Here is a 72,089-nt window from a genome sequence, read left to right on the forward strand (position 1 = left end):
GAAACCTCACTTTGAATTTTATGGTTTAACTTCTGGATTCGAGTCATTTGCAACAAACACCACCGCTATCAACTTCAAATTATGCCGCTACGAATAAAATCGAAGCTAAATCCGAAGTCATGCCTTAAGAGCAATCAAGCGACCGTATTGCTTGACTTTCAGAACAACTAAATGGAACGACTTGTGCTGCAGGATTACAGTTTTATAAAAAGCCACCAAAAAAACCAAACTGAACAAACTTAAATAAATTCTTCTGATCATGGTCACGATATGCCTTAGGCTAATTGCCATTGGTTAAGTTTGACCTAAAGGCGCTTATGTAGGTGAAGCATGAAACGAGAAAACACGATTCACGGCCGAATTGGAGTTTCTTGCTAAACCACGTAGCGCACAAAATCTCCCACAAGAGAGCGGTTATATATATACAAAATACAACCATGCAGGTTAGTGAAAAACTGTGATTTTACATTAAGAATACTTACCTGCAGTCATTAGTCGCTATCAATTCATTCCCTTAAAAACATATATTGCTAACTACCTGATTCTACAGTGTGAACAACACTGTTCAAAAATAGATATGGTTTCCTCATAAGGCGTAAACATATGCGACTGCAATGCACGAAATTGACATTGCCATTTACATGCTACAACACTGATGAAGGAGCAATTAAGCTTCCGCCTGAGGCAATCAAACAATCTTTGATGTTGCCTTATATTCCTTTAAATTGTATGTTATCGTAGATAAAGCTGACTTTGAATGCATGTAAACATCTGGCAATAAATAAACCAATTTCTCGGCTTTGAGTTAGGTGCTGTGCAATCAAGCGTTACGCCTCTGTGCGCAGAGTGGTGCCAAAAAAATAGACAGGTTTTCTCCAGCTAGAAAATCGTCCTTTTTCACATTGATTCAACGTTGATGGAAAGACTTGCTGGTGGGATATTGTCAAGTGTTTACCGCATTTTCAAAGCAAAACATGGATACATTTTCAGCAAATGACTCAAAAACCTGTTCAAAATGTATGCCATTTACATAGAAAAAATGGATTTTAGTGAAGATCTCACATACACGTAGAAAAGTTAATGAGCTTTGAAAGAAAACCAGGTTAACAAAACCTCAAAATGTGTATGCAGAGCAGAAAATAGTCATGCGAAAACTTATTGATCAAACTCAAGCCAAAAAAGCGAGGTGGAAAATTATATGCAAATGAGCAAGCAGCACACTGGCAATGTAAAATAGAATATATACGTCCAGAAAGTTAAAGGTTAGATGCGTTGAGCAACGGTAGTATAAATATCATTGGTTGCTGATGCAAAAGGCATAATGGGGTGTTTCTAAAAGGCGAATAACACAAAAATCCTCTTTCAACAAAAAAGCAATTTCGAAATATCAGCCAGAAATTAGTTATGTTTATCGTTATTACGCACGCGTTATTGAAAATTAATATAAATTACAGACTTAGAAATTAAGTGTGTCCGAAACATAGTATTTTCTTTTGGGCGAAACGAAATTTTATTCTATGAAAGGCGATTTTAATATAATGAAGTACTTCACTGGGAAACATAATTTGACAGAAAACAAAAGCAAGAAAATTCGAAACAAAATGGGAGGGGCTTCAAATATTTCTGCGTTAAAACGCTCAAGCCCAGATATGATCTCACCAAAAACAACGTGCTTTCAACGTACCGATACTCTTATGCGCTTCATTTTAAGCTTGTAGTGAAATTAAATTGTTTTTACTTTAAAAGAAAAAGAAAACAAACTCTACAACAAAATTCAATCCACCATGGTGTTAACGCCGCAACGAAAAAAAAAATATTTCCACATTTATTGATACGTTCAAAAACCAAAAAGTATTTTTACAATGTACAGTAATTAAAAAACATGGCAAAAATGCTTAAAATCTCAATTGAGGTCATTTCATGTAGTCTATAGATCACACATACGTATCAACCAAAACATCCGCTGTGACATTACAATTCAATCAGAATTCAGTTCGGGCCTGCCAATCAAAGCAACAATCGCACACTTCATGTGCTGCCTTGACGATCATGCGAGAAATTGAATGGTTTATCATTTTTGTCGTATCAAGAGTTACGTCCGGTGGTTGAAGATTTAAATGGACGATAAGTAAAGGAAGCCAATCTTCGTGTCCAACTTCAGGCACGTAATATGAAGTATCTGACCAAGATATAAACAAGCGCTCTTGAGCGGTGTCGAACAGGCGCCTACGCAACCATCGGATAAAATAAAGTGAGAAGTTTCATCTAAGCATTTGCTGAAAAAAAGAGATATATTTTACTCCAAGACAAGAATGGTTTTAAAAAACCCCAGCTGCCACACTGCACGCTCATTTTTCCTCAGTATACAGTAAAAGGTTTTCTAGCAGCAAGTAGGACCTTTCGATATACAACTCAGTCGCAACAGAATGTGTTGTCGATCTGTGATCTATCAATCAAATTTAGAAGGATCGATAGAAGTATAAAAGGAATTATAAATTTTTGTTTCAACAGTTATAGAAATCACATATCTTGAATCATAGAGTATAAAGAATTCCCTGACTTAACTGTCTGCCAAAGACAAGGCTCGGATGACACTGTAGACTGCGCAAGTTAAATGCGAACATGATCATGCGAACTGCATAGCGGCTATGAAACATTGAAACACTCTCAATTGTTTGAAAAATAATTAACTTCTAAAGCTGTTGGACCTTCAATCCTTCATCCATGTGCTATGCTTTCTGTGAAGCAGCCTCACTACCACTTCTCTGTCAGCTCAGCTTTGCCAGTCTTAGTTGATAGACCACACGTCAAATACGGAAGTCGATAACCTACTTCATTTACGTAGGCCTATGAGTATTTTTTCTACAAAAAAACCTTGCATTCAAATGACGTCACAGCATGTCAATCGAGGTTGAAAAATGAACGCAAACGATGACTGTCTTTCTGGTCTAAAAATACCACACAATTTTTTTCAGCAAATGCACGTTAGCTACAGAGTACAGACCAAGCCAAAAATAGTGATATGCTTTATTTCGAACGTTTTGTCCTCACTACGACGAACTTCTTCAATGGGGCTTTGTTTATAGCTCATGAGAAGCATATAATTTCAAATCAATTGCACAGCTTTGGCTTTCAGCGCTTTCATAATACAGTACGAAAATGTAAGTTATTCAGTTTCAATTAGCACAAAATACTGCATGAATGAACATCGGATATGGAAGTGTGTGCATAAACAGTGGTGATCTCTGATCACCTTTCTCTCAATTTTAACCTATACTTATTGAAGACACCTTCACACAAACAATGTAAGATTTCTGATAAACCAACCGGTGATAGTTACAACGCACCGTTGAACATAGTGCCGAAGACTTAATATTTCGCAGAAAAAGCGTTCTGTGACACAAATATTTGGTTCACATGGATGACCTCACAAGCCGTTAAGCAAAAATATCCTAACCAGCAAATCATTCTCTTTGCATGGATTGACGTCTGCAGTCGTTGAATCGACGTGAAAAAAGGCTGGTTTGCTGGCGAGAATAACGTCATGACCACAGGGTTAAACTACATCATCTTTAACTGGCCATCTTCCAAGTCACTAAAAAATACTTTTTTCACATTGGGTCAAAGTCGCTGGACATTGAAACGACAACTGCACTGCGAAAAATTGTCTTGGCAGCTGTAGCATGAAAAACTTCAACATCATAAGAATTGAAGTTTAGTACATACATGGACAATGACCGAACGTGCGAGAATCACATTACATATCTGTACTTTTACATACCATAAGCACATCATGTAGTTGGCGAAACTGATCATTACAGCATAAAATCTTTCCCTCGGATTTCGTTAAAAACATCTTTTCCTTGACATTGCCAACCCTGACTTAGTTACATAAGCCTCGTACTCACGAGTCCATCGTTGTTTATGTGATGTTGGTATGTCAGTTGAACCAATCCGACCTTCACTGAACAAACAACAACACATTCACGCAAACACGTTTCGACAAGCATAGTTATCGTTTCTTCGCTAAACCAAAGCCTCAATCGGCCAATAAACGGAAAATTTTTTAGGTTAGCTAAACAAAGTTTTACGTCTGATAATGCTATATGCTTTTGTAATCAACAACAATGAATTTCATCAGCTAAGTCCTGTTACCTCATGATTTTTTAAAGTTTTTTTTTAGAAGTGTAGTTTTAAGTTTTAACAACATACAGAATAATCAAATCAATGTGATGAATCAACTTTAGCTTGCAATATTGTGTTCTAGCTAGTGTATGTGAACCTCAAGCTCTTTTAACAAATAAATTACAGTAATTTGTTTTAAATAATAATTTGTCAAACTCACTGGGAAACGTCAGTGAATGCAACATGTGACCTTTTTATAAATCAAATGAGAATAAAAAAAATACATGTACCTCAAGTATACATGACAAAAACTTGTTTTAGTGGCAGTCTCTTGTCTAAACATTCAGCATCAAAGTTAAGACACTTTGCTTTGACATCTCAGATTGATTCTCGCTTAGTCATATATATCTTTCTTCATGTGAATTCCTTATACACCAGTTTATCATTTGCGAATCAAAACATGCGTATTCCAAATACATTCCGTTTTCACTTTACTCGTAGGCTAACCATACTCTGGTTTATCACTGCCAAGTGCCAAGTTAAGCACATCAAGCGCGTGTATCTTGCACTGAACACCTTTTCTCTCTACTCACAATGAATGTATTCACACTTGTACTGATTTTATGCAATATTTCACCCAACAAAGACTCCAAAGTTTCAGACATAGAATCTCTCTCAATCATGCTGAGCGTTATTAAAGCAAATATAACAATGTTTCAAGCGAGGTTGGAGGCTCAATGAAACAACGCTGTCGTCAGTTTCTTGCTGGAACTCTTTTTGATCCGACGATATCACAGCGAAGCTGCATATGTTTACTTCAGGCAATAAAAACATCTGTACGGTATAAAGTAATGTTCTCCATGTTTTTATGAGCAAGCTTCGTTACTTAACAAGACATGTAGCACAAACAATTCACACAAATTTTAAGAATATATTTTTGATGAACCGAGGTAACCAAGGTTTAGATACGTTTTTATTCTTTAAACTGCGCATAAGAAAAAAAACTTCACTTTTGCTTGTATCTTATTTTGCAAGATTGTAAGCAGGGCTCAAGAATATGGATATCAGAAGCGGGGGTTTCCAGTATTTAGTAATATTCAGAAATTTCCGTTTCCTGGATTTGCGTACGAAAATCTTGGGATTTTCAGCACAGTTGCTAAGCATTCTTAGGGTTTTCATTGTCTGGTAAAAATCGGTTTCAAAACCGATATTAGATCTCCAGATGACAAAACAGGGACACCAAGATGGTGGTGTTTGATAAGTGACCTTGAAAAAAATCATGACGGTTGGTACTGAATAGCCTTATAAAAACAATCTTTTTAGGAGTCTTCCACTTGGTAAAAACAAATTTCGTGTTTACTTCTCAGTGACTGCTTTCTAACACCATGGAAAAGAAAAACTTTGAAAAACATGTCAATCAGTAAGATACATGTTGAAGAGCTGCCACCAACACTTGACCACAGGCATTCGGCGGCTTTTACGGATCAATGTACACTCACAGACATTCATTAATTATTGCAATACTTTTCGACTATTGGACGTCATTTTAACGTCTTAAAATGATACCTTTGCAAATGGACATGACTCACACAAGTCAGGATAACCTTCTTTCTGAGAACACTATTAAAAAGCTAATTTACATTCAACAGCGCATAGGTTACTGTCAGCCTTTCACTTTTACCTACAATCTGAAACCAAACCAAATCAAACGACACCGCAGTTTCATTTTATTCCAACAGCCTTGGGACTTGGATTGAGGACAGAAGGCATAACGCAATCTAATTCGTCTTTCGCGTGACTTGTCATACTTTCTTTACACTAACAACAAGCATATTACGTCACGTGTTGCTGACTCATCATATTCTAGATGAAAAAAAGTTCAACGAGAATAATCATTTTTCAAAATCTGCTTTTTTATTATTTGTTTCGCGTGCGATTTCGCGTTAACGGGAGAAAAGTGAAATGAAAAGCAGTGGCAGATGAAACTAACCAGAACGCACACCAATCCCATACTGTTGTGGAAAACAAGCGCAGTGATAACTAAGTGATAACTCGTCTCTTACTCAGTGAACCAGGATGTTTGTGAGCTACACAAACCAGTTAATGAATCACAAAGGTTAGCATGCTATTTACATTCATCAAGACGGTATTTGCATGCACAATCGCGTGTTTAACAAGCGGATTATAGGGAAAATTAAAAGACAAGTTATTATTATTGTAGCTCGGTTTCGGCCTTTTTCGACTAGTGGATAATAGACAGTGGAAGGCAATCATGAAACGACGGGTTCAGTAGCCTACTCTCATGTGATATTTGAGTTTTTTGCTTAAACTTTAACGCTTACACGAAGACCATTACAGATTCCACAATTCCGTGTCAGAGTAATTCTTGAAGAGATGAAGAAGATTTAAAGATAACTCCATGTTTCCTAGAACTCTACAGTTTTCATGGTGATGCTCCACTGTCGGGTATAGTTTACATGCCACTGCGAGAAACCACACTCAATCATAGAATATTAGCTGGACAGAAAACGTCAGTGAAGTTTTGCTTGCTAAGAATCCGCAACATCAATGTAATGTCGCTATACGTTCAATTGGGAAAACTAACAACATATATATTGCCACTGGCTGTTAATAGAAAGGCAGTCACAAACCAATCAAATCAACGCTTATTGCAAAATATTATTATTGCTTTCATTAAACAATCCGCTGCATATTTTCTTTTGATATGTAAGCAAACAATACTAAAAAAAGAAAATCGATACAAAATCTCACTGAATAACTGCTTTTGATTGGTACAATGTAGAGATGGCGTACAGGTACAGGATACTTGGATTGACTTTGATAGCGAGACTTTTACTTGTTTTCACTTTTGCATTTCCACTACTCACTACTCAGACTATGTATATATGAAAGTATACTTTCAAATTATTACTCGACACGATGTAAACATTTTAACCGACTATTAGTGACATAGTTAACATCAGTCACAATGTAACAGCAACTTGCTTTGGGTAACTTCCTTTTATAAGCAGTTTCGCTGTGACACTTTCTCCATGCAGCTTTTTTACACAGTTCTCGAAGTACAAAGTTACCGAACAGACGTGTTTTTGCTGCATGTTAGTTGGACTCGACCATACATGGACCACTAGGGCTTTGCTGAACACCAAGATTTCGACCAAAACTACGGTCAGGAAAGAATCACCCTCACTTCTTGGTGACAAAAATACTTACGAATTCGTTACTCTACAAAAACAATTTAATTTACATGAGCTATTTCGCTGCATGAGTTCCATGTGTTAATTCAACATCTTGCCGTTTCAAGCAAACAACACTGTTATCTGCTATCACAGACGGGATAACAAGCATTTACCAAACCAGTTTGTGTTTTTGTGAAGGGTAAAAGCATTTCAGAGCTTTCGAAACACAGCTTATCTATTCTTGATAGAGGAAAGAAAAAAACAAAATAGACATTCAATACAAAACAAAAACAGTTGGTAATAACAACTAAATGCTGTTGTTTTTTCTAAACCTTTTTGTTGGATTGAGCTTTTGAAATTGACAGAAGTAAAATGTGTAGTCGAAACTATATAAACAAAATTTCCACTTTTTTTTTTTTACAAAAAAAGCATGAAGCTTAAAACTCAAACGTTAGTCAAAATATCTCAAACTGAGTGAGCTTACTGGCAAACCACACGGCCAATTAAATTGTGATGATCACTGCGATCTAAAGTTTTAACTCTGACCTGACTTACTTACAAACCATCAACCTGTGCCAACCGCCCAGTTGAAGCAACAACAACAACAAGGTACAAAGCTCTTTGAACAACCGAGTAAATATTTTAATGCATTCAAGATCAAACCCAAAATTTTGTCAAGTCATAATATCCAAGTCAGAACTTAAAAATATACTCAATCAGTGGTAGGCACAGACCACGTTAAACTTGTCTTTTGCGAGCATTCAAAAACCGAAGCCAAGCTTAAAAACTAATAAAAGCTACATGTGCCGTGTAATCGTCTTTCTACATCCCGGCTAAAAGATTAATCCCAAGCATACGTGTTTTCCACAACCACTAAAAATCCACTGTAGTCTTTGAACGTGCTAACAAGAAGTGTAAGTATTGGAAAGTTGCTAAGGAGGTTTAATTAATTATAGATTAATTTCATAGTTCTTGTCAAAAAATCCTTATGACGACTCAGAGCAATAAGACAGTGCAGATGCTTTTATATCAAAAAAATGAAGGGAAACAATCAATATGTAATAGCTGTAAAGATAAAACTGACACTACGTAATGTCGCATCAAATTTAACAAAAGGTTTCTCCCCGTCAATGGCTTTCTAGATAGCAACGTTTGAAAGAATTCTAATGAAAAGTCTGAATGAAACTTTTAATCAAATACTATTCAGCTGTAGTAGAAACAAACGTGGAATACAAAAAAAAATGAACAAAGCTTCTGAATGATTTTGTGACGCAAGGGCAGGATCACGTCGGAAGAAGGATGAACTGATGCATGTTTGGAACCTGCGTGACGTACAGAATGACATCAAACTGGCCCCTACCGGAAAAGCGACACTAAGTCACTCATTATATTATAACGGCTTTAATTAGACAGTAAACTGATATGACAGTGGAGTGAATTGCTGACAGTGGTAAAAACAGTTGAAAATCGTTGTTTTTTTATCACATTTCCATCAGTTGATCTTAACATTAAAAATAATGAGTGTGATAAAAAATTTCGAGCAACTGTGAAAAATAACATTTCTAACCTTCAAACAAAATCCATAATATATTAGCTACACGATCTAAATCACCAAAACAAATACAATAAATCATTGAGCAACCCAACACATACCATGATTACGATTATTTATTAGATGAATCAACGCCTTAGCAGATAGAACAATACCATGCCCCTACGTGAAGGGCGGAGAAAACAAAGTAAGCTTTTTTTCTATGAAACAACGGTTGTTTCTTTTAGAATGAAAATGAACGAAAGGCTGCACCATTTAATCTTCACTGATGCTCAGACCAGCTAAGTAATTTTGACATCAGCGAATCGCCAATTTGGCGCTTCGATGGAGCAACATCTCGCCTTGGTCCCTAGTTCAATATCACAAAATGAGCAACACAGCACAGTTCATTGAGAATCTAAAACACAGGTAGCATCGAACAGGTTGTATTACTGGATGAATTATGACTTGTATATTTTGCTTTTTAGAATCACAAAAGTGGTTGGCAAACGCTCTTGTGTTCCGCAGATCTCAGTGACAACACACGCGAAAGTCTCCGGAGTAAAACCCCACAAATCACTGGTGCAACATTGTCATTTGCTAATTATGGAGGATAAACAAATTTCATTCACCTATGCTCGGGTCACATGCGTCTGAAGCACCACAGCAATTTGCAAAGCTACTGAAATAACAATGACACTTCCTCTGGCACAGGATACAAACACCAACGCTAAAGAGTTTGTGTTTGAAAGCTACCGTACCGTACGTTGTGAGTAACAGAACAGTGCTATATGTGGAATTAGTCTGTTGGTTTGGATTCCATTTCGTTGGAAAATTACTTAGCAATTTGTAGGAAAAGCATATATTTACACTTCGTCTGTGATAGTGTGGTTAATAAAATAATTCAGATACGAAGTTATCACATTACAATTTCCTATCTCGAAATCGCATTTTTTGTAGTGGCCGGCGGCTAGCGAATAATTCACGCAATTAGACAAGCTACTCAACTTACAAAGAAAAGAGCAAAGCCATAAAATAGACCATAAAATTTGAAAAGCAGTCTGCTACGTGAGTTTAATTTGGCAGACCTCTGCGCCTTGTTACTTCAAAAGTTTTCTGCTCTCAATTCTGAGAATTGATAATTTTGTCACATTTACGTTGAGAGACAAATTTTCAACGCACGCTTTACACACGCCAAATAACAGAGCGGAACGAACTAGAGCATGACCACACAACCAGCCAAGCGTGTCAAGGACACTTGTTTATTTCACAGTCCAATTTGGAAGCTGCCTACTTTGCTCTGCTACAGAAACTGAAGAACAACAAGTATTTTTAAACAGACTTTTGAAAGCCACTTTCAGTGGAAATAACAACCAAGAGAAACAATATCCGAAGCTTCTTTCGACCGGAGTGATTCATTGCTCCCGTCATCCGTTTAACAACATAAACAAACAAACTTTTGCGCCTCTGATAAGACAATCAACGCATGCTAAAGCTAAAATAACGAAAAATGAAAGCAATTGATTCTCACCACTTGGAAGAGGTTAGCCCTGAAAAAGTGTTTTCGAACGCAAAGGCAAGTATGAAAACAAAGAGGAGAAATCTTGGAAGAACCTACAAGAACCAACTCCGACCAATCTTATCCAAAGCTCTAGTGGAAGCGATCACTTTGCATGTCACCCCAGATTCCATAACCTTGTGCTTCTTTGTCGTATCAAACTTACGCCTGCTGGTTAAAGATTGAGATTAAGTGAACGGGAAGGCAAGGAAGCCAATCTTCGTGTCCAACCTTCACTGGTGCAGAACCGGCGTTCCTACGAGTGTCGTGTCAAGGCTCACATCACTCAGCTATGAACTCACTCAGCCAAACAACTGGCCAAAGCGTTGATTTTCACCATTTAAGCTACTGTATGTCTATCAGAAAAAAATGATTGATTATGTTTTTCTTGTTTGTTGCATGAGGTGAGACACGATCTTGTCAACAAGGCAAATCACATTACATTTTTAGTACAGCAACATTATATGACGTTGAATTAGTGTCATTTTATATCTAACCGATGCATCGTTACTTTAAGGTCAAGCAATGGTCACCGCAACTTATAACAGACTCGCTTTCAATTAAAACTTGCAAAGAAAAGATGCACGATAGTTTATTAATATGTTAAATCTAGCATGAAGGAGCTGGCAACAGAGCCGACTCAAACACGCCACAATGAGTCACAAAAACATTGCCAAGATGGCTGTGCGTCTGCCTTGGGTTTGCACCTATACTGTTATTCTTCATGTATCGGATACCGAAAAACATGAAAAGAAAAAGTCTGTAGCCACTCCAGACAGACGTAGACTGGAGAAGATCGGAAACGTAGACCAGAAAAACAAACCGACCTGGTAAACAATCTACAGCGTTCACAAAAGGGACAATTGTTACTGAATTACTGGCATGTTTCTTCTCACTACTTTGAAAGACCATGGATACGTAAGTGCCAATGACAAACGTTATGTTGAAAGCTTTGTACAAACAAGTTTTTAAATCAACAAAAAACTCAAATTAAATTGACCAAATTTTTATTTCAACAAGACTTGTTGACCAGTCGTAAGAACATAGCTGAAGAATTTACCAAAATTCACAATATTTGATGCTCTATCACATTATCAAAAAAGACCTGTGCAGTTTACTGAGAAACACGTGGCCATTTGCTAGTTTGAATTTTTACGATTATTTAATGAGTTATTTTTAATGCTGAATCAACGTAAATCGTGTTAGGATAACAAGAATTTAACTTTTTCTTCAAATAAAAAACATGCTAACGGTATTGTCAATTAATCAGATAAACTTTCAACTCCATACAATGAACCACATCTATCACTTCCACTGTTGTTTTAAGTACACAATAGCATTTCCTTGCGCTCGGTTTAACACGTTAAGGCTTTTCATCAATTTGCAACCTTGAGAAAAACTTTACGTTGAAAGGAAGGCTGTTTTGGGTGTTCCACCGGTTCCACTGCTTCTTCATAATGATAAGTTGCTTTTCTTAGTTGAAGGTCACATGCGAAATGATTTTGCAAAAAAGCTGTTCATTGCAAGACTATGCCTTAAGACTAAGAAAAACGGCTCAAAAATCATTTAAGGTCGCTTAAGTTTAGTCAGTTAAATGGTTTTGTTTCTTGAAAAAATTGATGCTGTGACACTGAAACCGAAAATTAAAGCTATTTGGATATCCAACGCTTTAACAATAACTATGCAAGCTTCCTGATCAAACCTATTGCGCTTGTTTTTGACCAAGCCAGTCTGTAATAACATGTTAGACTACCACTGCTAACCAAGAGAGCAGATCAGTCGCTTTTTACATGGATTCAACGTATGCAGACGTTGAATTAATGTAAAAAACGACTGATTTACTCTCTGGGAAGTACACTCTGGTATGCTTTGACATATCTGAAGACGAATGATAAACCAATACCTTTATACAACGCCTTGACTCATCCACAACTTCAAAAGAGTCAATTTGAATTTGTCGTTCGGAGTGAAAGACACAAGTTGCCTACCAGACGATAAAAGCTATTACCTCACTTGAGTTATTACTCAGACGTTGAATACTGCGCGATGATTAAACAAAAACATAATTAATCTGTTCGGTATGTGAAAGCCGATGCTACATACGCGTGGAAAGTAACGGTATTAACTTCTTCCTAGATATAAACACAAGTATCTATGGTAAAAGTCACTGTTAATTGAAATGCAAAAACATAAATCTACGGCATAACTTTTGAAATCCGTGGAAATATTTTTTGTAGCTTGGTGCAATATTAACAACATGAACTTGAAATAGCATTGGCTTGCTCAAAGCAACAGATTGTACTTATTAGTGAAAATTATTACAAACTGCAAGTCACTTCAAGCATTATTGTTTGACCGCTAAAATCTAATCAACAAACAACAGTCTATCGTTCGTTACTGTAAAAACAGAGAATTATCACTTAAACTGCCGACAAATAAAAAATTAAGCGAAAATTTGATTTTCATAACTGGATGCTGATGTAGATCGCAAACAAGTCACTAAGAACACCACCAAAACTGGAGTGATCCGTGTTACGCGTTGGTCATTGATGCGACCTTTGCCTGTCGAAAAATTCTCCGAGCGACAAGATAAAACTACTGCATGAACATCAACAAAGTTTAGCCGAAAACTCTGTGGTTTGGTAGGCTAACGCCAATTCCAAGTAACAGAAAATAATTACAACTTGACACATCGCTTGTCATGGTTAAAAAAAAGAATTCATACCATTCCAGGTAAATCCTCGTATGCCATAACAAATCGCAACACGATTCGAGATTACAGAGAGCTCGTCCAATGATGAATGTGCTAATGAAATAAAAAAAGTCATTTTCGTTGGTGGCACGCGCACAGCAGAGCTTAGTACAGTGTTGTGATCCGAAGCTTTCAAGTGTAGTTGAAGGGTGACTGAATGGGCCACAATTGGAACCAAAGCATTTGACTTGCCACATTCAGTTGTATAGTATCATAGTATTTCCATTTTTAACTGATGTATAATTTGTACATGAGACCTTTAGAAATGCTCCTGGAAGCAAAATATTATCAGCACTTGCTACTGGTACTGTAATGCGTGATCGTTACATAACGGTGTGTGTGTCAGCTGCTGATACGATGTCACATAGCCATTGCCAACAACACAAATTTTGTAGACCACCCCTGGCATGTGGTGGGACATTGCTAATGTTATAGCGACTAACGAATCTTTTTAAATAAGCCATGAGCTTCGGAATGGCCCGTTTCGGCGAGTCCGATTCGGCGAGTCCGATTCGACTAGTCCGATTCGGCGAGTTCCCTATTCGGCGAGAGCCTTTTTCGGCGAGTGCCCTATTCGGCGAGTTTTTGAAATTTTTAAAAGGAAATTATCGGGTACCGTAGCCTAATTACAATTGCCGTTTTCACATCGTTTTAACGTCGCTAAACGTTGAAATCGTGCAGAAAGGAATAAAAATAAAATGTTTGAACTATTAAATTAAAATTCGTCATGTCAGTTCAGTTATTTTTATTTTTGATCATCATATCAAAAACAATACACGTCAACATAGCAAAGGTAGAAGCGACAAAACGCGAACGTTAAAACGTGCTTGAATTCGTCATGTCAGTTCAGTTATTTTTATTTTTGACCATCATATCAAAAACAATACCCGTCAACATAGCAGAGGTAGAAGCGACAAAACGCGAACGTTAAAACGTGCTTGAATTCGTCATGTTAGTTCAGTTGTTTTTATTTCTGATCATGATATCAAAAACAATTCACGTCAACATAGCAAAGGTGTAGAAAAAGGTAGAAGCGACAAAACGCGAATGTTAAAACGTGCTTGTGACCAAAGTAAGTTATTGAGTTGAAAGAAATTTGGCAAGGTTGCATCACCTTCAGAAAAATTTAAGATATGAAGGAAAAATAAAACAAAGAAAATGTTACAAAAAAAATAATGTTTATGTCTATAAGTTAGTACTTTTGAATAGTTAAAATCATAGGCGCCTGACTATTTTTTGGCCTTGGGGGCGAAAGCGTGTTTCATCAGCAGCAACGTAAATTCAGCGAAATGTCACGCAGATGGATGACGTAATTATGTCGTCACACTAGGATTGCTTTTATTGCCACACTCGGAGTTATCGCTACGTTCGACCTGCCGTTAATTATTATAAACAAAGCTCGACCAAAACACATGCTATGCGTCTGCGTTGGCTAGCGATTGATGGACTGCGACTCTTTAAGCTAAGCACAACATAAAGTTTAGCAACGAACAAGAGACGAAAAGGTTTACTAAAAGGTATACTGTAAATGGAATGAAAATACTAACTTGATCATATGCTTGAAAATATACCCGTTGAAAGCAAAATCATTCATGTTTACATCAATTCAACAGCACGTCACCTTTAATAAATTTAAAAGTTGCTGACATCCGTAAACAGCCCTTGAAAAATATTTACAGAGAGACGTTTGATTAAGTTTTCGACTTGACATTGCTCCCTTTTCACTATGATACAATATCGCAACTTATGGCTGACCAGCTTTCAAGTTTCAATTCGCTGTAATACGCCCGTTTTCGTGTTGCAGATGAAACAAAAGATGTGCATATTCCCCGCCTTTGATCGGGTTTCTATGGCAACAGACGTGTGTGCGCCATGCAGTTTGCGCGAGTCCGTTGTTGTGTTGATTATGCCGCTTGTGCGACTGTGGGCAGTGCGGTTTGTACCAGCCCTTGTTACGTTGGTTAGTGGTAACCTCGGGCCGAGACTTCAAGTTCATTTTCACAGCAACCGATTCACTGCCGCAACAATTCTCTGCAGAGGTTTCGACTTTCGAAAGCGACAGCGAGACTGTTTGCAAGCGTCTGCAGACGTTAAATCAACGTAAATATGACAGGGGTGGGATTGTAGCATCGCTACTCGTTCTAGTGATTATTTACTGCAAAGCTGTTGCGGTTTGCATTTAAAAATGTTTTCCTGCTGCCGATCGCTAGTTCATCTATTGTTTTATGTATCAATGCCGCATAAAAAGTTGCTCCCACGCGGAAATATGCGTGGGGGCCTGGTCCCCACGGCTTAGGCGCCTATGGTTAAAATGATTAGTTTGGATCGACAAATGTGTGACCTACAGTCCTACAGCTTAGATTGAAAGGAAATTATCGGGTGGGCTACCGTAGCCTAGTTATCCCGACCAGCAAAAATTTGTACCAAGAACCCAGTTAGCCTAACAGTTCATTTTTACATTGTAGTAACAGAATGAAAAGGCTAACCAAGTGTGTGGCCTATCGTTTTAACGTCACTAAACGTTGAAATCGTGTAGAAAAGGGTGCTTTTGCTGACTAGGGTACGTTGAAACTGAGAAACATCCAAGCACGTTTTAACGTTCGCGTTTTGTCGCTTCTACCTTTGCTATGTTGACGTGTATTGTTTTTCATATGATGGTCAGAAATAAAAACAACTGAACTGACATGACGAATTTTAATTTAATAGTTCAAACATTTTATTTTTATTCCTTTCTGCACGATTTCAACGTTTAGCGACGTTAAAACGATGTAAAAACGGCAATTATAATTAGGCTACGGTACCCGATAATTTCCTTTCAAAAATTTCAAAAACTCGCCGAATAGGGCACTCGCCGAAAAGGGCTCTCGCCGAATAGGGAACTCGCCGAATCGGACTAGTCGAATCGGACTCGCCGAATCGGACTCGCCGAATAGTAGCAGACCCATGAGCTTGTACTGAAAGACGAAAAGCTTCAATTACCCGGACTGCAGGCAAATCATTAAAACGTTACCACTACCTGCTATCCAGCGGTAACCTAATCTTGACAAAGTTACAAACTTCATCAGCAAAATTGCACTCACATAAGAAGGGAAAAGAATTGGTCCACGCTACATAATTTTCCATGTTGTTTTAAAATCAATGCATGCTGCTCCATTGTCTCTTTCATTAGACAAGTAAACAAATCAAATGATGGAAGCATTCTGGTAAAAAATAAATTGAAAAAACCTTATTTTCAATTCATGGATGGTATTATTATAACTTCCAATCATGGAACTGGTACATTTTCACTCACTTTTTATGTGGCATACTTCAAAAGTCTTCATATTAGATTTTACTTTATTAAGTTGAAGTGGATTAAGGCAAATAAGCCACAACTAACATGCAATTTCAAAATTATTCATTCATAACAAGCATCCAATTCAGTAAGCTGCTATAACTCATCCTAAAGTCATTTTGAGTCAGTTAGTCGTTAGATCGTCTTACCGGTGCTTACTTTTAATTTCGATTCTAAAGTTTATAACTAAAGCGCTTGGCACAAAAAGGCAATCAAAAAATGTTGTCAACAGTGAGTCTAGACTGCATACCACATTCTCTACAACGTCCTGTAGGCTGTATACCAACCCAAGGATAGACATGTAGACCTAGTCAACTAACAATCCTCGATGAACACACAATCCATTGGCTGCTGCGCCTAGATATAACAACGTGACCTGCGGCGGCCTCAAACGCAAGAACACGGTAAGTCTTTCAAACAATCAAAAATTATTGTGACGCATCTCCTTTGACTGCTACTACCTTCGTGACGTACTACCTTTATGCAAAAAATTAATGCCCTATTCAATGTGCCAAAACTTGAGAAATCTGAAACCAATTTTTTTAAAAAGGGACACATCACCTTTTTGCACTAAGGTCTTCAGTTGAATAACAATGGTGAGTTACAGCAACAAAACTACAGTAAACTATGGCGCAAGCAAGATCATATTACACAAGCATCTGACTAACAGCAAAGTTAGGTACGGTAACAGCTTTACTAAAGAATGAAATTAAATTTCCTGCAGTATTTAAGCAACATCATTTTTAACCTAGCACAACTTTCCATTACTAATTGCTCAGTTTCACACGACTTTGTATTTTTTCAGCGGTAAATTTTGTGGACGAAAGTTACAGTTCCATTGCTGCATCAATTTTACAACAGTGTATCTGATGATAAGGTCATTTTTTAAACCTAAGAAACACGCATTGGAAACTGAAGCAGACATCTCAAAAGCAATTAATATCAGACAAACCTTATTAGTTGTATTCACTTAATAGGATTGTTGGACAGGAACTGTTCGAACTATTCGTCATAGCCAAATGACGCATCACCAGACTAGATAAAATGCATGACAACTGCCTTTTAAAAGGGCAAATTAGATTTCAAGATGCATAACATATATACCTGTCCAATGTCCAGTCAGACAAATGTAAGACCGAAGTCTTTTACGTTTTGCTATGGTGTAACACTATGAACTTCAATCATAAAGCTGACAGACTTTGAAAACTTTTACTTGAATGGTTTTTAGCGTGATAATAAACAATCAATTATTTCTCATTCAGACAGTTTACTGGGTACCAGAAAATCTGTTGCAGATTCTCAGCATTATTTTGATTGCCAATGCTGTGTCACCACCGTACATAGTTAAACTAAAAACAAAGTATGCCTTTCATATTATTACCTACCATAATAAAAAAAGTTTGTTTCAATAAAGATAACATCACAACATGCAAAATACAGCAGTTAAAAACATACAAATAAGCATTATAGATAGTTCTCCTTTATAATCTCTACTGCTTCGTCCTCCTTTATATGCTTCAATGATTTTTATTAGTAAAGGAAATACATATGTTTTGCAACTGCATAGTGCACACTCACATAATAGATCCATAATCCACTTGTAATTCAAATTAAATTGGAATGAACCGTTTGGCCGAATACAAAAAGAAATATATTTACATTCAAACATAGAAAATCTGTAAACTTAAAACATATGTCATTGCCAGTATTGTAACTGTAGAATTTAAAACAGCGATTACAAATATAACTTTAAGAAATTTTACTGATTATGTTTTTATTGAGATTTAATGATGATGGATTTTAGCATGGGGATGGCTATAACAGCTGCAAAGATAGCAGCTTATCCACTTTAGCCAGGCAATAGTTACTGGTTGGGTTTGATGCAATAGCCAGGTGTGTTCAGACCAGAGGAGTATGGAGTCAGATTTTGTAGATCCCTGATTCACTCCCAAATCAGTAACTCCTAATTTACTCCAAATATTTTGGGAATATTGACTCCAAACTCCACTCCCAGCCACAATCCAGGATTTTTATAACCCAGACCTCCAAACTCCAGGTGGCCATTGCGATCATGGCCGCAAAATCCCACATGCTGACGAGAAATACTGCTGGTAAAAGTTTCGCAAAAGGTCTTAGCATCAATCTGTGAAAAACTCAAAGACTAACTCTACACCTAGCCTACTGAGGAAGTTATGCATTTACATCAGGGCTGTAGAACCGGAAGGATTTTGGCGTGTCCGGAGTCAGCAAGTTATAAATTGGAAATTTGATTGCCGGAAAAATAAAAGAGCTTAGAGGCCTGAGAACCCATATCTTCCCCTTCCTTATCATCTGTCATGGAAAGAAAAGCATATATTTAAACGAAATAATTACTGCTTTAGTGAGAAAACAATTGAAGAGTAAATATTTGTACGTTAAAAGTATTAACTGGCAAAATTGCCCGACTCCGGCTCCAAACCGGTTCCTGTTTTGGCAAGAATTTCAGACTCTCGTCTCTCATTCACATTCCGACCGAAACCCAAGACTCCAGATATATAATAGCTCTGGTGGGACTGCTACTATTCGGTGAGTCCGATTTGGTGAGATCCTAACCTCTAACCCCTAAGGGATCAGACTCACCGAATCAGACTCACCGAAACAAGCCATTTCGAGCTCTGGTGCAGATGTGGCTAATAGCCTATACAAATTAATAATTAGTTTTTGAATAGCCAACAGTTGTTTTAAAACGTCTTAAAATGAGTTTCTTCACTCAATATTTTGAACCCATAAAACAAGTTCCCATGCAGAGTAGGTAACAGCAGCAATACATAAAAATGACTAATGCACTATCAAGAGAAAAAACAACACAAAACTTCAAAATATGATTGCTGGTGATTGCTTCCAGCAACTTAGAATGGCTTTGCTAAGAAAGGCCTGGATGTGACTCTGAAAATCATTTATGGAACGATGTTGGATGGCTATTGGTGGTGGTGCCATTTGTGATCTGCAAGTATGGCAAAGAAGAACAAACCACATACCAGTACAGTATTATCAACTGCTCCATTGTTGTGATGGAAACCTGGGATGGAAGTTTTTTCTATCTTTCACTTCAGCACAAAAATTTCTTTCTACAAAACTTGAGGCTAACTTTAAGTTAATAACTTAACAGCAATATTTTTCCAAGGGTTACATACCATTTGGTGTTAGAAGTTAGAACCAGAAGATGACCTATATCTGTGATCTTGAGAGTAGTCTTGTTTCAGTGCACCTTCAAATTGGGGTATGCAGGGAGCACAGAGAGGTGGAATGTGTTGGAGTGGCTATTTTCTGTGTTCTGTCAATTCATGTCAACATCACATAATTATGGACACCTCACTTCGATATCTGTTTGGTGTTTAAGGTGCCTCCAGGTTTACTGTCAACAAGTTTTTGCAGATTGGTGGAGCGTGGAAATGACTGCTTTCGTTTTTGCAGTAATTTCTGTTGTGTGAATTGGAGTTTGTAGGGGGAAAGCTTATATATCATACTCTCTTTTCTATCGCTTAAGTTTTATTCAAAGTTGTGAGGGCACCTTGATTTATACAGCTTGATGTGTAGATTCCATATAAAGTCAATATACCTATGAAATTGGGTAATTGCATGCTGTTTTAACATATCAATCATGTTATCTCATCAAAATCCCTAACCAAATCCTATCTAATGTTAAGTACCATCACCGGATAAACAGATATGTTTGCAAGCAAAGGAAATGAGTTACATGACAAGCATTTACAGGTAAGTGAAATGAAAATGTCTTTTATCTTTCTCATAACTGTTTACCACATGCCAAAGCAAAGAAAAACAAATGATTGTAATTTCATGCTCATAAATTTCATCTTTGCACAGCTGGACTTTGTTATAGTGATAGAATGAAGTAATCACACTGTAACAGAGCTAAAAATAGCATGTTTGATACAAAGAAGCTCAGGCAGTCAATTTTTGCGTTGTAATGTCACAAAGATGTGTAAAGGTTGAAAAGAAGTCCAACTGCCGCAGTTTGCGGAAAAATGGTTTGATTGTACATGCTTTGAGATGATTGACACTGACAAAGCACTGAGTTGTGTAGGACAGCACTAATAAACTCTTCCAAGTTTACCAGAATTGCAAACAGTTGTAGGAATAAAACACAGCTACATACAATGCGTTTTGCAACTGAGCAAGCACTCATACATTCTCAACAAAACACCCATTCATGATAAATGCACTGTGCCAGTATGCAAAGCTATACTCAGTATACTGAAATAAACTTTATTATCACAATTAGGCTTAGCACTTTAGTTTTCAAAGCCTTCTGCACACTGCCACTTAATGTTATTGTTTGTCAAACTCTTTGAATAATGTTTCAAGTGTTAACACAAATAGAAACATTCAAGAGCAATGTAGTGCTTTTAAATGTGTAAGCTAAATTGAAACTATATATACTAGTATATTACTCACAAAGTCTGAATGTTGTCAATTTTTCGTTTTTGAACAAACGGCCTAACAAAAATAGGTTCAACACAAACAAAAAATTGAAGTATTTCAGTTTGAGAAATGTAATCAAACGAAAACGTTTACTTTGAAAACTTGTTTAATCAAGTTATCTGTTTTACAACTTTTGTATGATAGGTATGTTTCGATATGGTGTTAGAAAGTTTATGATGAAATTGAGATGGAATGATGGAAACTGTCTTCCATCCCAAAACCTGACTTCTATTCCACCCCATTACCAGATTGAACAACTCAGCCTGCTACAACTCAGCTAGTGCTTCAACTCAGCAATTACATTTCAGCTACTGCCAAGTCAGCAAAAAAGATTTACACCCTTGTTCCTCATGTTGGACTTGCTTGGTCATCGCTTGTCAAACTCATTTTGTTGACTTCTGACATTCCAAGTTATGGCTTGCTTGGAAGAACAGGTTTTGTTCTTATTTGTGGGTTTTACTTGTGGTCTGCAGCTCAGTTTCAGAGATCCAGTAATCGGTGAACTCACCCAACCATGATTTAAGAGAGTGACTACTGATGCCTGATTATATCGTACACTGTATAAGTCTCAACATTCAGGCTCAGTACTTAATAGTATTTCACTCAGGTTGACTAAAAAAACAATGTTTTAAACGCATCCAAATCAAAATTAACCATGGCTGACAAAGCAGATATTTTGAAAGCTTGTAATGAATGAAAATGCAACATCAATACTTAAAAAATAACATATTTAAGAGGAGTCCAAAAAAACACTACCTGCCAAACTGAAAAATAAAAGGCCAGTGGCTATTTGACCGGCATCTGTCTTTCAATCTGAAGCACTATTTGACCGGTCATGATGTATATACATATTCTTTTTTCTTTCAAAGCAAAAGACGGGAGAAGAAAAAAGTGCCTATATAATATCTAAATTCAACAATTTTGTTCAACTGAGTCAGTGGCGCGTGCGATATTTCTTGGCCGGTGTTCCCAAGGGAATGAGTTCGATACTACCCGAAAGCGTTTCTTTTTAAGTAAATTTTGACCCGAAGTGACTCAATCGTTAGGCTACTGCATTGTTGTGGTCAATTTTTCATTCGAGCAGCTTTTTTATGTTTTTTTCAAATATAAGCAATAAAGTTAGAGTATTTTTAATTTGCTGGAATTTGAGAATTTCTCTGGGTAAGTTTCCCTTCGTCATAAGAGGATGTGACCGTGTTTACCGAACGACGCATTACATTTTTGCTCTCAACAAGTTAGTTTGGTGGCTGTAAAAAGTGACAATACTTCTTTAAAAAAATGGTTTCATCAATGTTCAGTTAACTTTTAGGCAGTGTTTTTTAGCAGGCAATTTTAGTTTAAAATGAAACCCTTTCTGGGTAGTATGGAGCTCATACCCTTGCGTATACCAGCCTGAGAAAGATCGCATGTGCCGCTGACTTAGTTGAATAAAACAATGAATTTAGATATAGGCACTTTTTTTCTTCTCTCATCTTTTGCTTTGAAAGAGAAAAAGAAAAAATAATACGTTATGACCGGTCAAATAGTGTTTCAGATTAAAAGACCGGAGCCTGTCAATTGTTAAATAGCCACTGCCAAAACAAAACGCCAACCAAAGTCAAAAGGGGGAACCTTTTAACACCTATTGTCAGTACTTCAAGATGGTTTTCACTAAAAATAGTATATATTCTATTGAAGTCGATTCGAAATAATAGGAAATCATTGAAGGAGTCAACAATATCAAAACCTGCAAATACGGTACCAGAAATTTCTCGCAATTGGGAAGGCAAACTAGTGGTGTGTCTGCCGTGAGACTTAATTTGTTTGCCGAGATAGCTGCTCAGACCGAACACGTTTGTCTGCGGTCAACAAAATCGAATTTCGAGGTCTCCGACCTATTTTGTCTCTGAAAAAGATCAAGAGAAATTTTAAAATGTTTGCGGCAACTCCGATCAGCGACTTCGGCTCTGTTGTACTTTTTTCTCGATCTTTTCAGGGTACAAAATGGAGTTACAAAGTGTTCAGGGGACGAAATAGCTTGCACCCGTGAAGTTAGTTGTGTATATATATATTACATATCTCCCATGAAAACACAAGTAGGCTATCAGTAACTGGTGGTAAACTAGTGCATGGTGATGACTATTTCAAATCAATTCAATTTTATTTGCTAAAGGCTAGTGCAGTAATATTTTGTAAGAAATATATTTGTATAGAAATTATATTTAGCCTAACTAATTCCTTGTAATAGCCTAATCATAGTTTGCAACATCTAGCCTGCCTTATAGTTTATACACCCAGAAGCAATCAATGACATTGAAAAGAACCACAGGACACACAGTGGAAAATTAGCCTAAATTGTTTTTCAAAACAACAGGAAAAGTAGTAAAATGAGGCAAGAAGCGGAAAGGAAGTCTGAAATTGAGGACAAATAAAATTTACTCTTCAAAAATTAAGTTAAAATCTAAAACTGATTCATGAACTGCTTTTTTTCCAATTGTTTGATTTATTTCAAAATTTTGTCATATACAGTAGATGTAAAATTTACGCCAATGACCAGGGGCGCCAAAAGCGGGGGGCAATGGTGCCCTTTTGAGGTCAACATTTTCAAACAGTTTAATTGATGCATATTTTAAACCTTTTGGTTTTGTCATCTTTTCCTTTTGTTGGTGTAAAATTCGTGTGATTACTTTATCGTTCTCTACATGTTCGCGCCAGCAAAGAAAAATAAATTGAGTTGAAATTGAATTGAATTGAGGTCATGTAGGCTAAGCTACTGCACATTTTGCAATATAACAATTTCTGCTTTTTGTTTTTAGACTAATTATAATCTTTTATTTCTGCCTCAAAATAATATTCACGGCACAAAATTCTGCAACACAATAGGTTACATCATTATAACATAGCAATAGCATGATGCCCTTCTTTGAATACCAGACACTTGTAGGCTCTCATTACTGAATAGTAAGCTGATAGATGAGCATTATCTCTACACAGTGGCGCCGCCAGACCTTCAACAATGTTGGGGCAAAATATTGGCAGTGCAAGACAGAAGCGTAGTTGACAGCCGGCGGGCGAAGCCCGACGACGTGTTCGCCGAAGGCGACACTTAGCGGCGGGAAGTCTGGGGGGCCTCCCCCAGAAAATTTTGAAAAATTACTTTCAGTTTAGTGCATTCTGAGAGCATTGGCCGCATCGGCAGCATTGGCCGCATGGCCGCATCGGCAGCAGTGGCCGAGTGGTTAGCGCGTTGGGCTCGCAGTCGAGAGCCTGCATGTTCGACTCCAGCCACCCGCACTTGCTGTTGTTTCTCTGGGCAAGAAACTTTACGATAGTTGCCCCTACCCAGTGATCGATTTCGAGTAATGGGTAGTACCAAATTTTAGTCTTAAGTAGAGAAGACAACCGGAAACAGACATTGCAGTCGGCTGCAGCGTGGGTCAGGTGTACGTCGGAAGGCGTACACCGATGCATAGCGCTCAAGTCCGCTTTCCCGCAATGCAGGATAAAGATAATAAAACAAAAAACAAAACAAAACATCTTCAACAAAATTGTGGGTATGAATATTCCTGTAAAATGGTGCAGTCCGGTGGCATAGCAAAAGGATAAGATCATGTTTTCTTCGGCATTTTTCGGAAATAAAGCTAAGTCTCTGTGTTTTCTTGTTGCTAACTCCAGGCTGAGATATTTGAATGTTTGGTATTGGCAAAACTCGCTCTTTTAATGCAGTTTCGTTTAAAATTAAGCAAACTTTGTTTTAGAGACATAGGTTGATTGCTTTTTTTTTGCGAGATTATTACAGTTTCATTATTTATCAATTTTCTCTTTGGTTAATCCAAAAAGCGATCTTATTCCTGTAAGTCACTAACTTTTATGCTTTAAAGCAGTGGCGTAGCCAAAGGGGTGGGTTTGGGGGTTGCAACCTCCCCTTTGGCACGCGTGTGAAGTCACGATATTGAGAATGATGCTTTCAGTCTAAAAAAATGCCTAATTTTAAACAAAATTGCATTAAAAGAGCAAGTTTTGCCAATACCAAACATCTCAGCCAGGAATTAGTAACAAGAAAACACAGAGACTTAGCTTTATTTCCGACAAATGCCGAAGAAAACATGATCTTATCCTTTTGGTATGCCACCGGACAACAATATTTTACAGGAATATTCATACCCACGTTTTTGTTGAAAATGCTCTCAGAATGCACCAAATACAAAGTAATTTTTCAAAAATTTCTGCGAGAGGTCCCCCAGACCCCCCGCCGCTGGGTCGTCAAACCCCCCCTTTCAAAATTCCTGGCTACGCTACTGCTTTAAAGTCAACCCAAAGTTTAGAAAATGTAACGTCATACATCTTGATGAGTGTCAAACAAAAAGTTTTGAGACAATGAAGTTACTTTATTTCTGATATATTCAAGTTTTGTATAACGAATAGCTGTTTAGACGTTAATCTAGATCGAACAAGCGATGTCAGCAGTTACAGATGGTTTGCATCCTTGCACTGTTTGACGTGAAATTACATCATAGGCTAAAGCTTTTCTTGCAAACATTGTATTAACATCCGTAAATTCAATTTGAAAGGTTGAAACCCCCAAACCCCCCCTCCCCTGGCTACGCCACTGGTGCAAGACAGTGATATATTATTTAATTTCTCTTGTTTTCTACTGCTATTGTCTATTGCAATATAGCCTACCAAAAGTCCCACATTTTTGACATGTCTAATCTGTTGAAAAAAAAAAAATTCAAAATACATCACCGTTGGATTCCGTATGGGACTTGCAACTGCCATGGCTAGCGAAATTTTGCGTTGCTTTTTTCCAGATTGAAAAACCATTTTTACAAATGCTTCACTGAAAGTAAAAATAATCAATTAAAACGCCAACCCCAGCCAGCTAAATCCGTTGATTTTACATCGATTCAACGTTGTAGGACGTTGAATCGATGTAAAAGATGTACAAGCTTACTCGCGGGGACGCAAGTCTTCCAATTTAAAGGCAATAAGCAACGCAATATCCTCAGAAATAAAAGAATAAGAAAATAATTTTACTACAAGTGAAACGTATTTTAACGCCTAATAAAGGTAGGAACATGTTAACTTTAGTTGCATTATTTCGTCATACTGCAAGTAAGGCCGCGGTGTCATACAATATCAGCTACGATATCAGATAAACAGCTGTGAGATCTAGAAAGACAGCGCCGGCTAGTCTTCTTTTTTGCCTCAAAGGAATCCTCAATGTCTTGGGTCAAAAGTGTGACCTGATCTACGGTGGATTTTCCACGCCGGAACCCAGTTTGCTCCTTCGGAAGAAGTGAGTCAATGATTGGATTGGCGCGGGCATTGATCAGCCTTTCGAGAATTTTGAAAGGAACACAGAGAAGAGATATCGGTCAATAACTCCTTAGGCCCTCTAGTGGCTCGTGAGGCTTAGGAATCATAAATAGGCCTATAAAGTTAATTTGCGTTATCAAAGGACCTGAATACTAAAATTCAGCACGGCTAAAAGGCACTATTAAGCCCTTCTCCTCAACAACAAGGGAGCTGGCCGTCACCCACGAGTCCTTCTAAAATGTAGCCTAAATAGAAGCCCTCATCGAACAGTAGGCTAACCTCTTATTCATACACTTGTGAATGAATGAACCTGAACCGGAACTAAGGCTACATATCAAAAAGTGCTGGGAGTCAGTTCGTGCCAAAACATTAGCTAGAAATAACTTTCCCAAATGCCTAGTCGAATCAACATGCCTTAGGCCAGGGGTTCTTAACCGGGGGTAAATTTACCCCCTGGGGGTAAATTTCACCTACCAAGGGGGTAAATTTACTGAATCATAAATTAAGGCTTTCAGGCAAAATTAGATCTGTGGAGTAGAAGAGTTCAAAAAGAAATTTACGCAAATTTTTCTACATTTGATAATTGGAAAGTCAGTAGAAGTCACAACGAGATTTCTGACCTCGAAGTCGAAATACACCTTGACGCCTTAAAAAAGAACTTTGACGGTTACTTCGAAGGTGAAAGTTTAAAGAGTAGGCTACTGCTTTTTGGATAGGCCTAACTCATCCCTTCGAAGCCAAGTTAAAAACTATTGCTGATGATGATTTTTGCAAAGATGAATTGATTGATCTGCAATGTTCAACAACGCTTTCTTCCAAATTCTTATAGTGCAATGGTGACTTTTTCAAGTTTTGGTGTGGATTAGTCGAAGAGTTTCCTACGCTGAATAAGCGTGCATTAATTTGAAGTTATTATGCCTTTTCCAACTACTTATCTGTGTGAAGCAGGGTCCTCTTCATTGTTGACTATTAAAACAAAACATCGATCTCGCTTAGTTCCCAAAGACGACATGCGAGTAGCTTTTTCAACGACTGTTCCAAGACATTATTTTTCACAGGATCCCGTCAAGAACAATCGTGTCTTCGGCAAATAAACAGCTTGTTTTTGATATTTGCCAAGGTAAATCCAGACAAAAGTGGATGTTTGGTTGACTGCACACGATGACATCACAAGGAGCCACCAAAACGGTGGGGGTAAATTTTACCTTTTTCATTCGGCAAGGGGTAAACGAGACAAAAAAGGTTAAGAACCATAGGCGTAGCCAGGGGGGGGCGAACGGGGCCATGGCCCCCCCCAAATTTTCAAAGTTTGGATTCCGAAGTTGAACCCTTTGTTAAAAATATAATATAATTTGTATAAATTTATATTGTTTTCCAAGACATCTGGGTATTAACACCCCCCAGGACTTGTTTTAGACACACAGAAAGACACCAATAAATTTTGCAAATCGTAAATCGCGCAAAGTTTACGCGATTTACGCTTCTTTTAACTAATCTGTGGAAGCAATTTCAGAATCGCTTACTCTGTAGGGTTTTTGTGTAGCTGAGTTTTTTGTGTTCTCTAATTTTAGCCGCAGTTTTTGCCCGTTTGTGTGTAGATAAGAGCTACCTTTAATAAGTTAATAGCTGTTTATCTGCTAATAAGTTTCATACAAATATTACCCTAAAAGTGTTTCCAGAAAGCGTTATAATCCATTATTTAAGTAAAATTTTGCAAAAATTTTCCGGGGGAGCATGCCCCCGGACCCTCCTAGAATACGCGTGCCTTCGGCACGCTCTAACCCCCACCAGCTTTATTGCTTCCCTTGCTTAACCCACCAGGATGCGCCACTGCACATCAGGTGGCGATGTCTTAAATCAAACATTTTGTCGTTCTCTTCAATTCATCAAATATTTGGCCCCCCCCCAAAATTTTTTCTGGCTACGCCACTGTTAAGAACCCCTGCCTTAGGCTATAATGGCGTAGGCTAACCAGGGGGAGGGAGGACAATATTGTAAATTAGGCTACAATGCAGAGCAATGACAGGAAATTTTCCCTTTATTTTTCGTAATTATTGCTCCCCTGTAACATGCATGTGATATACAAAGTAAATTAAGTGAACGTTTCGTTATCTGCAGCGTTGCGTAGACCAGTAGGCTGGTTAAGGTTAGGAAAGTAATCATTTTGATGACGTGGGTTGATATCCACGCCTGCCATTATGCTTTTTTTTCAATTACCAAAAAACTTCAAAGCAAAAATAAAGTCTCTGGCTGAGTGCTAGAAGCGTCACAATGCTGCGATCAGCTGGGTAATTAAGAAAATTGTCCTACGGTAGCCTATGTTAAAAGTGTCTGCCGAACAAACCACTCCATCTGCTGGAGCGACCTACAGATTGCAAATACGCGGGCCGGTGTGTAGCTGACTTCAAGGCTGGAAAAGGTAGGCTTGTTCTAGTATCAACTTTCTTATTATTACCCAGTTCTGTGGAAACGAGACTTGCTTAAGCTACATTTGAAATAAAAGGTCATCTGAGTTCGCAAGCCTTCCTTTGGCTATACGTAGCTGACTTTAAGGCTGGACAAGTGTTAGCCTATTTACCAACTTTGTTTTTTGTTGCCCAGTTTTGTAGAAACTAGACTAGCCTACGCTACATGTGAAATAAAATGTCATCCGAGTTGAGTTTCGTAACTTAGGATTAAATTTCAAGTTTCTGCTTGTTGCTTTGGCGTCATAGAATTGTCATTGTTTATGCCGACGTTTTTTTTTATCTTTTCAACAGCATAGCTGACTCGATGACTGTCATAGTGTTTCACGACTCTCTGTTTGTTAAAAACCTGATGTGCTATTGCGCCATTAGCCTACAATTGTCTGATTACAATTGCGAATGTCGCAACAAAAGAAGACTGAATTATTGTCTTTCTTCCAAAGCAGCTTTAGGATTGATCATCCAATGCATCAAGCATACTTACTGTGAAAAACATTTTAACAGAACCTGATTTAGACGACAAAAGATGTTTCAAGTTGCTATACAGTATACAATATGCATAAAACCACATTGGCATGAAAAGATATTTATTGGTCAGAAAAATTGATAAACTCACTGTTAGAAACCACACATGGATTATTATCAGTTAGCCTACAATTAGAAGCGACTGTAGCTGAATATAACTCTGAAACACTGTCAAAAGACTAAGACTGGTTTTCTAACAAATTGTGATGCATTCCAAAATCTGATGTGTTGGGGAAGGAGTACTTGGATTGGAATCCAGGAGGAGGCAAACTGATCTGTGGCATCGTGGCACTGGGGACCATGGGAGGCCAGGATGGGTGAGGTGCCACTGGAGGTTGATTTGCCATCGAGGGAAACGCGCTGGTGGAGGGATGATGCATTGAGCTGTCACTATCTGTTAGCGTCTGGAGTGACCGCATCCAATGAGGAGGTTCTTCGGTGGTTGGGGTTTGTTGGAGAGGGGGCTTGTTGCAGCTGGAGACAATAGCAGGGTCATTTTGATACGACGCCGTGGATAAACCTGTGAGGGACATGGAAGAATTGTACCCGTCGCTATTCGAAAAGTTTAACCCAAAACTATTTTGAAAAGATGCCGTGTTTCTATTGAGAAAAGTTGGGAACAACGCCGATTGGGTTTGGGTGTGTGGGACTTGGGTATCGGTGATCCAATCGTCGTATCCTATGGGAAACATTGCCCTTTCTCGGTTCCCAAGGTCCTGGTTTTGAAACGGAGGTCTTCTAAAACCAGACATATTGCCCGGAGGGAAGTTGGATGTTGAGCTTGGTTCCTTAGAAGGATTGTTGATGGCAAAGTTGATGTTGACGCTTGGCAAGAGAGCTCTCAATCCATTCTCCCACTCATCGCGCTTCTTTTCAAGCGGGTTTTGAGATAAGTTGGATTTATTATTGCTGGGGAAACCATGGCCTCCGTGATGGTGGTTGATTTGCGAATTGAACAACAAACTTTGGCTGGAATCCGAAGAAAGGGCGGACGGAAACACTGATGGTGCTTTTCTTCCAAGCTGTAACAAAAACAAGATTCGGTTATTTACAGTGGTGCTTATTTCTCTCGGTCAAATAACTCCCGCAGTGCTCTATGAAAAATCAAAGCAGCCAAGCTAATAAATATTTTAAAGAGGTGTCGATGAAGTCGAAATGTTACGGTGGCGATGTCAGAAAGATGGACCCGTGGCGTACTTCAAAGGTAAAAAATATGGCCTTAAAAGTGACTTTGCAAATGTGACAAAAATGTTGTTATATTTTTAGAGCATCTGACTAGTGATGATTATGTTGTGCTTGGAACTTATTGCTCGCGCATGTTGACGCACGCCGATGTCACGAACCTTTGAATGCTTTGCAATTTTTTTTCAAAGACAAAGCTCACACAAAACATTCACAACAAATAAATATTTCCTGCTATTCGACTATGAACATTGAGCAAGCAATATCAATAATAAACTTAATTGCTTAATTGCAAAGCTAAGTAAAAGCAGTATTTGCTCTGTTTGAGTTGCTGCGAACCAGAACTTATCGATGTACGGCTCACACTTTCTTGATGTTGTCTATATTTCAAGCAACTCATATTGCTTTTATTTGATTATGGTTAAAATATGATGTTAACCCAGTTCTTATCTTAATTCGTAGACATCTTAACCGACCCTTCTCGAACCAACAATTCAATGCTGGATCCACACAATCAATTTCCTCAACCCCATCATTTGTATCATTTCTATCACCACGAATTCACCATCTTAAGACTGGCTGCTCTCCAGTAGCCTATCGGTGTAGTCCGAAGAAACATCGCCAACATGGGGTGATCTCAATGCAATGGTAACTCAGCCAGCAAATCAAGTCACTGTTACAATGTATGTTGTTGACAGGTTTATAGTGCGAGATACATATGTTAGTAGTATTTAGCTGGATCAACACTATATATTTGCATCGCCCGCCGTTCAATTTTGAGACCTTGTTGGCCCTTGATTCAACAAATGTGCCTACCCCTGCTCTATTTGTGTGATTACATAGCAAAGAAATCGGCGGTGACGTAAACAAAAGCAGCCGCGAGATGAAAACCGCAATTTGGTATCGTTTGATTTGTAACAAGTCACCTGATCTTGGCAGTTGTTGATAACCAATGTGGGCTATTTTTTGATTGTCGTGAAACTGAAACGACAAAACCTTAACCAAAAGGTAACGTCGGCTGAACTTACTTTGCTATTTGAAGACTTTAACCACGATCCCATCTCGTTTAACACCACCATTTCGAAAGCCAAGTTTGTCCATTTCTAATTACTTCACTCAAAAGTTTAATATGGTTGACAGACACAATCAATTTCCTCAAAAAATGTCTATCGCTCATTGTTATCTCAGTGTCACCTTCATATGTTTCTTGTGGTATGACAGGTGACATTTGTTTTTGCTGAAAAAAGGTTTTGAGAGAAGCAACCACCGGAATGTGGCGGCCACAATTTAAAGTTTTAAGGCAACTTGTGACTTTTCTGCTTACGTCACTCACGACATCTATGACGTCAGGAATGGGACGACGGAAGGTAAAACGGCGATTTGGACTGTAGTTTTATGATGGCAAAACAACCGAGGTTTGCGGAACATTAACCTCAGTCAAAATACACTCACAATCGCTATAAATAGCGAGGTGCAACGCAATGCATTGTCATGATAAACTTATTTCTGCTTTAATTTTTGTTACTTTTGTTGCATTTATTCAACGCAAAATACTCGCCATTAAATCGTCATAGAGTAAATGCTGCTTATTGAATGAAATGAAGGTTACTTATAATACTTAATTGTTAAAATTCGATGCTTTCAACGTGTGCATAGTGAGACAATTCCTGATAAACTTAAGAAACGAACATTTATATCTTTACTACCACTTAAATGATGCTGTCTTAAAACTAGCACTTCACAAAAGAGTGAATACTCGGTGAATGGAATCTTACTTGATGCACTTGTTGCCGGTCCTGGTATCCAGAGGGAAATGTACCGGAAAGAAGATGATTGTGCAGAGAGAGAGGCTGCTGTTGCTGAGGGTGGCTGGTGCTCCATCCATCCTGCAAAGATACCATGTTGCTATGGTTACAGTTGTGCACTTTGCATGAGTGACGAAACGAAATTCATTACAAAATGTGTTTCACGCATTGTCCTTTCATATAAAAATGAAGTATTCCTTTGAACATTCTTTTAAGTGTTCAATCAACGTCGTTTTGCTCATTACATTCTCCCTTTCAACCGACGTTCAGCGGATATTCTTAAGTTGTTAAAGGGAAAAGGAAGACTCAGTAAACTGACAATGTAAAAAAGTGAATCTTATTTAGATCAAAGCTGTAGAAAAAGTTGATATTCCACATTTAACCAGCAAATCACATTAATGTGTACAAAAACAAGGAAAAATGATACTAACCGCAGAGGTATGTTGGAGATTGTTGTGAGTTCTTTCTTTTTCTATAAGATCAGCGAATCCTTTGCTGCACTCCAACCAAGGATCGAACCCGAGATCATCGTCTCCGGTGTCACTTGTTTGGCTTGTGTCAGGAAGTTGTGCTGTTGCGGTTGTGTGGTGGTTATTGTCGAGGCCCAAAGCCGTTTCCCAGTAGCTAGAAGACTTGATGGGCACGGACGTGGTTTCTGAAACGTTTTAGAAAATCGTTTATGGTTAGGAAGGGTGTCAAAACTCAAGTTAGCTTCGATTTTTGGATACAACAGGATTTCCCAAGACCTCTGGCATAATTCTTTTAACTTCCGTCTAAACCTCCCGCCCCTACAACGAAAATTTACTTTTCGGGGAACACTATCTTTACAACGCCGTTAATTTAGCCAGCTCTACAAACCATGAAAACAAAAAATCAGAAATGTCTAAGTCATGTAATTTTCACTTTGCGTGGAATTACATGTATTTGAGAAGTTACTGATGTTTTTTTATTCACTTGTTGATTTATGCATATCAGTTTGTATCCTCTGGGATCCTTGTATTTGTATCATGGGCCAATCCTATAGATCAGGGGTTTTCAACCTTTTTTCCATCAACCACCTCAGAGCAATCAACGTAGTCTCGCGATCTCCCATAAAAAACATTCAACAAAAACATATTGAATGCAAAATTTAACCAAATTTTATCATGCCGACATCCAATTATGTTTAGTTTTGCTGTTCCAATGTAAACTTCTGAAACCAAAAACGTCTTTTGCGATGTTATCACGGCTTTTATTACATTTCCTCCGATGATTGTTATTTCCATTTTCTATCAAGCTTGGATAAAGAAAAAAAATAATGAGAATAATCTACATTTTTGCATTTTGACCGGATGAATTTATTGCAAGCTCCATGGATTTATTCAAATCCGTTTCTTCTTCTTCTTCTTCGTTTGAACCTTGTTCTTCGCCACTTCAAGGGTCGAGGGGCTCTGCCTTTTACCACCCTTGGGCAGTGGCGGCGACGCGGTCTAGATGTTTGGGCAGGTGTCGAGCAGCCATTGAATTGATTCGTCTCAGTGAGTTTCAGTGAGATGTGCAATCCGTTTCAGTGAGATGGTTGGTGCTGCATATTTTTATCTATTAAGCTTGACAATGCTTGCACCTGTTGCTGAAAGAACTTTCAAACAAAATAGCGGACACTAAATTTTTTCAATGCCATTGGAAACGATACTGAGAAATCTATACTCTGCACAGGATTCTAAATAACCTTGCTTTTTTGCCATAGCGTGATTACTGGTTAACTTTAATCTGCACAAAGTACAAAAAGTTGGTGAAAAATATCGAATGCTTTCCTATAATTGTTAAAGCCTTGCAACGTCTGAAAGCTTGAACAATAGAATAAAAATTTTAAAAATCTGGCAACACTGAAGCCGGAGTCGACCAGATATAAACTGAGGAGTCGGATTCGTACATTCTTTTCTCGACTCTACAGCTCTGATTTTTATGGCGTTGTCAATTTAACCTTCTCCGAAGATCCGAAAAGTAATTGTTTGGAAAGGCAGGGCCTTTAGAGACTCTAAAGACCATTGGGTAAGGGGGGCTTGAATGGAAATTTTAAAAAGAATATACTAGAAGTCCTAAAATATCGTGTTGTATCCAAAATAACTTCCCCTATTTATGCATATTTGTCAAGTTAAATACTTTACCAAGTGATTGAAAGTTAAACGTCTCGCCCAAGATGCAACCGTGTGCACTTGATGGGTTTCGAACCGACGACCTTTGGTCTGTCTGCGGACAACATAACACAGTTTTGTAGCCTACACTTTTGTGAAAAGCAAAAGAGGCCACAATGAGCGTGCAAAGAGGTAGTTCCACTTCGCTACCAGTATGAGGCTAACCAGTGAGCACCAACGAACACCCAGAAAAACTAATGCAAACAATAAGGCTTTGGGCATCATGAGTGAATTTGTACAGACGCTATATCGTTGACTCTGAACAAGACACAATTTTACATGGAATATTTTTAAATAATTCCAAGAATATTTGAAGTTGGTGAAGAGCCAGTTACCTGACGATGGTTCCTGAGTCCATGGTACGTCAGGTGCACTTTGCGGAAGCACATGATTTAAGGAGAAATTGCCATTGGTCACGCTTGAGTAATTCTCGCTCGGTTCAGTAAATCTAAAATGTAAGTCACAGAATACATTGGTTGGAATGATTTGCCGCATTGAAATTAGTTAACTGCCAGTCTCTTAGTTGGCATCTTGCTTTTCCAAAAGAAGAACGACCGTGATGGTATAAAACCAGTAACAATAATTGTTTTGTTGTGGTCTTATGCACTTTCTGCTAAATTTTCTTCGATCGCATAAAATTGAATATTGCACCCGTGGCTTTAGTGATGGCACTTCCGTTTATTTCTAACTTACCAAAAGTTGGGTGCACAACTAGATTATTATTAATCACTTTAAGAAAAGATGCTGATAAGCCACTTACTTCGAGGACTACATGTTTTTCTTACGTACCAACAGCAATCCGCTTATTAGAATAACCGATTACTGATCCACCGATGAATTTTGCGCGATTCTCGAATCAGGCGGTGAGCTTACTCGGCCGCTTAAAACATCTGTTGTTGGTGAATGCAACCCTAAACTTTCATATTGGTTTGGCTTGGTTTTAAAAGAAAGCGATTTCGTTTGATGCAAACTCGATACGAAACGACCACCTAAAATTTGTTTATATTCAAGCTTGCAAGTGTTTAACGTAAACAAGTTTGAAAATATTTTGTTCCAACGCAAACTCATTTTCTTCGATTAAAATTTTTTGGTGATAAACTTATTTTTATGTCGATTAAAAATGTTTTAACAGCCGTAGTGATGACAAAATAGCTCAAAACTGATCAGAAACCATTATATACTTGTGTATGCATCAAAACCGTTTGACAATTTTGCGATAATTTTCTTTATTGAATGGAAAATATGAGTTTTAAATTTATTTTCAAAACTGTCCAGCGGAAGAGGAAGCACGTTACTGAGCCAAAAGACCAAACCAAATATAAATTTTAGACAAAAACTGAACGAAACTAAGCAAAAAATAAATGAAACGAACGAAAGTATTTAAAAATAGCAACAAAAAATCTTCATTCTGCTCCTCAGGGCTGGTTTATATATATTGTGTGTATTTTAAAAACTAACACAATTTTCAGTGTCAGTAAATATATATTTTAACATGGAGATAAGGTGTGAAGACAATTTCGCTGCAAGGAAGGAATCAGTCACGTCCTTTAATGGGGCAAACCGAAATTGGATGATTCATTCATAGGTTGTCGCTGGTGTCGGAGCCAGATACGAGCATTGTTTGTCATCTTTTTTTAGGTCGTTGTCGTCAAAGGAAAGGCAAGAGAGCAGTTGGTGAGGATGATCTAACGGAAGCAGAGGTTGGTGAATTTGTAGAACAGAAATGACACTCTTTTTACGTACCTCTGAAACGGCTGGTGAAACTGAGGGGGTTCTTCCGGCTTTGAAACAAATAAGGAATCGGTTTCTGCGAAACAATAGAATCACGATGGATCAGTTTTCATCCAAAAAGGCAAACAGCGATTACAAACTCATGAAAAACATCAGAATACTTCGAGAAAGTGCAGTGACCACTGCGGACCTGTAGCTAACTTTATATCACATTATCAAAGCTATGCTAAGCAAAAAATGAAACGCTAAAAACAAGTCATGTCATAGGTTTAGCAAGAATGTCAAAATGTGTAAACCTCCAGGTCTTCGAAAGCTTTTACCCTGACAATCCACCACGTAATATAACGTTGTTGCACGTTGTAATTGTAATAAAGTAACGCTGTAAAACCGTGGATGAACGATCCCATGCAATCAGCGTGTTGTTGGTGTATTACTTACCATTAGAAAGCTCTGTTACATCCGAAACTTTGGGTTCAGTATTTACCGCTTCAGGTTCATTTTGATCTGCAAGAATACGGATTTTGACTAGTCGAAACAGTGAGATTTGACAAAGAAACAATTCTTCAAATAAACAAAGTTTTAGGGATTGGTTGTTTGTTACATGCACTCAGCGTCACACTACCACTAGCTCAACATGTAACGAGCAGCCGATATTTCAGTAGCAACCGGAAATAGGCATACGAAATATACACTAGCTAGTCAATGTGAAATTGCTGACGACAATATTGGTTTTAATCCTGTCAGGGGTATTTTTCAATTTTTAAACCTTTGAGCCAAAATTGATTGAATCCAAAGTGTTATTTTCGCTAAGTGCCATAGTGCCAGACTAGCTACTGACATAAGAACAGCCTTATAAATGGTTGAACAAGAATACAAACCAAAAATTTCCGGTTGAAATGGTTGTGTACTTGTAGGTGGAATTTCTGGCTCTGGTATGACATCACCGCAGCTATCACCTGTCAGTCTGAAGGAATATCATCAATTGTTAAAATATAGTTTGGAGTAACTTTTGGAAACTTTTCGAGCGAATACTCTTCGTGGGAGTCGGTTTCTACCACACGTTAAACAGGTGATTTGATGACACAGAAACGGAAGTATAGGTAGTGAACTTCACTTTTATACTAGACAGTGTCACTTTGTCAAACGCAGTTAAAACGTGTTGCTGTTTTAACCCAGCGCCTGTCTTTTTCACACTGCTTCAACGTCTATCGACGTTGGAAAGATGTATAAATGAAAACATAGCTGGACAAAAGGAACTCCCAAGATAAAATTTCAAAATGAAAAGATTTGCAAGGCTTTCATGCAATCCGAGATTGAGATGAATTTCACCTGGTCGCAATTTCTAATAACTAAGTTCATGCAACGGCGATTTAACTCCCAAAAAAGCAGATTAGCAATGCACTGAAAAAACATGTTGTTCAGTGACACATGGTCGATGCATGACTGTTGACAACACCAAACGTTAAAAACAAACAAAAATTTTAAGCTATCAACTAGGAAGGGCGAAACTAAATTCTTGGTTCAAATACAAGTATAGGAAACTCTCAACAAATTCTTCACAAGAGGCTTTCTCAGCCTGAAAATATATTTTGTGACCTGTTATCAGTGGCGGGTACGGGATTGCTTGGAGGTGGAGTAGTTGCCAGAGATGAGCATTCCGAAGAAGCTGGACCGGAATCATTCGCAAACACATCAAGAGGAGAGGGAGCTTGCTGCTTGTTGGAGGAACGAGATGTTGCTTTCTTCGATTTTCTGTGAGCAGTATCTTTGACTTTCATCGTTTTTTCCTCCAAAGAGGACAGCAGTAGAGCGGAAAGTCCCTGGTCTTTGGACATTCCAGCCACCCAGCTGTTTTCATGCTGGACTGTCGGCTGAATTGGCACCACCGATCCGCTGTTCCGTCGTGTCCGTGCTGCAGGTTTCTCCGTTTCAACCGAGACCACCGACTCAACGCTGTAATTATGTTTTAGGTTTTAAAATACTGAATCAGCGCGGAATAAACTTATTTTGTGATATAGATCATACTGCCAATAGCATACAAATAGATACAATGTTAACAAACAGGTGGTGGTTCATACTCAGTTACTGAGCTTAATAGAAAGAGAAGATAACTTTCTAATCACACTAGGCCTTCGGTACTAACGAGAGTAAAGCGCTCTCTGCCGCCTTACTCTTTCTCAATTAACAAATAATTATAATCGTGTTTTATTTTGCGGCGATTGTAGATGGAAGCAGGGGACATATAGTCATTGAGTCAGCTCCTATTGTTTTGGTATGGCGTTAAAATAACTTGGCGAGATGCAGCCGCGTGCTCTGGAGCGGTGTCTAACCGACGTTTTTACGAAATTCGCGCAGGCGTTTTTAGCAATCAACCACGCAACCCACAAAGTTAATATGCTTTGCATTGTTGCTTTGAAAATCTCTTTCGCTTTTGTTTGAATACACAGCTGTGGTACCGTTTGTTTTATCTGACTTTGCTGAAGATGTGTATTTATACGGTACTCGAAACAAAATAAATGTCAATCAATCAATCAATCAAACCATCAATCTACATAGGTTACACTCTTTAAGGCATACACACACAAGCTTAATATCACAGATTTCGTTACTTCATATGTTTCCAAAAATAACTTCATATTTTTTTCAGAATCAATTCTAAAAATCCCCATCAGTCCTCCTTCATAGACGAGCAAATTTGAATTTAATCAATGTATTGAAATTTGCACATATGGATCCTGCTGGGGTACATGGCCAGCATATCAACTAGGAGTTTATGACTGTGGGTCCAATGTCCAGTCGGGGTCATTTCACAGGATTAGTAAAAAGAGCAAAGAATTTATTTCCCTAAGCAATAAACATTCAGAAAAAAAACTATGGTCACCAAAGCCCATTAGCCTACTTAGCTGAGAAACTGTCTGCATCTTTCAACGTTGCAAGCAGCTTATAGGTAAACTCAAGAGTAAGTGATAGATCAATTTGAATGCGAGTAACTGATGGCAAAATGGAGAAAGTTAACCCATGGTTCAGCCATTGTTTCGTACACTAAATTTCTTAATGACCTTCCGACTCCGCGCTCAACATTAATCAAACTGTCATCTCTAGTATCTGCGCTTTGAGTTGCTCATTTCATTTAGAAACATCAAAAATGTTTTAACCTGGGTACAGACTCGCCAACAGCTACCAGTAAAAAGCAAGGAATTTGAGATTAGGTGTCTGGTGATTAGTATTATTTTATATAAGCTACAATACCTTGCCAATGTTTCAGATTCTTTAAGAATCATCTGATCAACCAAACGTTGCTCCAGCTCCTGGTGCCTTCCCATCTGAAACAAGGTCATAAATCATTAAAACGTTTGATGCAAGCGGACAAAAGGTTTACAATCTCTTTGTACCAAGTCCAACGGGGGTATGGACACTGGACAGTATGAAGAATCACAAGCGAGTTGGACATATTGAAAACATGACTAGGCCACCTTCAACTAACCTTCGCTAAAAAGGTTTCTTTTATTTTTACCGGTTTCGTGCGTGGTTTTCAGTTTCACAAACATCGATTCACGTTTTCCAGTAAGCTAAAGAGAAACCACACAACAGCAAAAGGCTTTACAATCGCAATTTTTTTCAATATCCAGGCATGCGATTAACATACGCCCCGATGCCTGTCACTTGCAACCGGGATATTAAAACAACATTCAGTATTAAAACTTCCGCAGTAGTTTAAGCAAAATGCAGTGCGCCATCGCATACGTTACAGTCTACTAATTTAGACTCGGTCTAGGCAGTAGCCACTGGGGGTTCGATTTTCATCGTCTCCGAATAGATGTGTAGTCAAATATGGTTCGTTGTTCCATACGTGAAATATACAAAATTTACTGAAGCAATATAGCTTTGCTTAGGTCTTCCCAAATTCCAAGCACTACACCAGCTAGAAAAATACGTCTGTAGATGTTAAATTAATGTAAATAAAATGTATTTTGCCAACTGGGTTTTCATCGTATGGAACCGAGGTTGAAAGACAATGTTTTTATAACATTGTTGACATAATCAGGTGTGAGAGAAAAACATAGTGACGTAATAACCTGCATGTCTTCTTTGGTAAAGCTTGATTCGTCGTCCGCTAGCTCATGCAAATACATGCAGTCGGCTTTGTGACACTGCTGGTTCTTCAAGTACGTGCTGCAATACTTTGTGGTTCCTAGAGAAGCTGTGGAGTCACATGCATGAGATATCAAAGCAAGCAAAAGATCTTGTTTAACTATTTTCTTCAAACTAAAACACAACACAATGCAAAGCAAAACCTCTACTGTGAAGTCGTTCCAGCTACCTCCAAGGTTGCAGGATATGCAGAATAGCTGACACACAAACAACGTAACATCTACAGGAGTGACACGTGTTGGCCAGTACTGCGTTGGGTTGCAATTCATACGCAGCTGGTTCACATTCGTAATGTGTACAGTACGTTTTTATGTAACAAGCAACTTCCAGGTTGTTTTTAATTCTGTTGATCGCATCCACATACGTATGAGAGAAATATAAAATAAAACACCACAGGTTAGTCAGTTAGTGCACGGTTTTACGTCCTTTGTTCCCCGTATTGCATGGAACAAAGGACGTACAACAAAAGTAAATAGTGGTTACGGAAAAGCAGTCGTTTTACACCAAAAACAAAACTAGCCTATATACCCTTCAATGTTCTTCCATCGATATAAACGTTATTGACAGCTTGGATGGCCTTCAATGCTTCCTCCATTTTAGAATAGGTTACATATGCACTGGAGCTCGGGGTCTGTAAAACAACCTAATTAGTTTCCATTCAAATTTATGCAAAATTATGCTGGCAAGTTGCAACATAGTACTATTTTTGGTGTATTAATAATCTTCACAATATAGGTGTTTCTAACTTAAGAACTCCTTTCTTTTATTTATGTTCCTTTGATCGAGTACCCCTGTTGTTGACTTACTCAATGATGTGTTTCGGTTTTCTGTAATAGATTTAAGTAGCAAAAATGCTGAACAATGTTAAATCCTATATGGGATTAACATCACAAATTACATTCCATTTTTTTCAATTTTCCTTGGATGCGCAATGTGTTAAAACTTTAAGCCTTGGCAATATACAGGGTGTTTTTTTTTTCTTTTAGTGCAAAACAATCTTCTGGCCAATTTTCACTTTTAAAATTATTAAAACATGGTTGTGTCAAAAGAAAACGCATTCTGGTCAAAACTACATAAACATTGTTGCATATCATGAAGCCCCTTTATTATTGATTTTGTAAATTTTTCAACTTCTTTGTGCAGGTAGTAAACGTTGAAATAATTTCTTGAAATTTTGACAGATGGTATTTTCTACCAATAAGTCACATTTTGGTGCCTACCGTATGCAATTTAAAATTTTGAAACAAAAAATTAAAAACAGTTTAACATGCATAGAATAGTTTGGCAATTAAACCTTTTTAATGTATTCATTTAAAACATACTAAGATAATAAATAGTTTTACAAGTACATACCAATATTCTTAAAAATCATATAGTTTTTGCAGAGAGGTTATCATCATCATCATAATCCATCGTCGGTTTGTTCCCCACTAGTGGGGGTGGCCGTTATATACTTTATTAAATCATAAGCAAACAAAAGCAAGCACCAGCAAGGCAATTATCATGATATAAAAATGCAAAAGTTTCTGTTTGACAAATATCTAAAAACGTTCACATTATTATCTTCATTTATATCACGATATATGCCATGGCATTGCATGCTTTTCTTCGTTAATGTGTCTGTAGAATCACTTACTTGAGTACCAGCATAGGCGGTATTACTGTTGATAACAACTTTAAGGATTTTACCATATTTTCCAAAATAATCTTGACGTTTCAGTACCTACAGTAAAACAAAACTTGGTTGTTCGACCAACACTTTAAATTGAGAACAGTCCATTGAGTGGTAAGGTGATAACTATGACAATGTTGTGAAAAAAATTATATAAATTCATTCGAGTTTTCTTTACTTTCATAAAAAGTATACAACTATACATACACTTTTGCATATCTTTAAAACATCATTTGATACATCGACCTATCAGTACCAATATTTAGAATTTGAGGAGGCCAATCGATGTTATATATCTGTGCTTCATCTAACATTGAGCATTATAGGTTACTGCATTGGAGAACTTTACTAATGATTAGATAATGCCAGTGATTTATTATTCTTTTTTATTATCTTTTTTTTAAATGTTTATGCTGACATACAAAATTACAAAAAAACACGTATATATATGTAATATGATTGTCAATTATAAGACTTGGTTAAAGTATATTTCTACCAGATTATGCCACTTCCAAATTTTGGTCTAGTCAAATGTTTATGTATTTCTAAATTTTACACTGGTTTAGGTGAATTTTAAATTGACTTTAGACTAGAGAGTAAATTGTAAGTTGTAGCAGCAGTATTAGCAATAATCCACCCATACAAAGCTGTAATTAATGTAGCAACATCCCGAGCACAATTGTGGTGGGGATGACCAGAGAACAATATCTAATTATCTATACTCTTGCGTAGTAGCTTATTGCAGTAAGGAAATGAATTGACACCATTAGATCAAAAGGGGGAAGACCGGTCAGACGTCCAACATCAAACCATTAACGGAATGTAGACCAGAAGTGCAGAACACTGATAGAAATTAAACTTAAAACCGATACCCATACCAAAGCATGCTAATTGCTAGTATACTGATGTACTCGGAATGGCCCGTTTCGGTGAGTCCGATCCTTTAACCAGGGATTTTTTCAATTTTTTTTTTAAATTATCGGGTACCATAGCCTAATTATCATTGCCGTTTTAGGGTTAAGGGTTAGGAGTTAAGGTTAGGGGTTAGAAGTTAGGAACTCACCGAATCAGACTCACCGAATAGTAGCAGACCCTGATGTACTATTATACCATTATACTGCCATGTAGACTCTGAGGTACCGGTATAGTTTCTGGTACAGATCGATACATACAGTTGTGGCCAAAAGTTTGACCAGACTTGATTTATGACGTTTTTCGTATTACGCCTGAATACTGCATCAGATATTGTTTAAATTGCATCATCTTTATTCTGGGTCGAAATCTGATGTAATCAGTCATTATTTAGAAAATATCAATTGAACATTAGCCAGTAGAGATCACTTTTTTGTATTATTTATCTGCCCAAAATGGGTAAAATGTGCTCCCTTTCGGAGGTTCAGCGATGTCAAATTGTTGTTCTCCGCAGGGAAGGCTACACAGAACATCAAATTGGTGAGCAGCTTGGATTTAGAAAAACTTTTGTGCATCAGGCAATTGTGAAATTTAAGAAATCAGGAACTTATGCTGATGCAAAACGCAGTGGCTGTCCTTGAAAAACAACTCCTAGATCTGACATCTTCATGAAAAGGCAAGTGGTGAAGTCTCCAACATATTCAGCCAAACAAATCAGGGCCGATTTGAATGAAGCCGGTATTCCAGTCAGCAGGAGGACTGTTAGCTGCCGTTTAGTTGTAGAATTTGGTCTAAAGTCACGAAAACCAGCGAGAAAATCGAGGCTTACACCAGCGAGGAAGAAGAAGAGTCTCCTGTTTGCATTGCTCACAAAGACTAGACTTCTGCCCAATGGTCTAAAGTTTAATTTTTGGACGAATCAAGTGTCCAACAGCTTGGTGCAAGAAAAAGAAATGTCCGTCGACCCTCAGGAACACAATTTGATGAAAAGTATACCCGGCAAACGATGAAACATCTACCAGGTGTGATGATATGGGGAGCCATTTCGACCAAGATACAGCCAAACTCATTTTTCTAAAACCAGGAACCACGATGAATGGCCAGAAATACTTGAACTTAATGAAGGAGAAGCTACAACTGCACAATAATGCCCATGTCAGTGCACGAGTGTACAATTTTGGTTCAAGATGGAGCCCTATGCCATCGTTTAAAGATAGTAACAGAGTTTTTTAGGGCTAAGAAAATTACTCTTCTGCAGTGGCCGGGGAACAGTCCCAATCTTAACCCTATCGAAAACTTTTGGACTTTTCTCAAGAATAATGTTGCTGAAAAACATCCCTCGAGTATTCCTTCCTACTTGAAGCAATCAAATTAGTCTGGATCCGTAAAATCCCTGAAGAACTTTGCAACAATTTAATCGAAAGTATGCTCAAGCGAATCAAGGCCGTCATCAAAGCGAAAGGAGGACACACCAAATATTAAAAAGTTGAAATTTTGGTGCAAAATACAATATAAATGCTTATTACTTTGTCATCCCAGTTAGCAAGAAACAAGTGAAAAAACGACAAGAAATAGGATGGAGAACTGATTTTCTCGAAATTTGCGGTTTGGTCTTAACTTTTGGCCACGACTGTATTGAAACGTACAGAAAACATTTGACTACATACTTATTTCCTACATTTTGAATTGAAACATCTTGAAAACTATTGAAACAGTTTGAAAACTCCTTTTTACATATTGAAAATAAACACTGGACACTCCAGCTTAAGAACTCGTCTAGATTAAAAATGTGTGACCAGAAACTATTGGTTACAAGTAGCACAGAAGTAACAACGTAGAATAGATGGATGCATTACTATGTATTGTATATGTAAGGAAATTATGAGAAGGCGACCAACAACTTTGCGGAATTTTAATCCTAAGGGTTGTGAAAGAAAGCAAAGATGCCTTGAGAGATGCAGGAATGAACTATGAGCCTGCAGGATTGCATAGATTCCAAAACCAAAACTGATGAGTGACGTCAAAAAACTTAGAAGCGACGTGTGCAAAGCTCGCGAGAGCTACAAAGTAAATGGTCTATATATATCAGTAAGCAATTTCAATCAAATTTATTAGAAGACACAAACCCATTTAAGCAGAAATGTAAGGGGTTAACAACCAATCAACCACACGAAGCTTGGCAATCTTTGCTTTAAGATTTTCATTTTAAAGTTTCAGAGTAAAAATAAAAACCTAAAGGCATGTGAAGAAACTTGTAAAGTAATCAAACATAAACTTAACTTCCAATACCCACCTCAGCATCAGACAGACGCTGTGATAAACCTATCACAAAAACAAGATTTTTTTGTAACACTCGAATGGCTGATAAGTGACGTCGACCATCAGTTAGTTTTTGGCGTCTCTGGACTTCTTTTTGTCGTTTTTCATGTCGGATTTTTTGTAGGTCAGAACCAGTCAGTGGGCGAAACTCAGCCGGATCTTCTGGATACGACTATGAAGCAATAAAGTTACACTCAAAATATTGAAAAAGAATTTGCAATATATATATATACAATATATATTGCAAATTCTTTTTGTTCTATTCTTATTGTTCTATTTCATTGTGTATTTGCATTCATTGTATTTGCAAGTTCTATTGTGTATATATATTATACACAATTCTCTATCTTGAAAATAGTTGGAACTTTATCTTGTTTTGAAAAAGCAAGATACACAAAATTTATCACAATGACCTGATTATTATTTGAACTTATTTGATTTCTTCGGAGCTGGTATGCAAGTCCCCCTCCCACCCCCTTGGTAACTCATGACAAAGATAGGACTCCACCAAACATATATAGGGTGAAACTACTTTACCTTTGCTTTTCTGTTCACACACTTCAATCTACATGTTTTGGTCAATTCCTCTTTGTCATTAGTTACCAAGGGGGGGGGGGGGGGGGACTTGTATATCAGCTCCTTTTCTTCTTCTTTGTGTGTGACACAGCCGTAGCCCAGAGCATTTTTTATTTTGAAAGGAAGATTTTTTTCAAAATAATTTGTTTTGAAAAACCGAATAAAAGTAAGAAAAACATTGAAAAAACTTGTTAGTTTAGTACCGGTATGACACTGTACACTACAGCAAGAATAGAAAAAAATCAAGTCTATTGCTTCAAAATAAGATTTCATTTTATGATGAACATGGTATTTTCATGCAAGATAATACTGTACTACATAATGAAATACTTACAGTTCGACATGCTGGGCAAAGGCCATTTTCATCAGTTCTTATTCTGTGCCAACAAAACCTACAAACTTGATAGCCACACACACATGGAAAAAAATTAATGTCATCAACTTCTAAAGGTTCCATGCAAAGTGGACATTCCGATGTTTCATTTTCAACTTTTATTTCTTGTATTTGGATGGGCATCTTGATCAAGACAAGAGGATTACTTGGTATACTTGAAAGGAAGGTTATCTTAAAACACTATGTTTGCTAGCTGCAATTTGAAAACAAAAGATTAGTTTTGACCTTCATATTCACTGCTAGGTCTGTAGAGAGAGTGCATGTTTAATAAACATTGTTTATTCCGGAGCAATTAACAATAAGGGACAAGGATGACAAGCCAGGCTAACTGCAGTGTGTAACACAGGCATACCGGTACCAGCATTAAAGCTTTAGTAGAGAGTTTGCTTTGTTGAACCATAGACAAACAAAACATAGTAACTTTAGCGGGTTTGACATGTTTTATTACAAAAAATATAACATAATTAAAAAATAAAATCAACTCAAACACTTTCGACACGTACCGGTAGGCCTACATGTCGTCTCTAATAAGCTGAACTATCGTAACTCCAAATATGCAGTTTTGAGAAAATTGAATTTTAAAGTTCAAGCTGTGTTTGCTGTACGGTACATTCATTTACGATAGTTCATCGTTCTGTATCATCAAAACTAAAGTAGATAGAGATACGATGCTTTAGAAATAAACTGTAGTATAAAAATAAACTGTAGTCTATAAAGATACCAAATCAATCAAAAACGCAATTTTGAAAAATTTGGACTTACGATAATTCAGCTTATTAGAGACGATGTGTCCTCATCAGGAATTACTTAAATTTGCAATATAAAGAAAATGAAAATTATAAGATAAATTTGACTATGCACGATAGCTCAGTGATTATGCGCCCGGCTCAAAGATCACGCCGTGCTGGTTCGACTCTCGACCTCAGAGGATAAAGATTCAAAACCAAAACCAAACCAACTGCAACGACACTCCAGACTGAAAAGCACAAACTGAACAAGAATGAATGATTGATTACAAGTAATGATTGCAAGTACGTTATATGGCGGGAAATATATCACATGAGGTGTAAACTACAGGCATGTGACAAACAATTAGAATACACACAAAAGGAACGATGAGTCACAGGCAAATAACTGCCAGTTGAGAGACGGATTATTACGTTTGATTCTTAAGGCTTCCACGATCTTAGTCTGAAATTCAGTTTTAGTGCATAGTCAAATTTATCTTACAATTTTCATTTTATGTATATTGCAGATTTAAGTAATTTCTGATGAGGACACACGTACTTACGGTACATGTCGAAAACGTTTGAGTTGATTTTCTTTTTTAATAATGTTGGCCTATATTTCTTTGTAATAAAACACGTTAAACCAGCTAAAGTTAGTTTGTTTTGTTTGCCACAGGCATATTATAACGATAACTATACCAAAAAGTAAAAAACAGATAAATTAACAACGTAAGCCTGATTGGGTTGAAAAACATTTTTGACGCTTGTGATTTGTGAACAATCTTCCGCCCTGGCAGATTGACCAATGACGTCACATTAAAATCGACTATTGCAAGTGATAAAAAATGGGGTGAAAAAGAAAAGAAACCCAATCCAAGTTTGGTTTTGAATCTTTATTCTCGGACTGACAAAAGCCTTTGAGAAGTTATTTTTGGTAGTTTCGCATACTTGTAGAGTATTATGACGCAGGTATTTAGTCTTTGAAGATTGTCGGTAACGTTACCCGGCAGAGATGTGAGGATTTTAACATTTGAAATTCAAATTCACTTCCGGTTCTAAATTTCAAGATAAAATCCAACAGTGTGAAAGTGCCATACGTAAAGCTCACGATCGAGAACAATAGCGCATTGCATCCAACCCTTAACCCTTTGCTTTTCAACGTTTTTTTGGAAGTTAACTGCTCAAGGGGGGGCCGTTTTTGGATCAAATTCAATCAGCTGTTACGTGTTATCCGCTGATGCTATTTCAACAGAAGTTGCACTGGTGTGAAAGCAAATCATTTGTCTATAAGTTTGAAAACTCATTATTTTAAAATTTTATATGTTAAACTTGATATTTCAATTTTTGCAAAGGTACCCAAAAACGACAATTTTGATTTAACTTGCCGCCTTTAATTAACCGTGCTAATCCGATTTCATGCAAACTTCTAAATAACAAAGAGCTCGATCGAACGCACGAAGTGTGTGTGCGGTGTGCCGAATCATTGCATTGATTAGAATTTACGACTTGCGAGCAAATCTTATTGTAAGCTACTCACTGATTCTAAAATAGTTACAATCAGAGTAATATTGTTACACGAATTTGAAAAAAACAAAACTGCGTTTGTTGTCTTACATTTTTATCCTAAACTAATGCATTCCGAAACTCATGGCTAGCTTCTAGTTTTATGGAACCAAATTTCTCATAAGTAACACCTTAGCCTGCTTGAATAGCTGTTTACATCTTCGTTTGTGTATTTTAGGTCTACAATTGAGTCTGTAGTATGAATATTTTTAGTAGAGAGAAGACAATTGAACAAGTTGTTGAAATAATCTGAAATTTCTAAGTTCAAATTAGGTGCTTTTGAAATTGTGGATTTGTGTCAAGTCGCATCACAAATATCATGCAGGCCACATCATAAGTCATTTCGCTTACGGGTGTTTATAAACATGACTCATAAATTACATCCACAAAAAATACAGCATTTACATCAACAAAGCTAAGTTCGAAGCTCACTTTTTATTGAAGATTGTGTCAATCAATTTGAAAATACATTTTTAGTCAGCCAGCGTCGAAATAATGCAACAGCGAATTGAGGAACATGCGTAAACAAAAGAAATGTGAAACAACCCACAGTCAGCAAACCTACATAAATTTAACGTTTACAAATGTTGAATCAATGTAAAAGGACTGGATTGCTGACTGGGTCCTTATTGTTTGAAGCACTAAAAATACGCGTAAAAGCGACAACGTCAGCAAGGCAGTGATTATGTTTCTGGCCAAAAAAAAATAACGTTTGACTTCAAAGATAAAAATGATTATAACGAAGCTTCAAAGTTTATCGTAAAACATTTTACTGAGATACAATAAACATAATCATTTTGTGCCAGATTGTGAGAAGACTTCCTAGATTCTTTGCAACCATTTGCATGATTGCAAATTATTTTCTATAACTTTACATTGCTAAAAATGGCTTCTTTGTTGAAACAACGTGGCTACAATTCTATAAAAAATTCTTAGGCCTACTACATTGAAGTAATGAATTTTTTTTTTGTGATTTTGCTGATGACGTTTTACAATATCCGAGAAGTAAAAAATAATAATGATGAATTATTTTACAAAACCGTGGTTTGCAAGTGCTTCACAAAAAATTGTTTTACGTCTAAATTTACTATTAGACGTAAAACGTTTGTAAAAGAAAATTGTCGGTTTACGTATTTATAATGTTTATTGCGCTGTTATCGAATTATAAACTGCCTGTAAGCTATTGTCTACCTTTGTGGTTGCCGGCCAGCTTAGAGCAGCATGCAAACTAAGCGTTTATGGTATTTACATCGTGTTATGATTCTCGAAAATTTCCCACAAGGTCTTTATTTTTATCGTGATATTTTGTGCCTCTTCTGTCCTAAACTTAAAGTTATTGTGCAGCACTATCCACATCGGTTTTTAGACTCAGTCTTCATTGAAAATTTTTTGTGTGGTGCATCATTTCAAGTAGTGTCTTCCCCTAAACTGTTACACAAATCGCCCAGAACCAGGTTGATTATTATGTATCTTACAGCAGTTGAGAGCCCGTTATTGTATGTGTGGAATTATTACTGTAGATGTCTGACTAAATTCATGCCAAAGTCGAGCAAATTCTGCTTTCGGGATCCTTGCCGTTATTTACTGTATTTTTTGTTGATAAGTTTAGGCAGCATTTTTCCAAGATAAATGAAGACATCGGTATTGTTCGTCACTTAGATTTAGTTTTCTCAGCATTATTTATTCATTCTTTGATCCACTAGTTTGTCCCACTTTTGGTATAATCGGATCGTTTATAAATGGCGGGTCTTCACAATAGCCGGCCTCTTATACATTGGCGCAACGTATTCAGATGTTGAATCAATGATGAAGAAAGCTGATTTGTTGTTTGTCTTATGTGACGCCTAAATTTATGCCTCGTCTACAGTACAAAATATTTTGTAATGTACATTGTACATTTTGTTTGTAGGCCTACATTACAAAATATTTTGTAATGTAGATGAGGCATTATCATCTTTATTTTGCGCTCTTTGGAACAAAACACAGTGCACTGTGAAACAAAAATACAGGACATAACAACAAGTAGGCGACATAAAGCAGTGAAGGGACGCCATCGAGTTAGCTGCTACGTGTAAATGGAGCCTATCTCATAATTTTGAGTGTATCTCACAATTACTGTTTGCAAAAACGCTATTTCTCAGGCTTCTCCCAAAAGCATTTGCAGTGATACATTTCCTCAATTGCAAGTTTTGTCAATGAGAGCATTTCCATAGAACGTTTATTTCGAAACCAGGTTTTCGTGTCTTTATCCAAGAGAAGATTTCTTATTGTAACGTTTTTTATTCGTCAATGAATATTATCTGCTTGAAACAACTGTTTTGAATAGTTTGTGGCCTCCATAGCCTACTATTTTGATCGTGGATTGCTATTCTTCTTTGTAGAGCTGATAACGCAAAAAAGCTTGCTATTATTGTTTCTAATTAACAGCTTTGCGATCACTGGCTTTTCTTTGTAGCATAAGAAATAACGCGCTTTGTATTATTGAGGTCAAACCAAACAAAAGAAAGCAAGAGGATGCTTCTCTCTGCTCGCGCATATCGATGCACGAAGCAATTATGAGCTTATGGCTTGTCATCGCAATGTAATCCATTTCACGCTTTGCTGGAAGTTAGCTAGAAATAGCAAAAATTCACCAAAATCTTGAATTTACAAGAAAACTACACAACTTTTAGCATCAAATTTAATATCATCAGATCCGCCTGGCAATTTTAGGAAAAGTCAAGAAAAACCAAGTGCATGGCGTTACTGTGCTTCAAATAATTAAAGGAAATATGAGGGGGGGGCCAAATCTGGCCTCCCTTTGAGGAGCAAAGTGTTAATACGAAACAAAAACATAAAAATGCTAATGAAAATCCAAATCCGTTTCAATCTGACAATAAACTCGTCGTCGTCATGTGAGCCTCTGGGCAGAAAGTCTATCCTTTTGTACCGACTGCAGTTTCGCATTTGCACACTTTTATGTTATTATTCAATGCAGTCCTGTACCCTTAAATTCAACTTGTAACCTTCAAGTTTAGTTTATCTTCATTGTGACTGGAAGCACTGGCTTAATTATAGCCATTCTGGCATCACATCGTTAAAACATATAAATTGATTCGCGTAGCATAGCCTACCGTACTTTTTCTCTTCGATCAACTGTAGGCTACTTTTGTAGGGAGGCCGTGACGTTTCTAGCTCTGCTCGCTTCAACACGTGTCGCAATACCAAAGGTGGGCAAAGTTACTTTCAAAAGTAACTGATTTACAGTTACAGTTACTTAGCCAAAAGTAATTGAGTTACCGTTACAGTTACAAATTTTAAAATGTAGGCTAACTAGGCTAGTTACCGTACTAGTTACTTTCAGTTACTCACAAATCTGAACAATTCTGCACCTGGCCAGCTCTGCATGCAAGTCCAGTTCAGTGTTGTACGCGTCATTGAAATAATTTGACGGCGTCAGCGTCAGCGCGAATTGCCTAAAAACTTTACGTCGTAAAGGACTGCGTAAGCTCTTAAAGAAATTGACGGCGTCAGCGTCAGCGCTAATTTCTAGCGCTATTTTTTGCCAGCGTCTCATAAAACGGAAATATTTCAATCAAGTTCAGGCTAACAATAGCTATAAATAAAGAGCATGTATTATGTTTTGAAACTGTATTGTAATTAGCTGCTCAGCCTATTAGTTATTTCCTTGCAGAAAAACAAGCATTTCAAAACGTTTGTCTGACAATCTGCTGCGTTTGGGACGCATATTCAGGGGCGCCGGGGCGATTTTAGACTGGATGGGCAGAAGTATGAAAAAAGAGCACTTTTGTTGCTGAAAGGCCAATTTTTTTGTAAGTTTGAAGATAAGATATAGCGATAATGCTCATCTATCAGCTCATTATTGAGTAATGATACAAGTGTCCGCTATACAAAGAACAATGGCACGGAAGGGCATCATGCTATTTTATAATGATGTAATATAACTTACTGTGATGGAGAATTTTGTGTCGTGAATATTATTTTGAGTCAAAAATAGAACATTATAATTAGGCTGAAAGCGAATGGCATAAATTGTTATATTGCAAAGTGTGCAGTAGCTTACATGACCTTAAAAGGGCACCATTGCCCCCTCTTCCCTCCCCATCCACAGACATTTGAAGGCAGGGGGGCATCCACTTCCCCTGCTCCCCTCCGCTTCCGGCGCCCCTGCGCATATTGTCCTTTCCAAGTGAAAACATGCGTTCCACAGCAGCGCTGGTTGGTATTGGTGTGTTGTATTTCAAAAACAAGTTGAAAACGTTTAGTCGGAAAGGTATCACTGTTCCAAGCGTGCTGTGATAGTTTAGCATGTATAAATCTTTTAACGAGGTCCACTGCACCAACATCGCTCTTTTCAGGGGCATAGAGCTCTTGAAATAAAGTATATTCAACGTCCGCGATGCCATTCATGGATTTTTCGCTTTCTATCTCTGATCCCTCGTTCTCAATACATGGGTGATCACCATTTGGCGAACTTCTTCCGCATGTATTCCAGGGAGCCATTCCAACCAACACAAAAGCCGGTAATTCGGATGAGTCGCGCTGGCCAGAATACATTGTGAAACTCTTATTATGAAACGAGATTTTCCATGAAAACAAAAAATGACGCTTAGCGCTTGACGCTTAAAATCGGCAAAATAGTTGACGGCGCTATCACTTTCGTCAACTGAAAAATAAATTGACGGCGCTAGCCTCAGCGTCAACAAAAAGTTGACGCCGTCAACGTACAACACTGGTCCAGTTTAACAGCAATGTTTGATATCTATAGTGTTAGAGCCATCCATGCTAACATAACAGCACAAGTACAAAACCAACAATGTTTCATTCAAAAAACTTAGGCCGAGTGGTTAGCGCGTTTGGCGCGCAGTTGAGAGCCTGCATGTTCGACTCCAGCCACCCGCACTTGCTGTTGTTTCTCTGGGCAAGAAACTTTAGGGTAATTGCCTCTACCTAGTGATCGATTCCGAGTAATGGGTAGTACCAAATTTAAGTCATAAGTAGAGTAGACAACCGGAAACATACATTGCAGTCGGCTGCAGCGTGGGTCACTGGGTCAGGTGTAGGTCTACGCAGTGCTGTATTCGTAAAAAAAGCACAGGGTATTGTTCCCGACAATTTTGTTCACCAAATCAAACGTCATATAAAAACCGTTATGGTCTACTTAACCTAGCTGGCATCTTACGTCATGGAAATTGCTAGAAAATGTCTTAATATTGCACCATCGGTCGTAAGACCTGATGAAATATTGCATTACTACCTTTGAACACCGGTTTGAATTGCGTGACAATGTCTTTCACTATTGCGTCACAGTACTGCGTACGTGCATTTGAGATATTGCTATCTATTCTGGTCATTCGTAAAATTGTTTGTTGGAAGTCAGTCGCAAGTTTAACTGTTTGCTTAGTGCTTGCTAGCTGGACAAATTTTCCGTCTTTTATCTAAGTAATCTGTTTTGTAGTGACAAGTTTTAGTGGTGTACGGCGTTGCATCCAATTTCGACAGCCAGGTGGCTAATTTTACAGAAATACAAATTTGAATAGACGTTTCGAAGGAGTGTTTCTTTTTCGGTCATTACATACAGACGAACGGATCCGGGAACTTTATGTTACAATTTTCCCGCGAAGAGATTATGGTTTACCGCTGTGACCATAAAAAAATAAAAGACGTTCTTGTTAGCTGGTAAGCCAAGAAGCACTAGAAGCACATAAAAAAAATAAAAGACGTGACTTTATAGCTGGTAGGCCAAGAAGCACTAGAAGCACAAAAAAAATAAAAGACGTGGCTCTGTCTAGTGTTTGGTACTGAAGCAAAGAAATAATAAAAGAAGATCTTGTTGGTTGGTAGTCTACAGAAGCAAAGAAAATTAATGACATTTCTTTTCAGTTGGTACTGAAGAAGTTCAAGTTAAAAAATTAAAGGCGTTTCTTTGTTGGTTCTGAAGAAAAAAACAACATTGACATTCATTTGAAGAAAAAAGATTAAAGACAATCGATCTGTGCTTGAAGATTCAAGTGAACGAATCCAAGCAAGTTTTGTGGATTTTAGGACTTCATGTACCCGTACAGCTACGGTATCGTGCATTTAAATTCTTTTTTGTATTTTACGGTCTTTGCATTTAAGTTTTTTATAACTTAACTTTGTGTGTTTGTGTAGCTTAATTTTTTAATTGTTAAATTTAGCCCCAACATTTAATATGTCTACACTCGGTGGCGACAAGGACTCGACCGTCGTCGACTCGACTGAGTTTAAGCCTGATGATGTTCTTTGCGGTCGTGCAGGCCATTCTGGGGAGGGACCCAGTAACGATGAGGCTAAGTCAGTTCGAGAGGCCCGGCATCTTAGACGGGATATTTTGACTCAAATTGGGGAACTTTCTGTAGCCCTAGGTTCTTTGAGTGATAAGCAGGAACTGTTAATTTTTAGATCTAAGTTATCTATTTTAGAAGAGGAATTACGGCATTTCCATGCTCTTTTGAGTAAAATTTTTAACTTTGCAATTTTGGCAGAACTTTGTGATAGGGTAGATCCCGAATTTAACTCGTTAAAAAATAACTTCGAACAAAAAGAAAGTGAGTACTCCGAAATGTTGGATGCTGACATACATCCTGAGGATAGCGCCTCAAATATAAGCACTAGGATGTCTAGAAGTTCGTCTCGGATAGTGGCACAAATTAACCTACAGCTAAGACGAGAGGAGCTCCAGATCCAAGCTGAGGCCGAAGCAAGAGCTGCTGAGGCCATCGCGAGAGCTGAGGCCATACGAGCTGAGGTCGCCGCGAGAGCTGAGGCCGATGCGAGAGCTGCTGAGGCTGCCGCGAGAGCTGCTGAGGCCGTACGAGCAGAGGCCGCCGCGAGAGCTGAGGCCGAAGCGAGAGCTGCTGAGGCCGCCGCGAAAGCCGAAGCGAGAGCTGCTGAGTTCGCAATCAAAGACGCACAGTTAAGGGCTGAACAACGTAAAGAGGTAGTTTTAGCTGAATATAGATCGGAGTTGGGCTCCCGGCGTAGTTCTAAGAAAGGCTCTTCTAGCCATTCCAGAAGTGAACATCAATCGCAATTTAATTTACATAACCTTTTCCAGGCGCCTGTTCAGTCCGTGAGTGGACCAGGGCAATCCACACGTTTTCAAGCTGTTTCAGGAGGTCTCGGGGCCGCGGCTAAGGTTCTTCCGAAGGCTGTAGAGCCAAGGCCTGTGAATTATAACCTAACTCTTCCCCCAGGGCGTACAGGTCACGGGGCCGCTATCAGAAGTAATGTCTTGCCCCCTTCACAGTTTTCTGCGCCGCTAGTTTTTGATCGCCCAGCTACACGTAATTTGGGTGATTGTAAGAAGCGTAACGCGTCTCCTGATTTTAACGTTTGTGAGGATCGTGATCGGGCTGTGCATGTGACTGAGCCCCACCAGCCTCTTAAGGGATATAGCTTGTCTTCTCCCGCTAAATCGAGTTCTCAACAACAGGATTGCTTTTTTGAATACCAAAATAGTAGGACGTTTTTCGATAAGGCGGCCTTGATTGGTTACGATGGTAATAATATGCCATTTATCTTCTTTAAAAATCGTATTACGGCCTTAATGGCAGCTTCGCCCTTTTAGGGAACTCCTTTGACTTTGTTACAAGCAGCTTGTGTTAGAACAGCTGCACAAACGATTGCTAATTTGGTTTCCGACACTCCTGGCTTGTGAGAGGAAGACAGGATAGAAATGTCGTTAGCTCGCTTGTCCCAGCGTTTTGGGGTTCGTGGAGGTCTTTTCGCCGAACCGGAAATTAGAAAGTATCGCTATGGTAGCAAATTGACTTCGATCTCTTCCAGTGATCTGAAAGAGTTTAAAGATGAATTGTCGCAGTGTCTGCTTTACGCGCAAGCTTATGGTGAGCGTGACAAATTGGAAGGACGTTTTGTTTTGGATTTGGCTAAGCGACTCCCGTTTGACGCTAAGCAGCGTTATCTTGACTTTTTAGGTGATCAGTATGGTGGCACTGATGAGCCTACTTTTCAGAGTTTGTTTGAATTTGTAGTACGGGAGGAAACGCGCAAGTCGACTGATTTTAGCATTATGCTAATGGGCGATTCTGGTGAGTCGCAGCATTTTAAAAAGTTTGGCAAAGGAAAATTGCCTTCATGTCCGGTTAGGCAGACGTCGGTAAAACCCCATGATAATGTGATTTCAGGGAGTTCACAGTACTCGACTGCTGTTGGCGCACCGCGCGGTGGTGTGGCCAGACGTAGTGACATACCGGCACGTTTTTATTGTTCGTCACGTGGTCAAGTTGAATATCATTTTTTGTCTAATTGTAAAGAATTTTTGCGCTTGACACCTAAAGATCGGAGAGATGTCATTGTGAAAGCTGGCAAATGCTTGAATTGTTTGCGCCAGCATATGGTTAGGGATTGCGTTCATGCAAACAACTGTCGTAAGTGTTGCCCTAACAACGATAGGAAACACTATTTTCTTCTACATGATTTTTATGTGACGTCACGTGATTCTCTGGATTCGGTCGGTAAAGATGATGCTGGTGCCAGAGTTCCTGTGCGTAATGTTAAGATTGGAAATGTTAAAGCAGCCTTTAACCGCATTACTGCTGCTCGTGTTTTGAATCCAATGACTGGCAAATCTAAGTTGGTGTATTGTCAGCATGATCCTGGTTCGCAGTTGACTTTTGTTTCGAGTGATTTGATGTGCGAACTTGGCCTTAAACCGTATGACAAAGCGTCGTTTAAAATGGATACTCTGGCTGGTCAGAAACCTACTTGTGCTGACCTTGTTAAACTCAACATTCAGTCGTTAGAGACGAATGAACTGTTTTGTGATATAACTTCGGTGGTTAACCCAGCTTGGGCTGACGATGTTAAAACTTTACCACATAAGCAGGATTTAAGTAGTTTCCGTCATTTTCATGACGTGAATATGTTTCATTTGAATGATTGTAGTACTATAGATGTACTGATTGGAAACGACAACGCTTATTTGATGTGTGCTAAAGAAGAGCGTGTTGGTGAGAATCGTAGTGAACCACATGCTTTGCTCACTCCTCTCGGTTGGTTGGCTTGTGGTGGTAAGTCACCCTTGGATGAAAGCGTTGCAAATGTGTGCAGAGTGCAGACGTCTTCAGAGTCGGATGTCATCTCTGGCTTTCAGCGTAAAATTGAGTCTCGTGATATGGAAATAGCAGACCTGAATAAAGTCATTCAGGATTTGACTTTGCAAAATGAAACCTGTGAATTGTCTCGCAATGATATTTTGGCTAGAGAACTTGTCGAACCGAATATTGAGTTGAAAGATGGTCGATTTGAGATACCTGTTCCGTTGAAGGAAGATATTGATTTACCTAACAATTTTGTGTTGGCGTCAGATAGAGCTGCTGCTTTAAGGAAGAAGGCTTTAAAACAACCTGAACTTCGTGATTTCCTACCGACACCATAATAGTTATATTGAGCGTGCTGGTGAAGCAGAAAATGTAAAAGGATTTGAATGGTATTTACCATACTTTGTGACGTCACAATTAAAAAAGCGTATTGTTTACGATGGTAAGTCTGAATTTCGAGGAACTTGTGTTAATGATGTAATGTTTTCATGTCCTGATTTGTTAAACCCTCTGGCAGATCTCTTGGCTAGATTTCGGCTTGGTAGATTTGGTTTCGTGGCCGATATGACCAAGTACTTTTTTCACATTTTGGACTCTTCAATTCGTAAGCCCAATTTTATTGAACTGCTTACGTACACAGGCAGTGCCGTTCGGATCGTGAACGAACGCCCTTTGGTACCTTTGAGTGACGACCCTAGGGATTTTACTGTCATCACCCCTGCCTCACTTTTGACCCCATACTTAGACCCATACTGTGCTGTTGGGCAACCACATGATCGTGACCAACTAAGAAGGGACTATCGGTTCAATTTGTCACTTTCTCAGCAGTTTTGGAGCAAATGGATAGATTTTTACTTGCCAGGGTTTCAGGGCCGGAAAAAATGGTTAAAAATGGCCGAGAATTTGGAGCCTGGTCAACTTGTAGTGGTGGGTTCTCTCCAAGACATTGGTAAACGTGGGAAGTATCAACTTGGGAGGGTTCATGAGGTAGTCCCACAAATTAGGAAAGGGAAGCCTGTGGTTCGTTGAGCTAAAGTTGCCGTCTGCAACTATGATGAGAGTACGGGGAAAGTGAAAGTAGACTACGTGTTGAGGGATATTTCGTGCCTCGCCCCCGTAAAGAACACCTAAGTGTTAGGGTTTGAGCCTGGTTTTGTCTGCGGTGGCCGACCCTTGTCTGAGCCCGGAACAGTCGGTTATTATCGCAACCATTGTATGTAGCGTCATTTTAGCTTGTACCTATGGTACCAATTTCATGTATCGTCGTGTATTATCCCGTATTGTTGTTCATTCTTTGCATGCCCTTTGTATTTACGTATTAACTTAAAAGTGAGTGATTCAAACAATTTGTGTATCGTGTGTTTTTATTCATTGGCTCACAATTGTCGTCAATTCTTTTTTAGTTATGCCATGCTAGACTGTCATAACTAGGGGCCGCTATGTTCCCGACAATTTTGTTCACCAAATCAAACGTCATATAAAAACCGTTATGGTCTACTTAACCTAGCTGGCATCTTACGTCATGGAAATTGCTAGAAAATGTCTTAATATTGCACCATCGGTCGTAAGACCTGATGAAATATTGCATTACTACCTTTGAACACCGGTTTGAATTGCGTGACAATGTCTTTCACTATTGCGTCACAGTACTGCGTACGTGCATTTGAGATATTGCTATCTATTCTGGTCATTCGTAAAATTGTTTGTTGGAAGTCAGTCGCAAGTTTAACTGTTTGCTTAGTGCTTGCTAGCTGGACAAATTTTCCGTCTTTTATCTAAGTAATCTGTTCTGTAGTGACAAGTTTTAGTGGTGTACGGCGTTGCATCCAATTTCGACAGCCAGGTGGCTAATTTTACAGAAATACAAATTTGAATAGACGTTTCGAAGGAGTGTTTCTTTTTCGGTCATTACATACAGACGAACGGATCCGGGAACTTTATGTTACAATTTTCCCACGAAGAGATTATGGTTTACCGCTGTGACCAGGTATACTGTCAGACTTGCCAAATGAATAAATAATGCACAACTTGCAAAATACTAACTTTTATTCTACCATAACTTGAATTATCAACATCAAAGTTGGACGAGAAGTAGGCTACAAAGTTGTTTATTTTTGGAAATCCAGAAGGTATAGGCTGTAGCTGCCAGTGGCGTACCGTGACCACTTTGACAGGCTGTTCAGTGTTCAGTGACGGCAAAGCAACAGCGGAGGCTCTGGGGGGCCTCCCCCAGAAAATTTTTAAAATTAACATTGGATTTGGTGCGTTCTGAGAGCATTTTCAGCACAAATTCTGAACATGAACAGAACTGACAAAAATAATGTTGTCGGAATGGAGAAGGATACAAAATAGATATTTATTTGACAGCGCCTATTGAATGCAAGACTTAATAATATCAAACATTAAGTTGCATTTCTAAAGTCACATACTTCAGTTCAGTTTTTATTTCTGACCATCAAAACGAACAATATTACCGTAGGTACTTGCCATAACACAGCAGGAGTCTGAAAAAACGCGAAAGTTAAAGCGTGCTCGAGATGGAAATGATTTACTTCAGGGGTGTGCAACGTGCGGCCCGCGGGCCAAATGTGGCCCGCGAAGAAAAATTATGTGGCCCGCGAAGATGTGCCAATTTTGAATTGTGTTCGGCCCGCGAAACATGTTTATACGGTAATTTAGTTTAGTCTGGTACGTTTGAACAATTCATTGTGGAGTGGAATTTTGTAGATTTCGCACCTTCTAATAACCATTTTAGTAGTCTCCCACCGGCCACCGCCAATCCATTGTATTTAATTTTCTATTCTGATGTCTCTGGATTTATTAATATTCAATTGAACACTGAGAATATGTCCTTATAATGTTTGTAATGTATTGTATTGAGTTTAAAGTTAACCGTTGTTATTGCGTTCATAAACGTAGTTGCACTGATGAGAATTTAATATTCGAAAACGCGTTCTGCAACACTGTTTTTTGCACTCTGTACTGCCAGATGCAGATTTATCTGTAGCTTTCCATCACGCATTGAAGCGGTGATCTGATCTGAAATTTTCTACGGTTCGAGAAAAAGTTTAATCTGCCTATAAAACGTTGAATGGTAGTTTAATCAATTATTTCTAAAAATGTATGGTCACATAAAAGGCATTATGAGCAAAGTACGACTTTGGAAAGCTCACATACAGACAGGACATTTTTTCCACTTTCCAACTTTGAAAGACTATGGAATGCATCCGGAGAAGAAAACCAAATTTGAAAAATTGTTGTATGAATTTTTGGCTCGTTTCAAGGACTTCAAATCTTATGAACATTTGTTTGATATATTCTCTTCGCCATTCAACACGGACATTGACAAAGCACCAGCTGATATCCAACTTGAACTGATTGATCTTCAAGAGAAAAAGGATTTGAAAGCAAAGTATTTAAAAATGAATCTTGGCGATTTTTACCGAACACATTTCAACTAAGATGACTTTCCACATTTCAAAAATCCATGGCTTCAAAAATGGCACTTTTTGGCTCAACGTATTTGTGCAAACATTTTTTTCTAAAACGGGCGTCATGAAATCTCCCTATTGATCGGTTCTGACAGACCAACACTTGGAAAATGGACTTCGAATTGCGATCACTTCCATTAAAGTAAATTTGGAAAAAGCCGTCAGGAAAAGAAGCCAGCTGCAAACTTCTCACTGAGCTCGTTTAAAGACAGTGTGACAATAAATTTGAATAGCAGTTTTCTTCAGAAATTTATGCGTCCTAACTTATTATTTCTGGAAGGAGATAACCCCTAATATAAGAATAACATGAATAACAAGAAAAACTACTCTTTTGTGCCTGCAACTACTAGAAATCATATGTTAAATAAACGTGCGGCCCACGGTTTCACCCAATTATTTATATCTGGCCCTCCTGTAACAAAGGTTGCACACCCCTGATTTACTTCATGCAAGGATTAGGCACGATCGCAACACCTTGAGAAATGTATCCTACAAGCCAGTGCCGGATTAAGGGGGGGGGCGGACTGGGCTGAAGCCTAGGGCCCCCACTTTTGGGGGCCCCCACCTCAAAGAAAAAAATCTACTAATTTTTTTAGTTGCACAGCTGGAGATTACTGCTTTAATTCGTATCTCAAACAAGCAAGGGTGGCTTACCCAAATGTGCTGCAGTGCTGCAGCACCCCTGCCCAACCCCAGTTATTCAATTTTTCTTCTTTTTTTTTAACAAAAAACATATTTATTTGATACTTTCATATCCGAAAATGGTACGGATTACGGGTCAAAGTTATGATAATGCTGCCAATATGAGTGGCAAGTATAACGGTCTTCAAGCTCTTCTGCGCGAGAAATGTAGTGTAGCTCATTATGTCCCTTGCACAGCACATTCACTTAATTTAATCGCCAGCTTAAATGTCCTGTAGAAACATGCCGTTCTGCCGCTGAGCTTTTTGAATTGTTGCAAAGCCTTTATTCATGGCTCGTCTCGTCTACTCATCGTTGGCAAGTCCATCGAAAATTCCTAGATGGTTTGCCTGTTTTGAAGACATTATCTGATACAAGATGGTCAGTTAGATATGATGCAGTTCTTCTTCTATCGAGTCTTCTAAAGTTCGTTGATACACCACAGATTGACACATTCTTCCGCAACGGAGTTATACACTGACAGGTCCCACCTACTGCACCGTGTTGAAAGCCGAGGGCAAACAAGAAGGTGATCCGCTGCATAGGCGTAGCCAGGGAGGGCGAAAGGGGCCATGCCCCCCCCAAATTTTCCAAGTTTGGATTCCAAAATTGAGCCCTTTGTTGAAAATTTAATAAAGTTTGTAGAAATTTATATCGTTTTCCAAGACATCTGGCTATTAACACCCCCAAGGACTTGTTTTAGACACACAGAAAGACACCAATAAATTTTGCAAATCGTAAATCGCGCAAAATTTACGCGATTTACGTTTCTTTGAACTAATTTATGGAAGCAATTTCAGAATGGCTTACTCTGTTGGGTTTTTGTGTAGTTATTGAGTTTTTGTGTAGCTGAGTTTTTAGTGTTCTCTAATTTTAGCCGCAGCTTTTGCCCGTTCGTGTGTAAGAGTTAATAGCTGTTTATAAGAGTTAATAGCTAATAATAAGTAAGAGTTGATAGCTGTAATAAGTTAATAGCTGTTTATCTGCTAACAAATTTCATACAAATATTACTCTAAAAGTGTTTTCAGAAAGCACTATAATCCATTATTTGAGTGTAATTTTTCAAAAATTTTCCGGGGGAGCATGCCCCCGGACCCCCCTACAATACGCGTGCATTCGGCACGCTCTAACCCCCCTACCACTTTTATTGCTTCAACCCACCAGGATACGCCACTGCACATCAAGTGGCGATGGCTTTAAATCAAACACTTTGTTTTTCTCTTCAATTCATCAAATATTTGACTCCCCCCAAAAATTTTTCTGGCTACGCCACTGGTCCGCTGTTCGGGGCTCGGTGCCACAGATACATGCAACTGGGCCCGTGTCGTAGCCCCACTCCACCATTCATTTTTAGCGAAAAATGTCACTTGGTAAGGGCCCCCACTTTCAGCTCAGCCCAGGGCCCCATACACCCTTAATCCGGCCCTGCTACATGCGAATTAAAAACAAACAGGTGAAAGTTAAAACAAAAAACAATAGCAAAGCAACTCGATAATAAACAAGCTTTAGCCACTAGCCAATTTTTTTATTATCAGTACCGGTATCATTTTGTTCATTGGCTTCACATTTTAATATATATATTATATACCGTACCGGTGGTACACCCAAGACGAAACGAACATAGGCAATAATTAATGTGAGACAAACCAGGAGACACAGAAAGCGACTTTGAGTCAGCTGGCACCTGCTACATAATAAAGGTGTTTCAGCAATAAGGTAGCCTACAATACCAGTAACACACAAACACTCTAATTACAAAACGATTAGATGTGTTGTTTTAGAATGGTGCATCAATGATATTGGCTGTTGCCATAAGCTTTGTTGCAGATTCAGACAAGCTAGTCCTAATTTACTGGCACTTCCCAGCTAACACAAGTATGCAGGCCCTGTACAGGTAGAGTGTGGGCTGCATTGCAGGCCCTTTGCGGGCGGCCCTTATAGTACCCGTACGGTTTTGGCCCCGGGGAAACAGCGGTCCCGAGCGGGCTAAACGCAGTTTGAACGCGAGAAAACTGCGGTTTGTGCACGGGCTGAGCGAGGGGGAAGCAGTGGTCTCGAGCGGGCTAAACGCAGGCTAGATGCAATATGTGTGCAGGCTAAATGCGGTTTATGAAATGCTAACCACCCGCGGGTTGGATGTGGTTACGAAAGGGCATGCGACTGTTGACTATAGTATCTGAGGTACAAACTGCTGATTAACTGTACACTGTAACAGCACACAAAGTCAACAAATATTAGTGAATTTTTTTTTAATTTCACAAATACAATTCAGTGTAACGAGTATCTAAAATACCAAAAAACAGAACACACACACGGTGATCAGTATTTATCGTTACAACTTTGAAAGGTTATAGTAAGGAAATGAAGCAAATTTTTTCAGTAAAAAAAGTGTAATATTAAAGGAAAAAACATTAAAAAACTAATGTCAAAATTATCATTCAATATGTCCACCCTTGGCGTCGATCACCAACTGAAGACGTTTAGAAAACGCCTTACACGAGTCACGAATTACGCTCTCCGGAATTTTGGTCCATTCCTTTCGAAGCTTCATTTTCAGAGCCTTCAAACTTCGGTGACATGACGACGAGACCTTGCTCTCAAGGTAAGACCAGATCCCGAAGTGAAGAGGATTCAGATCGGGGGGGGGGGGGGTGGAGGGTGGCCACTCCTCCTTGGAAATGAAGTGTGGCACATTGGCTGAAAACCACTCCTGCGTATCTTTAGCTGCATGAGACGGAGCTGAGTCCTGCTGTAAAGACTAAGCACGCTTCTTGAAATGCTTTTTAACCCAGGGCAACAATGAACCATCGAGAATATCCTTGCTGTAGTTTTCCTGGTTCAGTTTCACTCCCTGATCCACGTAAAACAAACTACCCGAGTCCGTCACGGCAGCACTTTGCGTCCGAGACGCGACACGAGGTGTTTCATCCCCCTGACGTGACCAAACACGATCGTTTTGAGGGTTAAAATGATGTTGAACATCGAATTTATTTTCGTCGCTGAAAACGATATTCGGTAACGTGCCTCCTTGGATGCGAGATTGAATAACTCGAGCTCTCGGAGAGCTCGAATTGATCGATGCCAAGGGCGGACATATTGAATGATAATTTTGACAATAGTTTTTTAATGTTTTTCCTTTAATATTACACGTTTTTTACTCAAAATTTTTGCTTCATTTCCTTACTATAACCTTTCAAAGTTGTAACGATAAATGAGAGCAACGGTTAAGGATCACTTATAGATAGAGCAAGAGCTTTTAATCGTTCGGCTCTTCTTCCCCCACGATCCCTGCTTCCTCGCAGCCATTTACTGACACTCCTCTCTGCATCACTTCTTGATGCATGACTTGTTGAAGTGTTTCTTTTGAGTGCTCCTACAAAATAAAAATGATGTAAACTGATTGCCTTTTACTCACTAACTACGTACTGTTGATTACCTGAACAAACATAGCCTAATATTAATATATAAGAATGAAAGAATGGTATTAGTATCATTTTATAGGCTCCTATCAATCCCCTTGCACACATTTTTTACTGAATTTTCTTCATTGCTTGAAATTATTTCAACAAGATGTGATTTGATATTGATTGGTGGTGATGTGAATATTCATTTGGATGCTGTTGATATTAATAAAGTAACTTTCAATGCTCTGCTGGAGTCATGCTCTTTCATGCTCTGCTTGACCTAAATTATCTCTGAACCCACTCATAAATTGGGTCACTTGCTGGATGTTTTACTTACTAATGAACCACAGAAAATATCAGAAATATGTGTGAAAAATGTCTCGCTAAGCGATCATTTTTGATGATGACTTTGACAGCAGAGCACTCCGACCCATTGCGGGTATCAAATGGCAACAGCATGTCACCAACACTGAGCTTCGCAGGCAAACCCAGCAGCTTCCAGCCTCATGCTTCGCTGCCCACCACCGCTGGCTCGGACATATTCTTCGTCTCCCTGCCGATCACCCAACACTCGCCTTACTTCATTTTGATCCGAAGGAGGCTGGATGGAAACGCCCACGGTGTCCAGGGACCTCACAGAGATAAACCTGTCATTGGAAGAGGCCTCACTTTTTGCAGAAGACCCCAGTAGATGGAGGACCATAACCCACTTGATTGGTTCTACGCATGATGTCAACCCATGATGTCAACCCGCAAGAGGACTGATTGATTAGCGCGTTTGGCTCGCAGTCGAGAGCCTGTATGTTCGACTCCAGCCACCCGCACTTGCTGTTGTTTCTCTGGGCAAGAAACTTTACGATAATTGCCTCTACCCAGTGCTCGATTTCGAGTAATGGGTAGTACCAAATTTAAGTCATAAATAGAGTAGACAACCGGAAACAGACATTGCAGTCGGCTGCAGCGTGGGTCAGGTGTACGTCGGAAGGCGTACACCGATGCATAGCGCTCAAGTCCGCTTTCCCGCAATGCAGGATAAAGATAAACAAACAAACAAACAAAACCAGTATGGATATAAAAAAGGTCACAGTAGTGCAATTCTTTTATTAACAATCGTAAATGACATACTTCTGGCATGTGATGAAAAATCTGCGAGTGTACTGTTCTTTTTTTGCTTGTTTTATTTTGCTGTACAATTTTGCTGTAAATTTTCACTCGCAGGTGGACACTGGACAGTTGTTGCTAAATCGGCGATTTTGCAAGCCACATGACATTTTGCCACATGACAATTTCATAAAATTGATCCAGGTTTTCCAGGGTGCCGCAAACTATTTATCTCTTTGATAGGGTGTCGCAAAGTCAAAAACGTTGCAAACCACTGCCTTAATGGCTTAACCCATTGATTGCACACAACACATGCCAAACATCAACTGAAGTACAGTGTTATGTTTAGTACGCAGTCAAATACTTGGTTTTCCTAAAGTTTGAAAACTACAGCAAAATATGTTTTAAATTGTTCTGATTTTTTCTTACAGCAATGTATTGAAACGGTATCTGAAAACAAAGATCGCACCAAATCTCAAGTTAAATAACTAGTGCTCTTTATAAATGCTACATGTACTTACAACGCCATTCATAAAATTGAAAAAACATGGCTGCAACCAAACCGATAAAAAATTAACAAAACATACAGACACATACAGAACGTATACAAAACATATACATACAGACAGTTTCCTAACTTAAACGCGATCAGCTCCCACTACGTATGGTACGAGAAGAAAAACAAACATTTGTTTATGGTATTTAAATCGTGATGCTCTATATGCCTAGAACCAAAAGATCCCACCAATCAATGACAAGTTATGAAACTCGAAAGATCCACTCCCCATAAGAATGCAACACAGTATTCGGAAAGACCTGGAATCGAACCAATAGACCTATCCATCAGCTTCAATAATGAAAACTCCACTCCTGCAAGCAAACAGCTTAGCGAAAAAACACGGCTGCAACCAAACCGATAAAAAATTAACAAAACATACAGACACATACAGAACATATACAAAACAAATACATACAGGCAGTTTGCTAACTTAAACGCGATCAGCTCCCACTACGTATTGTACGAGAAGAAAAACAAACATTCGTTTATGGTATTTAAATCGTGATGCTCTATATGCCTAGAACCAAAAGATCTGCAGTTTAAATCAGCAACACTACATTAGCTAATATTTTGTGAGGTTGATATGTTATGTTTGTTGAGCAAGAAATATAAATAACGTTAATAAACCTTTATGATCTTCAAGTATATGCTTTAGGTGTGTTTAGGATTTGTATTGGAATAATAATTATGGCAGTACTTCGAAGCGAAGATGAAAAATAGTTAAAATCACATCATTTACAAGCTCTCACTCTCAATACTTTAGAAAACGTAAATAATTCTTCTGCCAGCCTCTACTTACTGGACTTTAGACCTTACTGGGTTATTCTGAACATATAATTAAACAGGAAGCAGGCTGAGTTTGTGCATCCACAGCAAACCTCTGCTTATTGGATTTTAAACCTTACTGTGTTATGAGAGTTTTACGTCTAACCACCAACAGCTGTGTAGAACAAAACGGCTTCATTAGTTTTGACAAAATGAAATTTATATTTAAACATTCTTGTTACTTAACAGTGTGTATCAAAAACTATCATTATTTATCGTATTTAAAAAAAATAACCAATACTATCATAGAGTGATGTCACGCCACTTTGTGGCACTGAGATGTAACGACGCCGTCTGTACCCGGTAACGACGCCAACACCCGTCTGTACCCGGTAACGACGCCAACATCCGTCTGTACCACTTCCGTCAATACATGAGGTGGATACCATGCATCTCCTACTACTGACATGAGTGGAATGCATGATGATCTTCAAGTAGCCTAGAGCCCTAGAGTGTTTCTTGAGGCAATTTATTTAATATATGCAATAGATTGACTTTCGCTTGTAGCAGCATGATCGTTGCTTACTTTACATGGGCCGATCTTCCCCCCTGCATACGCCACTGCTGGTAACCTATATTGATTTTCGTTATGATGTTCAGAAGTAAATTGAACTGTTGTCTTAATCAAACTAAAAAATTTAAATGGATGATATAAAACTTAAGATGGCGCTAAAGAACAATTTAACTTCCTTGTAGCATGAGAGGGTGGAAAGTGCTTTTCTCCACACACTGGCCACGAATAGCTTCTGAGGTGACGAAACTTCCCAAAGCGTAACCTACGTACCGTATCCTACGTTACACTTACAAGAATTTTTTTAAGATAAATCGTTATGAACACAATACAGTACAGCAGTTTCGTTATGAAGCGTTTCTCATTACAATAGGTTCTGTTAGGTATTCAATTTGTTAAGAAATATCGTGCTTTCGAAACAGAAACAAGTTTGAAACCGTGACGTAGTAAAAAATTCAGTTTTTCCCAAGACTGATCAACAAAATCCTTCAAATTGTGAAACGGTTGATGCATGAGTTGATATGTTAGGGTGGTTTCTAACCCGTAACGTTGATCGGGGTATTTTTGGTATCGGAATATTATTGATCGTTGATCGGGGTATTTATTGTTTATTTTATTTTGGTCGGGTTGAAGGGTATTTTTAGATCTGGAGGATATCAGAGGAGAATTATGGTGATGTAACAATTACTTAACACATTTGCATTCAACAATTTCTTAGAAGACAAACTCTGTTTTTTAACTCTATATCTTGATGAGTCTGCTTTGGCCTAGTGTTCTCTTTTATATTTCTCTTTCTTGGCAAAAGTTTGTATTATTTTACCGGTATTATCTTTGGGACCGGGGGCCTCATTGGTACCGGGCTCAAATTATCATTTCACCAGTCCTATATTTAACAATAAACAACGTTTGTTGTGACCTAAATCGTTGTAGACCAGCCTTTTTTTTCAGATACCGGTACATTTTAAATGTCGGTAAAACTTTGAATTCATCCATTCAACACCTAACAAATTGAAACAGTACTTTGTTGAAAAACGGCTGCATTGACACTGTCTGCTTTGTGAAGCGCTATATAAAAACTAACATTATTATTATTGTGAAGAAAGGCGTTCTTCCCGGCTATCAGCACAAGGCTGATTACTCACTAGCACAGCGAGCTGCAGTGACGCTTCGCTAACCAGAACGGTGTAGCTTCCACGCCAGCCATTGAGACCTCCAATTAAACGTTTAAGTTATTTTGGCGTGGAAGCTACACCGTTCTGGTTAGCGAAGCGTCACTGCAGCTCGCTGTGCTAGTGAGTAATCAGCCTTGTGCTGATAGCCGGGAAGAACGCCTTTCTTCACATTGACCTACCCCTGGCACCTGCTGGTTTTGTTGGCTCTTTCTTTCCACAAAGATAAGAGTTAAACTGACTGGTAAAGCGGCGGTCGATTACTCAAGTGGCAAGAATACGGTGCGATACTGATGAGCCCAGCCTCATGGGCGAAACACGTGTCTATCGCTGTCTATTCGATGCTACAATCGGCTGCCAAAATAACTTAAACATTATTATTATTATTATTAAAAAGATCGATAGAAATAACTTTAAGTTAAACAATTTTACAAACATAAACGTTTCGATACAGATAGTGTAGAACAGAGAGAACTGTGGGATTAGTTTGCGCAGGCTAATTATCTGACTTGTGATTCAATTAAATTTATTTTTTATTGTCTGAAAACAACAAGAAATATAGAACATAGGCCTACTAGGCTATTAATAAGCATAAAAAAAGAAGAGAAGAGAAGGGTGTCAAAACTTCAGTTATTTGAAACTGACATAGCTACAACTTAAGGATTTGCGGATTAACAAGTTCAAAAAATGCAACTTCACGTTATTGGTTCTTTCATTTTCTCATTCCGTTTTACGACATGATAGTCTAGGCTAGGACCGTTATAATGACACTTTTGGTCTTTGATACCAATAAAATCTCCGTGTCCCGTGACAGCATAAGGCATCTCCAAACTCAGTGTTTCTTTCATGTTCTCAGACCCATAAGACGTATTCTGGCCACCGTAAATCATTGCGGAATCGAGACCGAAGTACCCCCTGTACCTCGCAGTCAACACTACTGGTCTTGTCCAAGCACTTTAGGATATAAAAAACCCACGTACGGTAGCTAATGTTTGCCTTTCCTCTTCAAAATTGCACCACACACACTGGAGAGTGATGATGTCATGTATAGCCTACTTGTTCGTTGTCGTTTTACGTTGGATCATCATTAAAAATACATTTGCTAGCAAGTACCTTTTGTTTGTATATTTACGTAATGTCAACCACAACTTATTAAGGTTTTGAGCTATCGATGATGACAAAGAATCGCTTGAACAGTCAAACCCGTTTCTCACCCAATCGCTTTTACCTCTTGCCATTGTTGGAGTTTGTTTTAGACGTTTGAGTAATCCCGATGGGACAAAGCAAGCGTAGGTTACAAGCAAACTTTTTTGAAATGATTCTTGAATAGCGTAACTCTAAAAGATGTTATTAATTATTCTTTCCAGTCTCTTGTTTAATAGTGAAGATCGTGGTTGCAAGGTTATGAAGCCAAACTTTTTGTCTAATCAAATCAAACACTGCATATCCCACCAAAACACAGTTATATGCTCTTGGTAGTTCTTGAACTGATACTGATAACCTTTTGATCATCAGCTGGTCGCTCTCACCGCTAGCGGCGCTAGGCCATGCAAGAAAAGTTATCAGAAAAAGTAAATACAGTAAAACTCGTGCATGGTGACACCTGAAAGCTTGCTGAAGTCACGTGAAGTGCACTTCGATAAAATGTCACTATAGCGGAATTGTACAGAAAAAGCATTAGGCTTCTTATTACTATCAAAGTACTGTTTGTAGCCTTCTTTCTAACATAGGATTCTTGGTACGATTTTATTCAAATAGAATAAATGTATGATTATCAAGTAATAAAAAATGTTTGTGGAAGAAGTATAAAAAAATGATGTTGACTCTACAGAGGGAAAGATAAGCTTACAGAGGGGAAGTATAACCTTACAGAGGGAGAGATAACTTCACAGAGGGGAGTTTTTAGCTTCTATGTTTGCGCATTTAATAATAACGCTTTCAAACGATTAAGTGGGAAACATCCTATCAGCATGGTTTCCTCGTTCAGTAGGCACGATTGTGATTAATGGCAAAAGGTGCATACTGCAGATATACATACAGTATATGCTAAAATGTCAATAATTGTTTTTCACGATAAGTTTGTTTTGGAACACACCAACGTGTTTTCCGTGTTTATAAATAGAAGTAACGTCACCACGGGCATTGTTGCGAAACAGTCGAGTATTTGTTTATTTAGCAATTTGAAATTTTAATAAAACGCAACGAGAATCAATTTAGACAAGCCTTAGTATGCATGCAAAATAGATTGTTATTCCGCAATCACATCAGTGAACCGGAATTTCTTTGATCGCAATTTACATGTGTATGGTAATTTTATCTGGCGCTTCAAAATAACTTGCAGATCATATCATCAGCAACAAGCACGGCCGTTGAGGGGATAATTTTGGCCCGGTACCAATTGATGGTCCAGCCTCTCACACAAGACATTTCTAAAGAAAACAACACGACTCCAAAGAAATTGCGGTGCTTTCTTTGTTCCAGTTTCACCTGAAAATATTCCGAGCTCCTGAAATTATCCTGGACCCGAATCCAAAAGGACCCCTGGAGCCTCTCTATTAACGCTACTAGTCATAAGGGTTTCATATGTTTCTTATACACAGTATCAAAGATAACTATTGGGGACTTGTCACAAATAAATTGTCACCTCGAAGGAAGATTTATATTCACAGCTACTCAAGTATTTCGCTATTTTATTTGTTAACGAAGTTTTTTATAGTATTACACTCTTTCCATAAAATTTCAAAAATTTGTTGAAAGTGTCGCCACCTTCTCCTAGACCTAAACACACAG

The 72,089-nt window shown here is 38.3% G+C and overlaps 1 protein-coding gene across 1 annotated transcript; it reads right to left on the minus strand.

Annotated features, from left to right (window-relative positions):
• Positions 1-29,297: 29,297 nt before the first annotated feature.
• On the minus strand, positions 29,298-46,373 carry LOC145770058 (uncharacterized). Its single transcript, XM_082581645.1, has 14 exons — positions 46,125-46,373; positions 45,189-45,386; positions 41,948-42,034; positions 40,840-40,942; positions 40,236-40,360; positions 39,409-39,482; positions 37,756-38,112; positions 37,038-37,123; positions 36,598-36,663; positions 36,172-36,235; positions 34,764-34,876; positions 32,686-32,909; positions 32,225-32,335; positions 29,298-30,289 (listed from the first exon to the last, which is right to left on the minus strand). Exons 1-14 carry the CDS (start codon positions 46,305-46,307, stop codon positions 29,447-29,449), a joined length of 2,634 nt encoding a protein of 877 aa, XP_082437771.1. The 5' UTR covers positions 46,308-46,373; the 3' UTR covers positions 29,298-29,446.
• Between the last annotated feature and the right edge of the window lie 25,716 nt (positions 46,374-72,089).

Source organism: Aplidium turbinatum, chromosome 5 (assembly GCF_918807975.1).
Source record: "Aplidium turbinatum chromosome 5, kaAplTurb1.1, whole genome shotgun sequence".
NCBI classification, from domain to species: domain Eukaryota; kingdom Metazoa; phylum Chordata; class Ascidiacea; order Aplousobranchia; family Polyclinidae; genus Aplidium; species Aplidium turbinatum.

What these genes read in the sequence shown, in the direction of transcription:
- LOC145770058 (XM_082581645.1), bottom strand. Translation starts at nt 46,307, where the DNA reads ATGCCCATCCAAATACAAGAAATAAAAGTTGAAAATGAAACATCGGAA. An exon ending in GAATCTGAAACATTGGCAAG is followed by an intron (nt 38,113 to 39,408) that starts GTATTGTAGCTT and finishes ACATAATTACAG; the next exon opens with CGTTGAGTCGGTGGTCTCGG. An exon ending in GACTCAGGAACCATCGTCAG is followed by an intron (nt 32,910 to 34,763) that starts GTAACTGGCTCT and finishes AAAACGTTTCAG; the next exon opens with AAACCACGTCCGTGCCCATC.